Source organism: Callithrix jacchus, chromosome Y (assembly GCF_049354715.1).
Source record: "Callithrix jacchus isolate 240 chromosome Y, calJac240_pri, whole genome shotgun sequence".
In the NCBI taxonomy this organism is placed as follows: domain Eukaryota; kingdom Metazoa; phylum Chordata; class Mammalia; order Primates; family Cebidae; genus Callithrix; species Callithrix jacchus.
Genome location: NC_133525.1, coordinates 12,915,063 through 12,986,699, shown reverse-complemented (window position 1 = coordinate 12,986,699; position 71,637 = coordinate 12,915,063).

The following is a 71,637-nucleotide window of genomic DNA, read 5'->3' as shown; positions in this document are numbered from 1 at the left end:
CCCAGCCAAATACAGGCATTCAAGAAATAGCTGGAAATCTCCGTCTAAAACACAAAAAGAACGTATCTTGCAAACTGCTCTGCTGGGTGTTCGCTCAGCTAAGGGAGTTGAATCCGCCTTCAGAATCAGAGAGTGAGAAGCACGGTTCTTCCAGGAGCTGGGTTTCGTTATACCTGGGTGAATCGGAACAAACGCGGTATTGAGAAATATCTGCTTCTAAAACCAAAACGGAGCTACCTAACAGAACGGTCTTCAATGTGTGCATTCAACTTACGGAGTTAAACTGATGTGTGTTTGCAGGAGTTTCTAAACCCTTTCTGTGAAGAAGTGGAAAACGCATTTTCCCAGCCAAATCCAGGCATTCAAGAAATAGCTGGAAATCTCCGTCTAAAACACAAAAAGAACGTATCTTGCAAACTGCTCTGCTGGGTGTTCGCTCAGCTAAGGGAGTTGAATCCGCCTTCAGAATCAGAGAGTGAGAAGCACGGTTCTTCCAGGAGCTGGATTTCGTAATACCCGGGTGAATTGGAACAAACGCGGTATTGAGAAATATCTGCTTCTAAAACCAAAACGGAGCTAACTAACAGAACGGTCTTCAATGTGTGCATTCAACTTACGGAGTTAAACTGATGTGTGTTTGCAGGAGTTTCTAAACCCTTTCTGTGAAGAAGTGGAAAACGCATTTTCCCAGCCAAATCCAGGCATTCAAGAAATAGCTGGAAATCTCCGTCTAAAACACAAAAAGAACGTATCTTGCAAACTGCTCTGCTGGGTGTTCGCTCAGCTAAGGGAGTTGAATCCGCCTTCAGAATCAGAGAGTGAGAAGCACGGTTCTTCCAGGAGCTGGGTTTCGTTATACCTGGGTGAATCGGAACAAACGCGGTATTGAGAAATATCTGCTTCTAAAACCAAAACGGAGCTACCTAACAGAACCGTCTTCAATGTGTGCATTCAACTTACGGAGTTAAACTGATGTGTGTTTGCAGGAGTTTCTAAACCCTTTCTGTGAAGAAGTGGAAAACGCATTTTCCCAGCCAAATCCAGGTATTCAAGAAATAGCTGGAAATCTCCGTCTGAAACACAAAAAGAACGTATCTTGCAAACTGCTCTGCTGGGTGTTCGCTCAGCTAAGGGAGTTGAATCCGCCTTCAGAATCAGAGAGTGAGAAGCACGGTTCTTCCAGGAGCTTGGTTTCGTTATACCCGGGTGCATTGGAACAAACGCGGTATTGAGAAATATCTGCTTCTAAAACCAAAACGGAGCTAACTAACAGAACGGTCTTCAATGAGTGCATTCAACTTACGGAGTTAAACTGATGTGTGTTTGCAGGAGTTTCCAAACCCTTTCTGTGAAGAAGTGGAAAACGCATTTTCCCAGCCAAATCCAGGCATTCAAGAAATGCCTGGAAATCTCGGTCTAAAACACAAAAAGAACGTATCTTGCAAACTGCTCTGCTGGCTGTCCGCTCAGCTAAGGGAGTTGAATCCGCCTTCAGAATCAGAGAGTGAGAAGCACGGTTCTTCCAGAAGCTTGGTTTCGTTATACCCGGGTGAATTGGAACAAACGCGGTATTGAGAAATATCTGCTTCTAAAACCAAAACGGAGCTACCTAACAGAACGGTCTTCAATGTGTGCATTCAACTTACGGAGTTAAACTGATGTGTGTTTGCAGGAGTTTCTAAACCCTTTCTGTGAAGAAGTGGAAAACGCATTTTCCCAGCCAAATCCAGGCATTCAAGAAATAGCTGGAAATCTCCGTGTAAAACACAAAGAGAACGTATCTTGCAAACTGCTCTGCTGGGTGTTCGCTCAGCTAAAAGAGTTGACTGCGCCTTCAGAATCAGAGAGTGAGAAGCACGGTTCTTCCAGGAGCTGGATTTCATAATACCCGGGTGAATTGGAACAAACGCGGTATTGAGAAATATCTGCTTCTAAAACCAAAACGGAGCTACCTAACAGAACGGTCTTCAATGTGTGCATTCAACTTACGGAGTTAAACTGATGTGTGTTTGCAGGAGTTTCTAAACCCTTTCTGTGAAGAAGTTGAAAACGCATTTTCCCAGCCAAATCCAGGCATTCAAGAAATAGCTGGAAATCTCCGTCTAAAACACAAAAAGAACGTATCTTGCAAACTGCTCTGCTGGGTGTTCGCTCAGCTAAGGGAGTTGAATCCGCCTTCAGAATCAGAGAGTGAGAAGCACGGTTCTTCCAGGAGCTGGGTTTCGTTATACCTGGGTGAATTGGAACAAACGCGGTATTGAGAAATATCTGCTTCTAAAACCAAAACGGAGCTACCTAACAGAACGGTCTTCAATGTGTGCATTCAACTTACGGAGTTAAACTGATGTGTGTTTGCAGGAGTTTCTAAACCCTTTCTGTGAAGAAGTGGAAAACGCATTTTCCCAGCCAAATCCAGGCATTCAAGAAATAGCTGGAAATCTCCGTCTGAAACACAAAAAGAACGTATCTTGCAAACTGCTCTGCTGGGTGTTCGCTCAGCTAAGGGAGTTGAATCCGCCTTCAGAATCAGAGAGTGAGAAGCACGGTTCTTCCAAGAGCTGGGTTTCGTTATACCCGGGTGCATTGGAACAAACGCGGTATTGAGAAATATCTGCTTCTAAAACCAAAACGGAGCTACCTAACAGAACGGTCTTCAATGTGTGCATTCAACTTACGGAGTTAAACTGATGTGTGTTTGCAGGAGTTTCTAAACCCTTTCTGTGAAGAAGTGGAAAACGCATTTTCCCAGCCAAATCCAGGCATTCAAGAAATAGCTGGAAATCTCCGTCTAAAACACAAAAAGAACGTATCTTGCAAACTGCTCTGCTGGGTGTTCGCTCAGCTAAGGGAGTGGAATCCGCCTTCAGAATCAGAGAGTGAGAAGCACGGTTCTTCCAGGAGCTGGGTTTCGTTATACCTGGGTGAATCGGAACAAACGCGGTATTGAGAAATATCTGCTTCTAAAACCAAAACGGAGCTACCTAACAGAACGGTCTTCAATGTGTGCATTCAACTTACGGAGTTAAACTGATGTGTGTTTGCAGGAGTTTCTAAACCCTTTCTGTGAAGAAGTGGAAAACGCATTTTCCCAGCCAAATCCAGGCATTCAAGAAATAGCTGGAAATCTCCGTCTCAAACACAAAAAGAACGTATCTTGCAAACTGCTCTGCTGGGTGTTCGCTCAGCTAAGGGAGTTGAATCCGCCTTCAGAATCAGAGAGTGAGAAGCACGGTTCTTCCAGGAGCTGGATTTCGTAATACCCGGGTGAATTGGAACAAACGCGGTATTGAGAAATATCTGCTTCTAAAACCAAAACGGAGCTAACTAACAGAACGGTCTTCAATGTGTGCATTCAACTTACGGAGTTAAACTGATGTGTGTTTGCAGGAGTTTCTAAACCCTTTCTGTGAAGAAGTGGAAAACGCATTTTCCCAGCCAAATCCAGGCATTCAAGAAATAGCTGGAAATCTCCGTCTAAAACACAAAAAGAACGTATCTTGCAAACTGCTCTGCTGGGTGTTCGCTCAGCTAAGGGAGTTGAATCCGCCTTCAGAATCAGAGAGTGAGAAGCACGGTTCTTCCAGGAGCTGGGTTTCGTTATACCCGGGTGAATTGGAAGAAACGCGGTATTGAGAAATATCTGCTTCTAAAACCAAAACGGAGCTACCTAACAGAACGGTCTTCAATGTGTGCATTCAACTTACGGAGTTAAACTGATGTGTGTTTGCAGGAGTTTCTAAACCCTTTCTGTGAAGAAGTGGAAAACGCATTTTCCCAGCCAAATCCAGGCATTCAAGAAATAGCTGGAAATCTCCGTCTAAAACACAAAAAGAACGTATCTTGCAAACTGCTCTGCTGGGTGTTCGCTCACCTAAGGGAGTTGAATCCGCCTTCAGAATCAGAGAGTGAGAAGCACGGTTCTTCCAGGAGCTGGGTTTCGTTATACCTGGGTGAATTGGAACAAACGCGGTATTGAGAAATATCTGCTTCTAAAACCAAAACGGAGCTACCTAACAGAACGATCTTCAATGTGTGCATTCAACTTACGGAGTTAAACTGATGTGTGTTTGCAGGAGTTTCTAAACCCTTTCTGTGAAGAAGTGGAAAACGCATTTTCCCAGCCAAATCCAGGCATTCAAGAAATAGCTGGAAATCTCGGTCTAAAACACAAAAAGAACGTATCTTGCAAACTGCTCTGCTGGGTGTTCGCTCAGCTAAGGGAGTTGAATCCGCCTTCAGAATCAGAGAGTGAGAAGCACGGTTCTTCCAGGAGCTGGATTTCGTAATACCCGGGTGAATTGGAACAAACGCGGTATTGAGAAATATCTGCTTCTAAAACCAAAACGGAGCTACCTAACAGAACGGTCTTCAATGTGTGCATTCAACTTACGGAGTTAAACTGATGTGTGTTTGCAGGAGTTTCTAAACCCTTTCTGTGAAGAAGTTGAAAACGCATTTTCCCAGCCAAATCCAGGCATTCAAGAAATAGCTGGAAATCTCCGTCTAAAACACAAAAAGAACGTATCTTGCAAACTGCTCTGCTGGGTGTTCGCTCAGCTAAGGGAGTTGAATCCGCCTTCAGAATCAGAGAGTGAGAAGCACGGTTCTTCCAGGAGCTGGGTTTCGTTATACCTGGGTGAATTGGAACAAACGCGGTATTGAGAAATATCTGCTTCTAAAACCAAAACGTAGCTACCTAACAGAACGGTCTTCAATGTGTGCATTCAACTTACGGAGTTAAACTGATGTGTGTTTGCAGGAGTTTCTAAACCCTTTCTGTGAAGAAGTGGAAAACGCATTTTCCCAGCCAAATCCAGGCATTCAAGAAATAGCTGGAAATCTCCGTCTGAAACACAAAAAGAACGTATCTTGCAAACTGCTCTGCTGGGTGTTCGCTCAGCTAAGGGAGTAGAATCCGCCTTCAGAATCAGAGAGTGAGAAGCACGGTTCTTCCAAGAGCTGGGTTTCGTTATACCCGGGTGCATTGGAACAAACGCCGTATTGAGAAATATCTGCTTCTAAAACCAAAACGGAGCTACCTAACAGAACGGTCTTCAATGTGTGCATTCAACTTACGGAGTTAAACTGATGTGTGTTTGCAGGAGTTTCTAAACCCTTTCTGTGAAGAAGTGGAAAACGCATTTTCCCAGCCAAATCCAGGCATTCAAGAAATAGCTGGAAATCTCCGTCTAAAACACAAAAAGAACGTATCTTGCAAACTGCTCTGCTGGGTGTTCGCTCAGCTAAGGGAGTTGAATCCGCCTTCAGAATCAGAGAGTGAGAAGCACGGTTCTTCCAGGAGCTGGGTTTCGTTATACCTGGGTGAATCGGAACAAACGCGGTATTGAGAAATATCTGCTTCTAAAACCAAAACGGAGCTACCTAACAGAACGGTCTTCAATGTGTGCATTCAACTTACGGAGTTAAACTGATGTGTGTTTGCAGGAGTTTCTAAACCCTTTCTGTGAAGAAGTGGAAAACGCATTTTCCCAGCCAAATCCAGGCATTCAAGAAATAGCTGGAAATCTCGGTCTAAAACACAAAAAGAACGTATCTTGCAAACTGCTCTGCTGGGTGTTCGCTCAGCTAAGGGAGTTGAATCCGCCTTCAGAATCAGAGAGTGAGAAGCACGGTTCTTCCAGGAGCTGGATTTCGTAATACCCGGGTGAATTGGAACAAACGCGGTATTGAGAAATATCTGCTTCTAAAACCAAAACGGAGCTACCTAACAGAACGGTCTTCAATGTGTGCATTCAACTTACGGAGTTAAACTGATGTGTGTTTGCAGGAGTTTCTAAACCCTTTCTGTGAAGAAGTGGAAAACGCATTTTCCCAGCCAAATCCAGGCATTCAAGAAATAGCTGGAAATCTCCGTCTGAAACACAAAAAGAACGTATCTTGCAAACTGCTCTGCTGGGTGTTCGCTCAGCTAAGGGAGTTGAATCCGCCTTCAGAATCAGAGAGTGAGAAGCACGGTTCTTCCAGGAGCTGGATTTCGTTATACCCGGGTGCATTGGAACAAACGCGGTATTGAGAAATATCTGCTTCTAAAACCAAAACGGAGCTACCTAACAGAACGGTCTTCAATGTGTGCATTCAACTTACGGAGTTAAACTGATGTGTGTTTGCAGGAGTTTCTAAACCCTTTCTGTGAAGAAGTGGAAAACGCATTTTCCCAGCCAAATCCAGGCATTCAAGAAATAGCTGGAAATCTCCGTCTAAAACACAAAAAGAACGTATCTTGCAAACTGCTCTGCTGGGTGTTCGCTCAGCTAAGGGAGTTGAATCCGCCTTCAGAATCAGAGAGTGAGAAGCACGGTTCTTCCAGGAGCTGGGTTTCGTTATACCTGGGTGAATCGGAACAAACGCGGTATTGAGAAATATCTGCTTCTAAAACCAAAACGGAGCTACCTAACAGAACGGTCTTCAATGTGTGCATTCAACTTACGGAGTTAAACTGATGTGTGTTTGCAGGAGTTTCTAAACCCTTTCTGTGAAGAAGTGGAAAACGCATTTTCCCAGCCAAATCCAGGCATTCAAGAAATAGCTGGAAATCTCCGTCTAAAACACAAAAAGAACGTATCTTGCAAACTGCTCTGCTGGGTGTTCGCTCAGCTAAGGGAGTGGAATCCGCCTTCAGAATCAGAGAGTGAGAAGCACGGTTCTTCCAGGAGCTGGATTTCGTAATACCCGGGTGAATTGGAACAAACGCGGTATTGAGAAATATCTGCTTCTAAAACCAAAACGGAGCTAACTAACAGAACGGTCTTCAATGTGTGCATTCAACTTACGGAGTTAAACTGATGTGTGTTTGCAGGAGTTTCTAAACCCTTTCTGTGAAGAAGTGGAAAACGCATTTTCCCAGCCAAATCCAGGCATTCAAGAAATAGCTGGAAATCTCCGTCTAAAACACAAAAAGAACGTATCTTGCAAACTGCTCTGCTGGGTGTTCGCTCAGCTAAGGGAGTTGAATCCGCCTTCAGAATCAGAAAGTGAGAAGCACGGTTCTTCCAGGAGCTGGGTTTCGTTATACCTGGGTGAATTGGAACAAACGCGGTATTGAGAAATATCTGCTTCTAAAACCAAAACGGAGCTAACTAACAGAACGGTCTTCAATGTGTGCATTCAACTTACGGAGTTAAACTGATGTGTGTTTGCAAGAGTTTCTAAACCCTTTCTGTGAAGAACTGGAAAACGCATTTTCCCAGCCAAATCCAGGCATTCTAGAAATAGCTGGAAATCTCCGTCTAAAACACAAAAAGAACGTATCTTGCAAACTGTTCTGCTGGGTGTTCGCTCAGCTAAGGGAGTTGAATCCGCCTTCAGAATCAGAGAGTGAGAAGCACGGTTCTTCCAGGAGCTGGGTTTCGTAATACCCGGGTGAATTGGAACAAACGCGGTATTGAGAAATATCTGCTTCTAAAACCAAAACGGAGCTACCTAACAGAACGGTCTTCAATGTGTGCATTCAACTTACGGAGTTAAACTGATGTGTGTTTGCAGGAGTTTCTAAACCCTTTCTGTGAAGAAGTGGAAAACGCATTTTCCCAGCCAAATCCAGGCATTCAAGAAATAGCTGGAAATCTCCGTCTAAAACACAAAAAGAACGTATCTTGCAAACTGCTCTGCTGGGTGTTCGCTCAGCTAAGGGAGTTGAATCCGCCTTCAGAATCAGAGAGTGAGAAGCACGGTTCTTCCAGGAGCTGGGTTTCGTTATACCCGGGTGAATTGGAACAAACGCGGTATTGAGAAATATCTGCTTCTAAAACCAAAACGGAGCTACCTAACAGAACGGTCTTCAATGTGTGCATTCAACTTACGGAGTTAAACTGATGTGTGTTTGCAGGAGTTTCTAAACCCTTTCTGTGAAGAAGTGGAAAACGCATTTTCCCAGCCAAATCCAGGCATTCAAGAAATAGCTGGAAATCTCCGTCTAAAACACAAAAAGAACGTATCTTGCAAACTGCTCTGCTGGGTGTTCGCTCACCTAAGGGAGTTGAATCCGCCTTCAGAATCAGAGAGTGAGAAGCACGGTTCTTCCAGGAGCTGGGTTTCGTTATACCTGGGTGAATTGGAACAAACGCGGTATTGAGAAATATCTGCTTCTAAAACCAAAACGGAGCTACCTAACAAAACGGTCTTCAATGTGTGCATTCAACTTACGGAGTTAAACTGATGTGTGTTTGCAGGAGTTTCTAAACCCTTTCTGTGAAGAAGTGGAAAACGCATTTTCCCAGCCAAATCCAGGCATTCAAGAAATAGCTGGAAATCTCCGTCTGAAACACAAAAAGAACGTATCTTGCAAACTGCTCTGCTGGGTGTTCGCTCAGCTAAGGGAGTAGAATCCGCCTTCAGAATCAGAGAGTGAGAAGCACGGTTCTTCCAAGAGCTGGGTTTCGTTATACCCGGGTGCATTGGAACAAACGCCGTATTGAGAAATATCTGCTTCTAAAACCAAAACGGAGCTACCTAACAGAACGGTCTTCAATGTGTGCATTCAACTTACGGAGTTAAACTGATGTGTGTTTGCAGGAGTTTCTAAACCCTTTCTGTGAAGAAGTGGAAAACGCATTTTCCCAGCCAAATCCAGGCATTCAAGAAATAGCTGGAAATCTCCGTCTAAAACACAAAAAGAACGTATCTTGCAAACTGCTCTGCTGGGTGTTCGCTCAGCTAAGGGAGTTGAATCCGCCTTCAGAATCAGAGAGTGAGAAGCACGGTTCTTCCAGGAGCTGGGTTTCGTTATACCTGGGTGAATCGGAACAAACGCGGTATTGAGAAATATCTGCTTCTAAAACCAAAACGGAGCTACCTAACAGAACGGTCTTCAATGTGTGCATTCAACTTACGGAGTTAAACTGATGTGTGTTTGCAGGAGTTTCTAAACCCTTTCTGTGAAGAAGTGGAAAACGCATTTTCCCAGCCAAATCCAGGCATTCAAGAAATAGCTGGAAATCTCGGTCTAAAACACAAAAAGAACGTATCTTGCAAACTGCTCTGCTGGGTGTTCGCTCAGCTAAGGGAGTTGAATCCGCCTTCAGAATCAGAGAGTGAGAAGCACGGTTCTTCCAGGAGCTGGATTTCGTAATACCCGGGTGAATTGGAACAAACGCGGTATTGAGAAATATCTGCTTCTAAAACCAAAACGGAGCTACCTAACAGAACGGTCTTCAATGTGTGCATTCAACTTACGGAGTTAAACTGATGTGTGTTTGCAGGAGTTTCTAAACCCTTTCTGTGAAGAAGTGGAAAACGCATTTTCCCAGCCAAATCCAGGCATTCAAGAAATAGCTGGAAATCTCCGTCTGAAACACAAAAAGAACGTATCTTGCAAACTGCTCTGCTGGGTGTTCGCTCAGCTAAGGGAGTTGAATCCGCCTTCAGAATCAGAGAGTGAGAAGCACGGTTCTTCCAGGAGCTGGATTTCGTTATACCCGGGTGCATTGGAACAAACGCGGTATTGAGAAATATCTGCTTCTAAAACCAAAACGGAGCTACCTAACAGAACGGTCTTCAATGTGTGCATTCAACTTACGGAGTTAAACTGATGTGTGTTTGCAGGAGTTTCTAAACCCTTTCTGTGAAGAAGTGGAAAACGCATTTTCCCAGCCAAATCCAGGCATTCAAGAAATAGCTGGAAATCTCCGTCTAAAACACAAAAAGAACGTATCTTGCAAACTGCTCTGCTGGGTGTTCGCTCAGCTAAGGGAGTTGAATCCGCCTTCAGAATCAGAGAGTGAGAAGCACGGTTCTTCCAGGAGCTGGGTTTCGTTATACCTGGGTGAATCGGAACAAACGCGGTATTGAGAAATATCTGCTTCTAAAACCAAAACGGAGCTACCTAACAGAACGGTCTTCAATGTGTGCATTCAACTTACGGAGTTAAACTGATGTGTGTTTGCAGGAGTTTCTAAACCCTTTCTGTGAAGAAGTGGAAAACGCATTTTCCCAGCCAAATCCAGGCATTCAAGAAATAGCTGGAAATCTCCGTCTAAAACACAAAAAGAACGTATCTTGCAAACTGCTCTGCTGGGTGTTCGCTCAGCTAAGGGAGTGGAATCCGCCTTCAGAATCAGAGAGTGAGAAGCACGGTTCTTCCAGGAGCTGGATTTTGTAATACCCGGGTGAATTGGAACAAACGCGGTATTGAGAAATATCTGCTTCTAAAACCAAAACGGAGCTAACTAACAGAACGGTCTTCAATGTGTGCATTCAACTTACGGAGTTAAACTGATGTGTGTTTGCAGGAGTTTCTAAACCCTTTCTGTGAAGAAGTGGAAAACGCATTTTCCCAGCCAAATCCAGGCATTCAAGAAATAGCTGGAAATCTCCGTCTAAAACACAAAAAGAACGTATCTTGCAAACTGCTCTGCTGGGTGTTCGCTCAGCTAAGGGAGTTGAATCCGCCTTCAGAATTAGAAAGTGAGAAGCACGGTTCTTCCAGGAGCTGGGTTTCGTTATACCTGGGTGAATTGGAACAAACGCGGTATTGAGAAATATCTGCTTCTAAAACCAAAACGGAGCTAACTAACAGAACGGTCTTCAATGTGTGCATTCAACTTACGGAGTTAAACTGATGTGTGTTTGCAAGAGTTTCTAAACCCTTTCTGTGAAGAACTGGAAAACGCATTTTCCCAGCCAAATCCAGGCATTCTAGAAATAGCTGGAAATCTCCGTCTAAAACACAAAAAGAACGTATCTTGCAAACTGTTCTGCTGGGTGTTCGCTCAGCTAAGGGAGTTGAATCCGCCTTCAGAATCAGAGAGTGAGAAGCACGGTTCTTCCAGGAGCTGGGTTTCGTAATACCCGGGTGAATTGGAACAAACGCGGTATTGAGAAATATCTGCTTCTAAAACCAAAACGGAGCTACCTAACAGAACGGTCTTCAATGTGTGCATTCAACTTACGGAGTTAAACTGATGTGTGTTTGCAGGAGTTTCTAAACCCTTTCTGTGAAGAAGTGGAAAACGCATTTTCCCAGCCAAATCCAGGCATTCAAGAAATAGCTGGAAATCTCCGTCTAAAACACAAAAAGAACGTATCTTGCAAACTGCTCTGCTGGGTGTTCGCTCAGCTAAGGGAGTTGAATCCGCCTTCAGAATCAGAGAGTGAGAAGCACGGTTCTTCCAGGAGCTGGATTTCGTAATACCCGGGTGAATTGGAACAAACGCGGTATTGAGAAATATCTGCTTCTAAAACCAAAACGGAGCTACCTAACAGAACGGTCTTCAATGTGTGCATTCAACTTACGGAGTTAAACTGATGTGTGTTTGCAGGAGTTTCTAAACCCTTTCTGTGAAGAAGTGGAAAACGCATTTTCCCAGCCAAATCCAGGCATTCAAGAAATAGCTGGAAATCTCCGTCTGAAACACAAAAAGAACGTATCTTGCAAACTGCTCTGCTGGGTGTTCGCTCAGCTAAGGGAGTTGAATCCGCCTTCAGAATCAGAGAGTGAGAAGCACGGTTCTTCCAAGAGCTGGGTTTCGTTATACCCGGGTGCATTGGAACAAACGCGGTATTGAGAAATATCTGCTTCTAAAACCAAAACGGAGCTACCTAACAGAACGGTCTTCAATGTGTGCATTCAACTTACGGAGTTAAACTGATGTGTGTTTGCAGGAGTTTCTAAACCCTTTCTGTGAAGAAGTGGAAAACGCATTTTCCCAGCCAAATCCAGGCATTCTAGAAATAGCTGGAAATCTCCGTCTAAAACACAAAAAGAACGTATCTTGCAAACTGTTCTGCTGGGTGTTCGCTCAGCTAAGGGAGTTGAATCCGCCTTCAGAATCAGAGAGTGAGAAGCACGGTTCTTCCAGGAGCTGGGTTTCGTAATACCCGGGTGAATTGGAACAAACGCGGTATTGAGAAATATCTGCTTCTAAAACCAAAACGGAGCTACCTAACAGAACGGTCTTCAATGTGTGCATTCAACTTACGGAGGTAAACTGATGTGTGTTTGCAGGAGTTTCTAAACCCTTTCTGTGAAGAAGTGGAAAACGCATTTTCCCAGCCAAATCCAGGCATTCAAGAAATAGCTGGAAATCTCCGTCTAAAACACAAAAAGAACGTATCTTGCAAACTGCTCTGCTGGGTGTTCGCTCAGCTAAGGGAGTTGAATCCGCCTTCAGAATCAGAGAGTGAGAAGCACGGTTCTTCCAGGAGCTGGGTTTCGTTATACCTGGGTGAATTGGAACAAACGCGGTATTGAGAAATATCTGCTTCTAAAACCAAAACGGAGCTACCTAACAGAACGATCTTCAATGTGTGCATTCAACTTACGGAGTTAAACTGATGTGTGTTTTCAGGAGTTTCTAAACCCTTTCTGTGAAGAAGTGGAAAACGCATTTTCCCAGCCAAATCCAGGCATTCAAGAAATAGCTGGAAATCTCGGTCTAAAACACAAAAAGAACGTATCTTGCAAACTGCTCTGCTGGCTGTTCGCTCACCTAAGGGAGTTGAATCCGCCTTCAGAATCAGAGAGTGAGAAGCACGGTTCTTCCAGGAGCTTGGTTTTGTTATACCCGGGTGAATTGGAACAAACGCGGTATTGATAAATATCTGCTTCTAAAACCAAAACGGAGCTACCTAACAGAACGGTCTTCAATGTGTGCATTCAACTTATGGAGTTAAACTGATGTGTGTTTGCAGGAGTTTCTAAACCCTTTCTGTGAAGAAGTGGAAAACGCATTTTCCCAGCCAAATCCAGGCATTCAAGAAATGGCTGGAAATCTCGGTCTAAAACACAAAAAGAACGTATCTTGCAAACTGCTCTGCTGGCTGTCCGCTCAGCTAAGGGAGTTGAATCCGCCTTCAGAATCAGAGAGTGAGAAGCACGGTTCTTCCAGAAGCTTGGTTTCGTTATACCCGGGTGAATTGGAACAAACGCGGTATTGAGAAATATCTGCTTCTAAAACCAAAACGGAGCTACCTAACAGAACGGTCTTCAATGTGTGCATTCAACTTACGGAGTTAAACTGATGTGTGTTTGCAGGAGTTTCTAAACCCTTTCTGTGAAGAAGTGGAAAACGCATTTTCCCAGCCAAATCCAGGCATTCAAGAAATAGCTGGAAATCTTTGTGTAAAACACAAAGAGAACGTATCTTGCAAACTGCTCTGCTGGGTGTTCGCTCAGCTAAAAGAGTTGAATCCGCCTTCAGAATCAGAGAGTGAGAAGCACGGTTCTTCCAGGAGCTGGATTTCATAATACCCGGGTGAATTGGAACAAACGCGGTATTGAGAAATATCTGCTTCTAAAACCAAAACGGAGCTACCTAACAGAACGGTCTTCAATGTGTGCATTCAACTTACGGAGTTAAACTGATGTGTGTTTGCAGGAGTTTCTAAACCCTTTCTGTGAAGAAGTGGAAAACGCATTTTCCCAGCCAAATCCAGGCATTCAAGAAATAGCTGGAAATCTCCGTCTAAAACACAAAAAGAACGTATCTTGCAAACTGCTCTGCTGGGTGTTCGCTCAGCTAAGGGAGTTGAATCCGCCTTCAGAATCAGAGAGTGAGAAGCACGGTTCTTCCAGGAGCTGGGTTTCGTTATACCTGGGTGAATTGGAACAAACGCGGTATTGAGAAATATCTGCTTCTAAAACCAAAACGGAGCTACCTAACAGAACGGTCTTCAATGTGTGCATTCAACTTACGGAGTTAAACTGATGTGTGTTTGCAGGAGTTTCTAAACCCTTTCTGTGAAGAAGTGGAAAACGCATTTTCCCAGCCAAATCCAGGCATTCAAGAAATAGCTGGAAATCTCCGTCTGAAACACAAAAAGAACGTATCTTGCAAACTGCTCTGCTGGGTGTTCGCTCAGCTAAGGGAGTTGAATCCGCCTTCAGAATCAGAGAGTGAGAAGCACGGTTCTTCCAAGAGCTGGGTTTCGTTATACCCGGGTGCATTGGAACAAACGCGGTATTGAGAAATATCTGCTTCTAAAACCAAAACGGTGCTACCTAACAGAACGGTCTTCAATGTGTGCATTCAACTTACGGAGTTAAACTGATGTGTGTTTGCAGGAGTTTCTAAACCCTTTCTGTGAAGAAGTGGAAAACGCATTTTCCCAGCCAAATCCAGGCATTCAAGAAATAGCTGGAAATCTCCGTCTAAAACACAAAAAGAACGTATCTTGCAAACTGCTCTGCTGGGTGTTCGCTCAGCTAAGGGAGTTGAATCCGCCTTCAGAATCAGAGAGTGAGAAGCACGGTTCTTCCAGGAGCTGGGTTTCGTTATACCTGGGTGAATCGGAACAAACGCGGTATTGAGAAATATCTGCTTCTAAAACCAAAACGGAGCTACCTAACAGAACGGTCTTCAATGTGTGCATTCAACTTACGGAGTTAAACTGATGTGTGTTTGCAGGAGTTTCTAAACCCTTTCTGTGAAGAAGTGGAAAACGCATTTTCCCAGCCAAATCCAGGCATTCAAGAAATAGCTGGAAATCTCCGTCTAAAACACAAAAAGAACGTATCTTGCAAACTGCTCTGCTGGGTGTTCGCTCAGCTAAGGGAGTTGAATCCGCCTTCAGAATCAGAGAGTGAGAAGCACGGTTCTTCCAGGAGCTGGATTTCGTAATACCCGGGTGAATTGGAACAAACGCGGTATTGAGAAATATCTGCTTCTAAAACCAAAACGGAGCTAACTAACAGAACGGTCTTCAATGTGTGCATTCAACTTACGGAGTTAAACTGATGTGTGTTTGCAGGAGTTTCTAAACCCTTTCTGTGAAGAAGTGGAAAACGCATTTTCCCAGCCAAATCCAGGCATTCAAGAAATAGCTGGAAATCTCCGTCTAAAACACAAAAAGAACGTATCTTGCAAACTGCTCTGCTGGGTGTTCGCTCAGCTAAGGGAGTTGAATCCGCCTTCAGAATCAGAGAGTGAGAAGCACGGTTCTTCCAGGAGCTGGGTTTCGTTATACCCGGGTGAATTGGAACAAACGCGGTATTGAGAAATATCTGCTTCTAAAACCAAAACGGAGCTACCTAACAGAACGGTCTTCAATGTGTGCATTCAACTTACGGAGTTAAACTGATGTGTGTTTGCAGGAGTTTCTAAACCCTTTCTGTGAAGAACTGGAAAACGCATTTTCCCAGCCAAATCCAGGCATTCAAGAAATAGCTGGAAATCTCCGTCTAAAACACAAAAAGAACGTATCTTGCAAACTGCTCTGCTGGGTGTTCGCTCAGCTAAGGGAGTTGAATCCGCCTTCAGAATCAGAGAGTGAGAAGCACGGTTCTTCCAGGAGCTGGGTTTCGTTATACCTGGGTGAATTGGAACAAACGCGGTATTGAGAAATATCTGCTTCTAAAACCAAAACGGAGCTACCTAACAGAACGGTCTTCAATGTGTGCATTCAACTTACGGAGTTAAACTGATGTGTGTTTGCAGGAGTTTCTAAACCCTTTCTGTGAAGAAGTGGAAAACGCATTTTCCCAGCCAAATCCAGGCATTCAAGAAATAGCTGGAAATCTCGGTCTAAAACACAAAAAGAACGTATCTTGCAAACTGCTCTGCTGGCTGTTCGCTCAGCTAAGGGAGTTGAATCCGCCTTCAGAATCAGAGAGTGAGAAGCACGGTTCTTCCAGGAGCTTGGTTTTGTTATACCCGGGTGAATTGGAACAAACGCGGTATTGAGAAATATCTGCTTCTAAAACCAAAACGGAGCTACCTAACAGAACGGTCTTCAATGTGTGCATTCAACTTATGGAGTTAAACTGACGTGTGTTTGCAGGAGTTTCTAAACCCTTTCTGTGAAGAAGTGGAAAACGCATTTTCCCAGCCAAATCCAGGCATTCAAGAAATGGCTGGAAATCTCGGTCTAAAACACAAAAAGAACGTATCTTGCAAACTGCTCTGCTGGCTGTCCGCTCAGCTAAGGGAGTTGAATCCGCCTTCAGAATCAGAGAGTGAGAAGCACGGTTCTTCCAGAAGCTTGGTTTCGTTATACCCGGGTGAATTGGAACAAACGCGGTATTGAGAAATATCTGCTTCTAAAACCAAAACGGAGCTACCTAACAGAACGGTCTTCAATGTGTGCATTAAACTTACGGAGTTAAACTGATGTGTGTTTGCAGGAGTTTCTACACCCTTTCTGTGAAGAAGTGGAAAACGCATTTTCCCAGCCAAATCCAGGCATTCAAGAAATAGCTGGAAATCTCCGTCTGAAACACAAAAAGAACGTATCTTGCAAACTGCTCTGCTGGGTGTTCGCTCAGCTAAAAGAGTTGAATCCGCCTTCAGAATCAGAGAGTGAGAAGCACGGTTCTTCCAGGAGCTGGATTTCATAATACCCGGGTGAATTGGAACAAACGCGGTATTGAGAAATATCTGCTTCTAAAACCAAAACGGAGCTACCTAACAGAACGGTCTTCAATGTGTGCATTCACCTTACGGAGTTAAACTGATGTGTGTTTGCAGGAGTTTCTAAACCCTTTCTGTGAAGAAGTGGAAAACGCATTTTCCCAGCCAAATCAAGGCATTCAAGAAATAGCTGGAAATCTCCGTCTAAAACACAAAAAGAACGTATCTTGCAAACTGCTCTGCTGGCTGTTCGCTCAGCTAAGGGAGTTGAATCCGCCTTCAGAATCAGAGAGTGAGAAGCACGGTTCTTCCAGGAGCTGGGTTTCGTTATACCTGGGTGAATTGGAACAAACGCGGTATTGAGAAATATCTGCTTCTAAAACCAAAACGGAGCTACCTAACAGAACGGTCTTCAATGTGTGCATTCAACTTACGGAGTTAAACTGATGTGTGTTTGCAGGAGTTTCTAAACCCTTTCTGTGAAGAAGTGGAAAACGCATTTTCCCAGCCAAATCCAGGCATTCAAGAAATAGCTGGAAATCTCCGTCTGAAACACAAAAAGAACGTATCTTGCAAACTGCTCTGCTGGGTGTTCGCTCAGCTAAGGGAGTTGAATCCGCCTTCAGAATCAGAGAGTGAGAAGCACGGTTCTTCCAAGAGCTGGGTTTCGTTATACCCGGGTGCATTGGAACAAACGCGGTATTGAGAAATATCTGCTTCTAAACCCAAAACGGAGCTACCTAACAGAACGGTCTTCAATGTGTGCATTCAACTTACGGAGTTAAACTGATGTGTGTTTGCAGGAGTTTCTAAACCCTTTCTGTGAAGAAGTGGAAAACGCATTTTCCCAGCCAAATCCAGGCATTCAAGAAATAGCTGGAAATCTCCGTCTAAAACACAAAAAGAACGTATCTTGCAAACTGCTCTGCTGGGTGTTCGCTCAGCTAAGGGAGTAGAATCCGCCTTCAGAATCAGAGAGTGAGAAGCACGGTTCTTCCAGGAGCTGGGTTTCGTAATACCCGGGTGAGCTGGAACAAACGCGGTATTGAGAATTATCTGCTTCTAAAACCAAAACGGAGCTACCTAACAGAACGGTCTTCAATGTGTGCATTCAACTTACGGAGTTAAACTGATGTGTGTTTGCAGGAGTTTCTAAACCCTTTCTGTGAAGAAGTGGAAAACGCATTTTCCCAGCCAAATCCAGGCATTCTAGAAATAGCTGGAAATCTCCGTCTAAAACACAAAAAGAACGTATCTTGCAAACTGTTTTGCTGGGTGTTCGCTCAGCTAAGGGAGTTGAATCCGCCTTCAGAATCAGAGAGTGAGAAGCACGGTTCTTCCAGGAGCTTTGTTTCGTTATACCCGGGTGAATTGGAACAAACGCGGTATTGAGAAATATCTGCTTCTAAAACCAAAACGGAGCTACCTAACAGAACGGTCTTCAATGTGTGCATTCAACTTACGGAGTTAAACTGATGTGTGTTTGCAGGAGTTTCTAAACCCTTTCTGTGAAGAACTGGAAAACGCATTTACCCAGCCAAATCCAGGCATTCAAGAAATAGCTGGAAATCTCGGTCTAAAACACAAAAAGAACGTATCTTGCAAACTGCTCTGCTGGCTGTTCGCTCAGCTAAGGGAGTTGAATCCGCCTTCAGAATCAGAGAGTGAGAAGCACGGTTCTTCCAGGAGCTTGGTTTCGTTATACCCGGGTGAATTGGAACAAACGCGGTATTGAGAAATATCTGCTTCTAAAACCAAAACGGAGCTACCTAACAGAACGGTCTTCAATGTGTCCATTCAACTTACGGAGTTAAACTGATGTGTGTTTGCAGGAGTTTCTAAACCCTTTCTGTGAAGAAGTGGAAAACGCATTTTCCCAGCCAAATCCAGGCATTCAAGAAATAGCTGGAAATTTCCGTCTAAAACACAAAAAGAACGTATCTTGCAAACTGCTCTGCTGGGTGTTCGCTCAGCTAAGGGAGTTGAATCCGCCTTCAGAATCAGAGAGTGAGAAGCACGGTTCTTCCAGGAGCTGGGTATCGTTATACCTGGGTGAATTGGAACAAACGCGGTATTGAGAAATATCTGCTTCTAAAACCAAAACGGAGCTACCTAACCGAACGGTCTTCAATGTGTGCATTCAACTTACGGAGTTAAACTGATGTGTGTTTGCAGGAGTTTCTAAACCCTTTCTGTGAAGAAGTGCAAAACGCATTTTCCCAGCCAAATCCAGGCATTCAAGAAATAGCTGGAAATCTCCGTCTAAAACACAAAAAGAACGTATCTTGCAAACTGCTCTGCTGGGTGTTCGCTCAGCTAAGGGAGTTGAATCCGCCTTCAGAATCAGAGAGTGAGAAGCACGGTTCTTCCAGGAGCTTGGTTTCGTTATACCCGGGTGAATTGGAACAAACGCGGTATTGAGAAATATCTGCTTCTAAAACCAAAACGGAGCTACCTAACAGAACGGTCTTCAATGTGTGCATTCAACTTACGGAGTTAAACTGATGTGTGTTTGCAGGAGTTTCTAAACCCTTTCTGTGAAGAAGTGGAAAACGCATTTTCCCGGCCAAATTCAGGCATTCAAGAAATAGCTGGAAATCTCCGTCTAAAACACAAAAAGAACGTATCTTGCAAACTGCTCTGCTGGCTGTTCGCTCAGCTAAGGGAGTTGAATCCGCCTTCAGAATCAGAGAGTGAGAAGCACGGTTCTTCCAGGAGCTTGGTTTCGTTATACCCGGGTGAATTGGAACAAACGCGGTATTGAGAAATATCTGCTTCTAAAACCAAAACGGAGCTACCTAACAGAACGGTCTTCAATGTGTGCATTCAACTTACGGAGTTAAACTGATGTGTGTTTGCAGGAGTTTCTAAACCCTTTCTGTGAAGAAGTGGAAAACGCATTTTCCCAGCCAAATCCAGGCATTCAAGAAATGGCTGGAAATCTCGGTCTAAAACACAAAAAGAACGTATCTTGCAAACTGCTCTGCTGGCTGTTCGCTCAGCTAAGGGAGTTGAATCCGCCTTCAGAATCAGAGAGTGAGAAGCACGGTTCTTTCAGAAGCTTGGTTTCGTTATACCCGGGTGAATTGGAACAAACGCGGTATTGAGAAATATCTGCTTCTAAAACCAAAACGGAGCTACCTAACAGAACGGTCTTCAATGTGTGCATTCAACTTACGGAGTTAAACTGATGTGTGTTTGCAGGAGTTTCTAAACCCTTTCTGTGAAGAAGTGGAAAACGCATTTTCCCAGCCAAATCCAGGCATTCAAGAAATAGCTGGAAATCTCCGTCTGAAACACAAAAAGAACGTATCTTGCAAACTGCTCTGCTGGGTGTTCGCTCAGCTAAGGGAGTTGAATCCGCCTTCAGAATCAGAGAGTGAGAAGCACGGTTCTTCCAAGAGCTGGGTTTCGTTATACCCGGGTGCATTGGAACAAACGCGGTATTGAGAAATATCTGCTTCTAAAACCAAAACGGTGCTACCTAACAGAACGGTCTTCAATGTGTGCATTCAACTTACGGAGTTAAACTGATGTGTGTTTGCAGGAGTTTCTAAACCCTTTCTGTGAAGAAGTGGAAAACGCATTTTCCCAGCCAAATCCAGGCATTCAAGAAATAGCTGGAAATCTCCGTCTAAAACACAAAAAGAACGTATCTTGCAAACTGCTCTGCTGGGTGTTCGCTCAGCTAAGGGAGTTGAATCCGCCTTCAGAATCAGAGAGTGAGAAGCACGGTTCTTCCAGGAGCTGGGTTTCGTTATACCTGGGTGAATCGGAACAAACGCGGTATTGAGAAATATCTGCTTCTAAAACCAAAACGGAGCTACCTAACAGAACGGTCTTCAATGTGTGCATTCAACTTACGGAGTTAAACTGATGTGTGTTTGCAGGAGTTTCTAAACCCTTTCTGTGAAGAAGTGGAAAACGCATTTTCCCAGCCAAATCCAGGCATTCAAGAAATAGCTGGAAATCTCCGTCTAAAACACAAAAAGAACGTATCTTGCAAACTGCTCTGCTGGGTGTTCGCTCAGCTAAGGGAGTTGAATCCGCCTTCAGAATCAGAGAGTGAGAAGCACGGTTCTTCCAGGAGCTGGATTTCGTAATACCCGGGTGAATTGGAACAAACGCGGTATTGAGAAATATCTGCTTCTAAAACCAAAACGGAGCTAACTAACAGAACGGTCTTCAATGTGTGCATTCAACTTACGGAGTTAAACTGATGTGTGTTTGCAGGAGTTTCTAAACCCTTTCTGTGAAGAAGTGGAAAACGCATTTTCCCAGCCAAATCCAGGCATTCAAGAAATAGCTGGAAATCTCCGTCTAAAACACAAAAAGAACGTATCTTGCAAACTGCTCTGCTGGGTGTTCGCTCAGCTAAGGGAGTTGAATCCGCCTTCAGAATCAGAGAGTGAGAAGCACGGTTCTTCCAGGAGCTGGGTTTCGTTATACCCGGGTGAATTGGAACAAACGCGGTATTGAGAAATATCTGCTTCTAAAACCAAAACGGAGCTACCTAACAGAACGGTCTTCAATGTGTGCATTCAACTTACGGAGTTAAACTGATGTGTGTTTGCAGGAGTTTCTAAACCCTTTCTGTGAAGAACTGGAAAACGCATTTTCCCAGCCAAATCCAGGCATTCAAGAAATAGCTGGAAATCTCCGTCTAAAACACAAAAAGAACGTATCTTGCAAACTGCTCTGCTGGGTGTTCGCTCAGCTAAGGGAGTTGAATCCGCCTTCAGAATCAGAGAGTGAGAAGCACGGTTCTTCCAGGAGCTGGGTTTCGTTATACCTGGGTGAATTGGAACAAACGCGGTATTGAGAAATATCTGCTTCTAAAACCAAAACGGAGCTACCTAACAGAACGGTCTTCAATGTGTGCATTCAACTTACGGAGTTAAACTGATGTGTGTTTGCAGGAGTTTCTAAACCCTTTCTGTGAAGAAGTGGAAAACGCATTTTCCCAGCCAAATCCAGGCATTCAAGAAATAGCTGGAAATCTCGGTCTAAAACACAAAAAGAACGTATCTTGCAAACTGCTCTGCTGGCTGTTCGCTCAGCTAAGGGAGTTGAATCCGCCTTCAGAATCAGAGAGTGAGAAGCACGGTTCTTCCAGGAGCTTGGTTTTGTTATACCCGGGTGAATTGGAACAAACGCGGTATTGAGAAATATCTGCTTCTAAAACCAAAACGGAGCTACCTAACAGAACGGTCTTCAATGTGTGCATTCAACTTATGGAGTTAAACTGACGTGTGTTTGCAGGAGTTTCTAAACCCTTTCTGTGAAGAAGTGGAAAACGCATTTTCCCAGCCAAATCCAGGCATTCAAGAAATGGCTGGAAATCTCGGTCTAAAACACAAAAAGAACGTATCTTGCAAACTGCTCTGCTGGCTGTCCGCTCAGCTAAGGGAGTTGAATCCGCCTTCAGAATCAGAGAGTGAGAAGCACGGTTCTTCCAGAAGCTTGGTTTCGTTATACCCGGGTGAATTGGAACAAACGCGGTATTGAGAAATATCTGCTTCTAAAACCAAAACGGAGCTACCTAACAGAACGGTCTTCAATGTGTGCATTAAACTTACGGAGTTAAACTGATGTGTGTTTGCAGGAGTTTCTACACCCTTTCTGTGAAGAAGTGGAAAACGCATTTTCCCAGCCAAATCCAGGCATTCAAGAAATAGCTGGAAATCTCCGTCTGAAACACAAAAAGAACGTATCTTGCAAACTGCTCTGCTGGGTGTTCGCTCAGCTAAAAGAGTTGAATCCGCCTTCAGAATCAGAGAGTGAGAAGCACGGTTCTTCCAGGAGCTGGATTTCATAATACCCGGGTGAATTGGAACAAACGCGGTATTGAGAAATATCTGCTTCTAAAACCAAAACGGAGCTACCTAACAGAACGGTCTTCAATGTGTGCATTCACCTTACGGAGTTAAACTGATGTGTGTTTGCAGGAGTTTCTAAACCCTTTCTGTGAAGAAGTGGAAAACGCATTTTCCCAGCCAAATCAAGGCATTCAAGAAATAGCTGGAAATCTCCGTCTAAAACACAAAAAGAACGTATCTTGCAAACTGCTCTGCTGGCTGTTCGCTCAGCTAAGGGAGTTGAATCCGCCTTCAGAATCAGAGAGTGAGAAGCACGGTTCTTCCAGGAGCTGGGTTTCGTTATACCTGGGTGAATTGGAACAAACGCGGTATTGAGAAATATCTGCTTCTAAAACCAAAACGGAGCTACCTAACAGAACGGTCTTCAATGTGTGCATTCAACTTACGGAGTTAAACTGATGTGTGTTTGCAGGAGTTTCTAAACCCTTTCTGTGAAGAAGTGGAAAACGCATTTTCCCAGCCAAATCCAGGCATTCAAGAAATAGCTGGAAATCTCCGTCTGAAACACAAAAAGAACGTATCTTGCAAACTGCTCTGCTGGGTGTTCGCTCAGCTAAGGGAGTTGAATCCGCCTTCAGAATCAGAGAGTGAGAAGCACGGTTCTTCCAGGAGCTGGGTTTCGTAATACCCGGGTGAATTGGAACAAACGCGGTATTGAGAAATATCTGCTTCTAAAACCAAAACGGAGCTACCTAACAGAACGGTCTTCAATGAGTGCATTCAACTTACGGAGTTAAACTGATGTGTGTTTGCAGGAGTTTCTAAACCCTTTCTGTGAAGAAGTGGAAAACGCATTTTCCCAGCCAAATCCAGGCATTCAAGAAATCGCTGGAAATCTCGGTCTAAAACACAAAAAGAACGTATCTTGCAAACTGCTCTGCTGGCTGTTCGCTCAGCTAAGGGAGTTGAATCCGCCTTCAGAATCAGAGAGTGAGAAGCACGGTTCTTCCAGGAGCTGGGTTTCGTTATACCTGGGTGAATTGGAACAAACGCGGTATTGAGAAATATCTGCTTCTAAAACCAAAACGGAGCTACCTAACAGAACGGTCTTTAATATGTGCATTCAATTTACGGAGTTAAACTGATGTGTGTTTGCAGGAGTTTCTAAACCCTTTCTGTGAAGAAGTGGAAAACGCATTTTCCCAGCCAAATCCAGGCATTCAAGAAATAGCTGGAAATCTCCGTCTGAAACACAAAAAGAACGTATCTTGCAAACTGCTCTACTGGGTGTTCGCTCAGCTAAGGGAGTTGAATCCGCCTTCAGAATCAGAGAGTGAGAAGCACGGTTCTTCCAGGAGCTTGGTTTCGTTATACCCGGGTGCATTGGAACAAACGCGGTATTGAGAAATATCTGCTTCTAAAACCAAAACGGAGCAAACTAACAGAACGGTCTTCAATGTGTGCATTCAACTTACGGAGTTAAACTGATGTGTGTTTGCAGGAGTTTCTAAACCCTTTCTGTGAAGAACTGGAAAACGCATTTTCCCAGCCAAATCCAGGCATTCTAGAAATAGCTGGAAATCTCCGTCTAAAACACAAAAAGAACGTATCTTGCAAACTGCTCTGCTGGCTGTTCGCTCAGCTAAGGGAGTTGAATCCGCCTTCAGAATCAGAGAGTGAGAAGCACGGTTCTTCCAGGAGCTGGGTTTCGTTATACCCGGGTGCATTGGAACAAACGCGGTATTGAGAAATATCTGCTTCTAAAACCAAAACGGAGCTACCTAACAGAACGGTCTTCAATGTGTGCCTTCAACTTACGGAGTTAAACTGATGTGTGTTTGCAGGAGTTTCTAAACCCTTTCTGTGAAGAAGTGGAAAACGCATTTTCCCAGCCAAATTCAGGCATTCAAGAAATAGCTGGAAATCTCCGTCTAAAACACAAAAAGAACGTATCTTGCAAACTGCTCTGCTGGGTGTTCGCTCAGCTAAGGGAGTTGAATCCGCCTTCAGAATCAGAGAGTGAGAAGCACGGTTCTTCCAGGAGCTGGGTTTCGTAATACCCGGGTGAATTGGAACAAACGCGGTATTGAGAAATATCTGCTTCTAAAACCAAAACGGAGCTACCTAACAGAACGGTCTTCAATGAGTGCATTCAACTTACGGAGTTAAACTGATGTGTGTTTGCAGGAGTTTCTAAACCCTTTCTGTGAAGAAGTGGAAAACGCATTTTCCCAGCCAAATCCAGGCATTCAAGAAATCGCTGGAAATCTCGGTCTAAAACACAAAAAGAACGTATCTTGCAAACTGCTCTACTGGGTGTTCGCTCAGCTAAGGGAGTTGAATCCGCCTTCAGAATCAGAGAGTGAGAAGCACGGTTCTTCCAGGAGCTTGGTTTCGTTATACCCGGGTGCATTGGAACAAACGCGGTATTGAGAAATATCTGCTTCTAAAACCAAAACGGAGCAAACTAACAGAACGGTCTTCAATGTGTGCATTCAACTTACGGAGTTAAACTGATGTGTGTTTGCAGGAGTTTCTAAACCCTTTCTGTGAAGAACTGGAAAACGCATTTTCCCAGCCAAATCCAGGCATTCTAGAAATAGCTGGAAATCTCCGTCTAAAACACAAAAAGAACGTATCTTGCAAACTGCTCTGCTGGCTGTTCGCTCAGCTAAGGGAGTTGAATCCGCCTTCAGAATCAGAGAGTGAGAAGCACGGTTCTTCCAGGAGCTGGGTTTCGTTATACCCGGGTGCATTGGAACAAACGCGGTATTGAGAAATATCTGCTTCTAAAACCAAAACGGAGCTACCTAACAGAACGGTCTTCAATGTGTGCCTTCAACTTACGGAGTTAAACTGATGTGTGTTTGCAGGAGTTTCTAAACCCTTTCTGTGAAGAAGTGGAAAACGCATTTTCCCAGCCAAATCCAGGCATTCAAGAAATAGCTGGAAATCTCCGTCTAAAACACAAAAAGAACGTATCTTGCAAACTGCTCTGCTGGGTGTTCGCTCAGCTAAGGGAGTTGAATCCGCCTTCAGAATCAGAGAGTGAGAAGCACGGTTCTTCCAGGAGCTGGATTTCGTAATACCCGGGTGAATTGGAACAAACGCGGTATTGAGAAATATCTGCTTCTAAAACCAAAACGGAGCTACCTAACAGAACGGTCTTCAATGTGTGCATTCAACTTACGGAGTTAAACTGATGTGTGTTTGCAGGAGTTTCTAAACCCTTTCTGTGAAGAAGTGGAAAACGCATTTTCCCAGCCAAATCCAGGCATTCAAGAAATAGCTGGAAATCTCCGTCTAAAACACAAAAAGAACGTATCTTGCAAACTGCTCTGCTGGGTGTTCGCTCAGCTAAGGGAGTTGAATCCGCCTTCAGAATCAGGGAGTGAGAAGCACGGTTCTTCCAGGAGCTGGGTTTCGTTATACCCGGGTGAATTGGAACAAACGCGGTATTGATAAATATCTGCTTCTAAAACCAAAACGGAGCTAACTAACAGAACGGTCTTCAGTGTGTGCATTCAACTTACGGAGTTAAACTGATGTGTGTTTGCAGGAGTTTCTAAACCCTTTCTGTGAAGAACTGGAAAACGCATTTTCCCAGCCAAATCCAGGCATTCTAGAAATAGCTGGAAATCTCCGTCTAAAACACAAGAAGAACGTATCTTGCAAAATGTTCTGCTGGGTGTTCGCTCAGCTAAGGGAGTTGAATCCGCCTTCAGAATCAGAGAGTGAGAAGCACGGTTCTTCCAGGAGCTGGGTTTCGTAATACCCGGGTGAATTGGAACAAACGCGGTATTGAGAAATATCTGCTTCTAAAACCAAAACGGAGCTACCTAACAGAACGGTCTTCAATGTGTGCATTCAACTTACGGAGTTAAACTGATGTGTGTTTGCAGGAGTTTCTAAACCCTTTCTGTGAAGAAGTGGAAAACGCATTTTCCCAGCCAAATCCAGGCATTCAAGAAATAGCTGGAAATCTCCGTCTAAAACACAAAAAGAACGTATCTTGCAAACTGCTCTGCTGGGTGTTCGCTCAGCTAAGGGAGTTGAATCCGCCTTCAGAATCAGAGAGTGAGAAGCACGGTTCTTCCAGGAGCTGGGTTTCGTAATACCCGGGTGAATTGGAACAAACGCGGTATTGAGAAATATCTGCTTCTAAAACCAAAACGGAGCTACCTAACAGAACGGTCTTCAATGTGTGCATTCAACTTACGGAGTTAAACTGATGTGTGTTTGCAGGAGTTTCTAAACCCTTTCTGTGAAGAAGTGGAAAACGCATTTTCCCAGCCAAATCCAGGCATTCTAGAAATAGCTGGAAATCTCCGTCTAAAACACAAAAAGAACGTATCTTGCAAACTGTTCTGCTGGGTGTTCGCTCAGCTAAGGGAGTTGAATCCGCCTTCAGAATCAGAGAGTGAGAAGCACGGTTCTTCCAGGAGCTTGGTTTCGTTATACCCGGGTGAATTGGAACAAACGCGGTATTGAGAAATATCTGCTTCTAAAACCAAAACGGAGCTACCTAACAGAACGGTCTTCAATGTGTGCATTCAACTTACGGAGTTAAACTGATGTGTGTTTGCAGGAGTTTCTAAACCCTTTCTGTGAAGAAGTGGAAAACGCATTTTCCCAGCCAAATCCAGGCATTCAAGAAATAGCTGGAAATCTCGGTCTAAAACACAAAAAGAACGTATCTTGCAAACTGCTCTGCTGGCTGTTCGCTCAGCTAAGGGAGTTGAATCCGCCTTCAGAATCAGAGAGTGAGAAGCACGGTTCTTCCAGGAGCTTGGTTTCGTTATACCCGGGTGAATTGGAACAAACGCGGTATTGAGAAATATCTGCTTCTAAAACCAAAACGGAGCTACCTAACAGAACGGTCTTCAATGTGTGCATTCAACTTACGGAGTTAAACTGATGTGTGTTTGCAGGAGTTTCTAAACCCTTTCTGTGAAGAAGTGGAAAACGCATTTTCCCAGCCAAATCCAGGCATTCAAGAAATAGCTGGAAATCTCCGTCTAAAACACAAAAAGAACGTATCTTGCAAACTGCTCTGCTGGGTGTTCGCTCAGCTAAGGGAGTTGAATCCGCCTTCAGAATCAGAGAGTGAGAAGCACGGTTCTTCCAGGAGCTGGGTTTCGTTATACCTGGGTGAATTGGAACAAACGCGGTATTGAGAAATATCTGCTTCTCAAACCAAAACGGAGCTACCTAACAGAACGGTCTTCAATGTGTGCATTCAACTTACGGAGTTAAACTGATGTGTGTTTGCAGGAGTTTCTAAACCCTTTCTGTGAAGAAGTGGAAAACGCATTTTCCCAGCCAAATCCAGGCATTCAAGAAATAGCTGGAAATCTCCGTCTGAAACACAAAAAGAACGTATCTTGCAAACTGCTCTGCTGGGTGTTCGCTCAGCTAAGGGAGTTGAATCCGCCTTCAGAATCAGAGAGTGAGAAGCACGGTTCTTCCAGGAGCTTGGTTTCGTTATACGCGGGTGCATTGGAACAAACGCGGTATTGAGAAATATCTGCTTCTAAAACCAAAACGGAGCTAACTAACAGAACGGTCTTCAATGTGTGCATTCAACTTACGGAGTTAAACTGATGTGTGTTTGCAGGAGTTTCTAAACCCTTTCTGTGAAGAAGTGGAAAACGCATTTTCCCAGCCAAATCCAGGCATTCTAGAAATAGCTGGAAATCTCCGTCTAAAACACAAAAAGAACGTATCTTGCAAACTGCTCTGCTGGGTGTTCGCTCAGCTAAGGGAGTTGAATCCGCCTTCAGAATCAGAGAGTGAGAAGCACGGTTCTTCCAGGAGCTGGATTTCGTAATACCCGGGTGAATTGGAACAAACGCGGTATTGAGAAATATCTGCTTCTAAAACCAAAACGGAGCTACCTAACAGAACGGTCTTCAATGTGTGCATTCAACTTACGGAGTTAAACTGATGTGTGTTTGCAGGAGTTTCTAAACCCTTTCTGTGAAGAAGTGGAAAACGCATTTTCCCAGCCAAATCCAGGCATTCAAGAAATAGCTGGAAATCTCCTTCTAAAACACAAAAAGAACGTATCTTGCAAACTGCTCTGCTGGGTGTTCGCTCAGCTAAGGGAGTTGAATCCGCCTTCAGAATCAGAGAGTGAGAAGCACGGTTCTTCCAGGAGCTGGGTTTCGTTATACCCGGGTGCATTGGAACAAACGCGGTATTGAGAAATATCTGCTTCTAAAACCAAAACGGAGCTACCTAACAGAACGGTCTTAAATGTGTGCCTTCAACTTACGGAGTTAAACTGAGGTGTGTTTGCAGGAGTTTCTAAACCCTTTCTGTGAAGAAGTGGAAAACGCATTTTCCCAGCCAAATCCAGGCATTCAAGAAATAGCTGGAAATCTCCGTCTAAAACACAAAAAGAACGTATCTTGCAAACTGCTCTGCTGGGTGTTCGCTCAGCTAAGGGAGTTGAATCCGCCTTCAGAATCAGGGAGTGAGAAGCACGGTTCTTCCAGGAGCTGGGTTTCGTTATACCCGGGTGAATTGGAACAAACGCGGTATTGATAAATATCTGCTTCTAAAACCAAAACGGAGCTAACTAACAGAACGGTCTTCAGTGTGTGCATTCAACTTACGGAGTTAAACTGATGTGTGTTTGCAGGAGTTTCTAAACCCTTTCTGTGAAGAACTGGAAAACGCATTTTCTCAGCCAAATCCAGGCATTCTAGAAATAGCTGGAAATCTCCGTCTAAAACACAAGAAGAACGTATCTTGCAAACTGTTCTGCTGGGTGTTCGCTCAGCTAAGGGAGTTGAATCCGCCTTCAGAATCAGAGAGTGAGAAGCACGGTTCTTCCAGGAGCTGGGTTTCGTAATACCCGGGTGAATTGGAACAAACGCGGTATTGAGAAATATCTGCTTCTAAACCAAAACGGAGCTACCTAACAGAACGGTCTTCAATGTGTGCATTCAACTTACGGAGTTAAACTGATGTGTGTTTGCAGGAGTTTCTAAACCCTTTCTGTGAAGAAGTGGAAAACGCATTTTCCCAGCCAAATCCAGGCATTCAAGAAATAGCTGGAAATCTCCGTCTAAAACACAAAAAGAACGTATCTTGCAAACTGCTCTGCTGGGTGTTCGCTCAGCTAAGGGAGTTGAATCCGCCTTCAGAATCAGAGAGTGAGAAGCACGGTTCTTCCAGGAGCTGGGTTTCGTAATACCCGGGTGAATTGGAACAAATGCGGTATTGAGAAATATCTGCTTCTAAAACCAAAACGGAGCTACCTAACAGAACGGTCTTCAATGTGTGCATTCAACTTACGGAGTTAAACTGATGTGTGTTTGCAGGAGTTTCTAAACCCTTTCTGTGAAGAAGTGGAAAACGCATTTTCCCAGCCAAATCCAGGCATTCTAGAAATAGCTGGAAATCTCCGTCTAAAACACAAAAAGAACGTATCTTGCAAACTGTTCTGCTGGGTGTTCGCTCAGCTAAGGGAGTTGAATCCGCCTTCAGAATCAGAGAGTGAGAAGCACGGTTCTTCCAGGAGCTTGGTTTCGTTATACCCGGGTGAATTGGAACAAACGCGGTATTGAGAAATATCTGCTTCTAAAACCAAAACGGAGCTACCTAACAGAACGGTCTTCAATGTGTGCATTCAACTTACGGAGTTAAACTGATGTGTGTTTGCAGGAGTTTCTAAACCCTTTCTGTGAAGAAGTGGAAAACGCATTTTCCCAGCCAAATCCAGGCATTCAAGAAATAGCTGGAAATCTCGGTCTAAAACACAAAAAGAACGTATCTTGCAAACTGCTCTGCTGGCTGTTCGCTCAGCTAAGGGAGTTGAATCCGCCTTCAGAATCAGAGAGTGAGAAGCACGGTTCTTCCAGGAGCTTGGTTTCGTTATACCCGGGTGAATTGGAACAAACGCGGTATTGAGAAATATCTGCTTCTAAAACCAAAACGGAGCTACCTAACAGAACGGTCTTCAATGTGTGCATTCAACTTACGGAGTTAAACTGATGTGTGTTTGCAGGAGTTTCTAAACCCTTTCTGTGAAGAAGTGGAAAACGCATTTTCCCAGCCAAATCCAGGCATTCAAGAAATAGCTGGAAATCTCCGTCTAAAACACAAAAAGAACGTATCTTGCAAACTGCTCTGCTGGGTGTTCGCTCAGCTAAGGGAGTTGAATCCGCCTTCAGAATCAGAGAGTGAGAAGCACGGTTCTTCCAGGAGCTGGGTTTCGTTATACCTGGGTGAATTGGAACAAACGCGGTATTGAGAAATATCTGCTTCTCAAACCAAAACGGAGCTACCTAACAGAACGGTCTTCAATGTGTGCATTCAACTTACGGAGTTAAACTGATGTGTGTTTGCAGGAGTTTCTAAACCCTTTCTGTGAAGAAGTGGAAAACGCATTTTCCCAGCCAAATCCAGGCATTCAAGAAATAGCTGGAAATCTCCGTCTGAAACACAAAAAGAACGTATCTTGCAAACTGCTCTGCTGGGTGTTCGCTCAGCTAAGGGAGTTGAATCCGCCTTCAGAATCAGAGAGTGAGAAGCACGGTTCTTCCAGGAGCTTGGTTTCGTTATACGCGGGTGCATTGGAACAAACGCGGTATTGAGAAATATCTGCTTCTAAAACCAAAACGGAGCTAACTAACAGAACGGTCTTCAATGTGTGCATTCAACTTACGGAGTTAAACTGATGTGTGTTTGCAGGAGTTTCTAAACCCTTTCTGTGAAGAAGTGGAAAACGCATTTTCCCAGCCAAATCCAGGCATTCAAGAAATAGCTGGAAATCTCCGTCTAAAACACAAAAAGAACGTATCTTGCAAACTGCTCTGCTGGGTGTTCGCTCAGCTAAGGGAGTTGAATCCGCCTTCAGAATCAGAGAGTGAGAAGCACGGTTCTTCCAGGAGCTGGATTTCGTAATACCCGGGTGAATTGGAACAAACGCGGTATTGAGAAATATCTGCTTCTAAAACCAAAACGGAGCTACCTAACAGAACGGTCTTCAATGTGTGCATTCAACTTACGGAGTTAAACTGATGTGTGTTTGCAGGAGTTTCTAAACCCTTTCTGTGAAGAAGTGGAAAACGCATTTTCCCAGCCAAATCCAGGCATTCAAGAAATAGCTGGAAATCTCCGTCTGAAACACAAAAAGAACGTATCTTGCAAACTGCTCTGCTGGGTGTTCGCTCAGCTAAGGGAGTTGAATCCGCCTTCAGAATCAGAGAGTGAGAAGCACGGTTCTTCCAGGAGCTTGGTTTCGTTATACCCGGGTGCATTGGAACAAACGCGGTATTGAAAATATCTGCTTCTAAAACCAAAACGGAGCTAACTAACAGAACGGTCTTCAATGTGTGCATTCAACTTACGGAGTTAAACTGATGTGTGTTTGCAGGAGTTTCTAAACCCTTTCTGTGAAGAACTGGAAAACGCATTTTCCCAGCCAAATCCAGGCATTCTAGAAATAGCTGGAAATCTCCGTCTAAAACACAAGAAGAACGTATCTTGCAAACTGTTCTGCTGGGTGTTCGCTCAGCTAAGGGAGTTGAATCCGCCTTCAGAATCAGAGAGTGAGAAGCACGGTTCTTCCAGGAGCTGGGTTTCGTAATACCCGGGTGAATTGGAACAAACGCGGTATTGAGAAATATCTGCTTCTAAAACCAAAACGGAGCTACCTAACAGAACGGTCTTCAATGTGTGCATTCAACTTACGGAGTTAAACTGATGTGTGTTTGCAGGAGTTTCTAAACCCTTTCTGTGAAGAAGTGGAAAACGCATTTTCCCAGCCAAATCCAGGCATTCAAGAAATAGCTGGAAATCTCCGTCTAAAACACAAAAAGAACGTATCTTGCAAACTGCTCTGCTGGGTGTTCGCTCAGCTAAGGGAGTTGAATCCGCCTTCAGAATCAGAGAGTGAGAAGCACGGTTCTTCCAGGAGCTGGGTTTCGTAATACCCGGGTGAATTGGAACAAATGCGGTATTGAGAAATATCTGCTTCTAAAACCAAAACGGAGCTACCTAACAGAACGGTCTTCAATGTGTGCATTCAACTTACGGAGTTAAACTGATGTGTGTTTGCAGGAGTTTCTAAACCCTTTCTGTGAAGAAGTGGAAAACGCATTTTCCCAGCCAAATCCAGGCATTCTAGAAATAGCTGGAAATCTCCGTCTAAAACACAAAAAGAACGTATCTTGCAAACTGTTCTGCTGGGTGTTCGCTCAGCTAAGGGAGTTGAATCCGCCTTCAGAATCAGAGAGTGAGAAGCACGGTTCTTCCAGGAGCTTGGTTTCGTTATACCCGGGTGAATTGGAACAAACGCGGTATTGAGAAATATCTGCTTCTAAAACCAAAACGGAGCTACCTAACAGAACGGTCTTCAATGTGTGCATTCAACTTACGGAGTTAAACTGATGTGTGTTTGCAGGAGTTTCTAAACCCTTTCTGTGAAGAAGTGGAAAACGCATTTTCCCAGCCAAATCCAGGCATTCAAGAAATAGCTGGAAATCTCGGTCTAAAACACAAAAAGAACGTATCTTGCAAACTGCTCTGCTGGCTGTTCGCTCAGCTAAGGGAGTTGAATCCGCCTTCAGAATCAGAGAGTGAGAAGCACGGTTCTTCCAGGAGCTTGGTTTCGTTATACCCGGGTGAATTGGAACAAACGCGGTATTGAGAAATATCTGCTTCTAAAACCAAAACGGAGCTACCTAACAGAACGGTCTTCAATGTGTGCATTCAACTTACGGAGTTAAACTGATGTGTGTTTGCAGGAGTTTCTAAACCCTTTCTGTGAAGAAGTGGAAAACGCATTTTCCCAGCCAAATCCAGGCATTCAAGAAATAGCTGGAAATCTCCGTCTAAAACACAAAAAGAACGTATCTTGCAAACTGCTCTGCTGGGTGTTCGCTCAGCTAAGGGAGTTGAATCCGCCTTCAGAATCAGAGAGTGAGAAGCACGGTTCTTCCAGGAGCTGGGTTTCGTTATACCTGGGTGAATTGGAACAAACGCGGTATTGAGAAATATCTGCTTCTCAAACCAAAACGGAGCTACCTAACAGAACGGTCTTCAATGTGTGCCTTCAACTTACGGAGTTAAACTGATGTGTGTTTGCAGGAGTTTCTAAACCCTTTCTGTGAAGAAGTGGAAAACGCATTTTCCCAGCCAAATCCAGGCATTCAAGAAATAGCTGGAAATCTCCGTCTGAAACACAAAAAGAACGTATCTTGCAAACTGCTCTGCTGGGTGTTCGCTCAGCTAAGGGAGTTGAATCCGCCTTCAGAATCAGAGAGTGAGAAGCACGGTTCTTCCAGGAGCTTGGTTTCGTTATACCCGGGTGAATTGGAACAAACGCGGTATTGAGAAATATCTGCTTCTAAAACCAAAACGGAGCTACCTAACAGAACGGTCTTCAATGTGTGCATTCAACTTACGGAGTTAAACTGATGTGTGTTTGCAGGAGTTTCTAAACCCTTTCTGTGAAGAAGTGGAAAACGCATTTTCCCAGCCAAATCCAGGCATTCAAGAAATAGCTGGAAATCTCCGTCTAAAACACAAAAAGAACGTATCTTGCAAACTGCTCTGCTGGGTGTTCGCTCAGCTAAGGGAGTTGAATCCGCCTTCAGAATCAGAGAGTGAGAAGCACGGTTCTTCCAGGAGCTGGATTTCGTAATACCCGGGTGAATTGGAACAAACGCGGTATTGAGAAATATCTGCTTCTAAAACCAAAACGGAGCTAACTAACAGAACGGTCTTCAATGTGTGCATTCAACTTACGGAGTTAAACTGATGTGTGTTTGCAGGAGTTTCTAAACCCTTTCTGTGAAGAAGTGGAAAACGCATTTTCCCAGCCAAATCCAGGCATTCAAGAAATAGCTGGAAATCTCCGTCTAAAACACAAAAAGAACGTATCTTGCAAACTGCTCTGCTGGGTGTTCGCTCAGCTAAGGGAGTTGAATCCGCCTTCAGAATCAGAGAGTGAGAAGCACGGTTCTTCCAGGAGCTGGATTTCGTAATACCCGGGTGAATTGGAACAAACGCGGTATTGAGAAATATCTGCTTCTAAAACCAAAACGGAGCTAACTAACAGAACGGTCTTCAATGTGTGCATTCAACTTACGGAGTTAAACTGATGTGTGTTTGCAGGAGTTTCTAAACCCTTTCTGTGAAGAAGTGGAAAACGCATTTTCCCAGCCAAATCCAGGCATTCAAGAAATAGCTGGAAATCTCCGTCTAAAACACAAAAAGAACGTATCTTGCAAACTGCTCTGCTGGGTGTTCGCTCAGCTAAGGGAGTTGAATCCGCCTTCAGAATCAGAGAGTGAGAAGCACGGTTCTTCCAGGAGCTGGGTTTCGTTATACCCGGGTGAATTGGAACAAACGCGGTATTGAGAAATATCTGCTTCTAAAACCAAAACGGAGCTACCTAACAGAACGGTCTTCAATGTGTGCATTCAACTTACGGAGTTAAACTGATGTGTGTTTGCAGGAGTTTCTAAACCCTTTCTGTGAAGAACTGGAAAACGCATTTTCCCAGCCAAATCCAGGCATTCAAGAAATAGCTGGAAATCTCCGTCTAAAACACAAAAAGAACGTATCTTGCAAACTGCTCTGCTGGGTGTTCGCTCAGCTAAGGGAGTTGAATCCGCCTTCAGAATCAGAGAGTGAGAAGCACGGTTCTTCCAGGAGCTGGGTTTCGTTATACCTGGGTGAATTGGAACAAACGCGGTATTGAGAAATATCTGCTTCTAAAACCAAAACGGAGCTACCTAACAGAACGGTCTTCAATGTGTGCATTCAACTTACGGAGTTAAACTGATGTGTGTTTGCAGGAGTTTCTAAACCCTTTCTGTGAAGAAGTGGAAAACGCATTTTCCCAGCCAAATCCAGGCATTCAAGAAATAGCTGGAAATCTCGGTCTAAAACACAAAAAGAACGTATCTTGCAAACTGCTCTGCTGGCTGTTCGCTCAGCTAAGGGAGTTGAATCCGCCTTCAGAATCAGAGAGTGAGAAGCACGGTTCTTCCAGGAGCTTGGTTTTGTTATACCCGGGTGAATTGGAACAAACGCGGTATTGAGAAATATCTGCTTCTAAAACCAAAACGGAGCTACCTAACAGAACGGTCTTCAATGTGTGCATTCAACTTATGGAGTTAAACTGACGTGTGTTTGCAGGAGTTTCTAAACCCTTTCTGTGAAGAAGTGGAAAACGCATTTTCCCAGCCAAATCCAGGCATTCAAGAAATGGCTGGAAATCTCGGTCTAAAACACAAAAAGAACGTATCTTGCAAACTGCTCTGCTGGCTGTCCGCTCAGCTAAGGGAGTTGAATCCGCCTTCAGAATCAGAGAGTGAGAAGCACGGTTCTTCCAGAAGCTTGGTTTCGTTATACCCGGGTGAATTGGAACAAACGCGGTATTGAGAAATATCTGCTTCTAAAACCAAAACGGAGCTACCTAACAGAACGGTCTTCAATGTGTGCATTAAACTTACGGAGTTAAACTGATGTGTGTTTGCAGGAGTTTCTACACCCTTTCTGTGAAGAAGTGGAAAACGCATTTTCCCAGCCAAATCCAGGCATTCAAGAAATAGCTGGAAATCTCCGTCTGAAACACAAAAAGAACGTATCTTGCAAACTGCTCTGCTGGGTGTTCGCTCAGCTAAAAGAGTTGAATCCGCCTTCAGAATCAGAGAGTGAGAAGCACGGTTCTTCCAGGAGCTGGATTTCATAATACCCGGGTGAATTGGAACAAACGCGGTATTGAGAAATATCTGCTTCTAAAACCAAAACGGAGCTACCTAACAGAACGGTCTTCAATGTGTGCATTCAACTTACGGAGTTAAACTGATGTGTGTTTGCAGGAGTTTCTAAACCCTTTCTGTGAAGAAGTGGAAAACGCATTTTCCCAGCCAAATCCAGGCATTCAAGAAATAGCTGGAAATCTCCGTCTAAAACACAAAAAGAACGTATCTTGCAAACTGCTCTGCTGGCTGTTCGCTCAGCTAAGGGAGTTGAATCCGCCTTCAGAATCAGAGAGTGAGAAGCACGGTTCTTCCAGGAGCTTGGTTTCGTTATACCCGGGTGAATTGGAACAAACGCGGTATTGAGAAATATCTGCTTCTAAAACCAAAACGGAGCTACCTAACAGAACGGTCTTCAATGTGTGCATTCAACTTACGGAGTTAAACTGATGTGTGTTTGCAGGAGTTTCTAAACCCTTTCTGTGAAGAAGTGGAAAACGCATTTTCCCAGCCAAATCCAGGCATTCAAGAAATAGCTGGAAATCTCCGTCTAAAACACAAAAAGAACGTATCTTGCAAACTGCTCTGCTGGGTGTTCGCTCAGCTAAGGGAGTTGAATCCGCCTTCAGAATCAGAGAGTGAGAACCACGGTTCTTCCAGGAGCTGGGTTTCGTTATACCCGGGTGAATAGGAACAAACGCGGTATTGAGAAATATCTGCTTCTCAAACCAAAACGGAGCTACCTAACAGAACGGTCTTCAATGTGTGCATTCAACTTACGGAGTTAAACTGATGTGTGTTTGCAGGAGTTTCTAAACCCTTTCTGTGAAGAAGTGGAAAACGCATTTTCCCAGCCAAATCCAGGCATTCAAGAAATAGCTGGAAATCTCCGTCTAAAACACAAAACGAACGTATCTTGCAAACTGCTCTGCTGGGTGTTCGCTCAGCTAAGGGAGTTGAATCCGCCTTCAGAATCAGAGAGTGAGAAGCACGGTTCTTCCAGGAGCTGGGTTTCGTTATACCTGGGTGAATTGGAACAAACGCGGTATTGAGAAATATCTGCTTCTAAAACCAAAACGGAGCTACCTAACAGAACGGTCTTTAATATGTGCATTCAATTTACGGAGTTAAACTGATGTGTGTTTGCAGGAGTTTCTAAACCCTTTCTGTGAAGAAGTGGAAAACGCATTTTCCCAGCCAAATCCAGGCATTCAAGAAATAGCTGGAAATCTCCGTCTGAAACACAAAAAGAACGTATCTTGCAAACTGCTCTACTGGGTGTTCGCTCAGCTAAGGGAGTTGAATCCGCCTTCAGAATCAGAGAGTGAGAAGCACGGTTCTTCCAGGAGCTTGGTTTCGTTATACCCGGGTGCATTGGAACAAACGCGGTATTGAGAAATATCTGCTTCTAAAACCAAAACGGAGCTAACTAACAGAACGGTCTTCAATGTGTGCATTCAACTTACGGAGTTAAACTGATGTGTGTTTGCAGGAGTTTCTAAACCCTTTCTGTGAAGAACTGGAAAACGCATTTTCCCAGCCAAATCCAGGCATTCTAGAAATAGCTGGAAATCTCCGTCTAAAACACAAAAAGAACGTATCTTGCAAACTGCTCTGCTGGGTGTTCGCTCAGCTAAGGGAGTTGAATCCGCCTTCAGAATCAGAGAGTGAGAAGCACGGTTCTTCCAGGAGCTGGGTTTCTTAATACCCGGGTGAATTGGAACAAACGCGGTATTGAGAAATATCTGCTTCTAAAACCAAAACGGAGCTACCTAACAGAACGGTCTTCAATGTGTGCATTCAACTTACGGAGTTAAACTGATGTGTGTTTGCAGGAGTTTCTAAACCCTTTCTGTGAAGAAGTGGAAAACGCATTTTCCCAGCCAAATCCAGGCATTCAAGAAATAGCTGGAAATCTCCTTCTAAAACACAAAAAGAACGTATCTTGCAAACTGCTCTGCTGGGTGTTCGCTCAGCTAAGGGAGTTGAATCCGCCTTCAGAATCAGAGAGTGAGAAGCACGGTTCTTCCAGGAGCTCGGTTTCGTTATACCCGGGTGCATTGGAACAAACGCGGTATTGAGAAATATCTGCTTCTAAAACCAAAACGGAGCTACCTAACAGAACGGTCTTCAATGTGTGCCTTCAACTTACGGAGTTAAACTGATGTGTGTTTGCAGGAGTTTCTAAACCCTTTCTGTGAAGAAGTGGAAAACGCATTTCCCCAGCCAAATCCAGGCATTCTAGAAATAGCTGGAAATCTCCGTCTAAAACACAAAAAGAACGTATCTTGCAAACTGTTCTGCTGGGTGTTCGCTCAGCTAAGGGTGTTGAATCCGCCTTCAGAATCAGAGAGTTAGAAGCACGGTTCTTCCAGGAGCTGGGTTTCGTAATACCCGGGTGAATTGGAACAAACGCGGTATTGAGAAATATCTGCTTCTAAAACCAAAACGGAGCTACCTAACAGAACGGTCTTCAATGTGTGCATTCAACTTACGGAGTTAAACTGATGTGTGTTTGCAGGAGTTTCTAAACCCTTTCTGTGAAGAAGTGGAAAACGCATTTTCCCAGCCAAATCAAGGCATTCAAGAAATAGATGGAAATCTCCGTCTAAAACACAAAAAGAACGTATCTTGCAAACTGCTCTGCTGGGTGTTCGCTCAGCTAAGGGAGTTGAATCCGCCTTCAGAATCAGAGAGTGAGAAGCACGGTTCTTCCAGGAGCTGGGTTTTGTAATACCCGGGTGAGCTGGAACAAACGCGGTATTGAGAAATATCTGCTTCTAAAACCAAAACGGAGCTACCTAACAGAACGGTCTTCAATGTGTGCATTCAACTTACGGAGTTAAACTGATGTGTGTTTGCAGGAGTTTCTAAACCCTTTCTGTGAAGAAGTGGAAAACGCATTTTCCCAGCCAAATCCAGGCATTGAAGAAATAGCTGGAAATCTCCGTTTAAAACACAAAAAGAACGTATCTTGCAAACTGTTCTGCTGGGTGTTCGCTCAGCTAAGGGAGTTGAATCCGCCTTCAGAATCAGAGAGTGAGAAACACGGTTCTTCCAGGAGCTGAGTTTCGTAATACCCGGGTGAATTGGAACAAACGCGGTATTGAGAAATATCTGCTTCTAAAACCAAAACGGAGCTACCTAACAGAACGGTCTTCAATGTGTGCATTCAGCTTACGGAGTTAAACTGATGTGTGTTTGCAGGAGTTTCTAAACCCTTTCTGTGAAGAAGTGGAAAACGCATTTTCCCAGCCAAATCCAGGCATTCAAGAAATAGCTGGAAATCTCCGTCTAAAACACAAAAAGAACGTATCTTGCAAACTGCTCTGCTGGGTGTTCGCTCAGCTAAGGGAGTTGAATCCGCCTTCAGAATCAGAGAGTGAGAAGCACGGTTCTTCCAGGAGCTGGGTTTCGTAATACCCGGGTGAATTGGAACAAACGCGGTATTGAGAAATATCTGCTTCTAAAACCAAAACGGAGCTACCTAACAGAACGGTCTTCAATGTGTGCATTCAACTTACAGAGTTAAACTGATGTGTGTTTGCAGGAGTTTCTAAACCCTTTCTGTGAAGAAGTGGAAAACGCATTTTCCCAGCCAAATCCAGGCATTCTAGAAATAGCTGGAAATCTCCGTCTAAAACACAAAAAGAACGTATCTTGCAAACTGTTCTGCTGGGTGTTCGCTCAGCTAAGGGAGTTGAATCCGCCTTCAGAATCAGAGAGTGAGAAGCACGGTTCTTCCAGGAGCTTGGTTTCGTTATACCCGGGTGAATTGGAACAAACGCGGTATTGAGAAATATCTGCTTCTAAAACCAAAACGGAGCTACCTAACAGAACGGTCTTCAATGTGTGCATTCAACTTACGGAGTTAAACTGATGTGTGTTTGCAGGAGTTTCTAAACCCTTTCTGTGAAGAAGTGGAAAACGCATTTTCCCAGCCAAATCCAGGCATTCAAGAAATAGCTGGAAATCTCCGTCTAAAACACAAAAAGAACGTATCTTGCAAACTGCTCTGCTGGCTGTTCGCTCAGCTAAGGGAGTTGAATCCGCCTTCAGAATCAGAGAGTGAGAAGCACGGTTCTTCCAGGAGCTTGGTTTCGTTATACCCGGGTGAATTGGAACAAACGCGGTATTGAGAAATATCTGCTTCTAAAACCAAAACGGAGCTACCTAACAGAACGGTCTTCAATGTGTGCATTCAACTTACGGAGTTAAACTGATGTGTGTTTGCAGGAGTTTCTAAACCCTTTCTGTGAAGAAGTGGAAAACGCATTTTCCCAGCCAAATCCAGGCATTCAAGAAATAGCTGGAAATCTCCGTCTAAAACACAAAAAGAACGTATCTTGCAAACTGCTCTGCTGGGTGTTCGCTCAGCTAAGGGAGTTGAATCCGCCTTCAGAATCAGAGAGTGAGAAGCACGGTTCTTCCAGGAGCTGGGTTTCGTTATACCCGGGTGAATAGGAACAAACGCGGTATTGAGAAATATCTGCTTCTCAAACCAAAACGGAGCTACCTAACAGAACGGTCTTCAATGTGTGCATTCAACTTACGGAGTTAAACTGATGTGTGTTTGCAGGAGTTTCTAAACCCTTTCTGTGAAGAAGTGGAAAACGCATTTTCCCAGCCAAATCCAGGCATTCAAGAAATAGCTGGAAATCTCCGTCTAAAACACAAAACGAACGTATCTTGCAAACTGCTCTGCTGGGTGTTCGCTCAGCTAAGGGAGTTGAATCCGCCTTCAGAATCAGAGAGTGAGAAGCACGGTTCTTCCAGGAGCTGGGTTTCGTTATACCTGGGTGAATTGGAACAAACGCGGTATTGAGAAATATCTGCTTCTAAAACCAAAACGGAGCTACCTAACAGAACGGTCTTTAATATGTGCATTCAATTTACGGAGTTAAACTGATGTGTGTTTGCAGGAGTTTCTAAACCCTTTCTGTGAAGAAGTGGAAAACGCATTTTCCCAGCCAAATCCAGGCATTCAAGAAATAGCTGGAAATCTCCGTCTGAAACACAAAAAGAACGTATCTTGCAAACTGCTCTACTGGGTGTTCGCTCAGCTAAGAAAGTTGAATCCGCCTTCAGAATCAGAGAGTGAGAAGCACGGTTCTTCCAGGAGCTTGGTTTCGTTATACCCGGGTGCATTGGAACAAACGCGGTATTGAGAAATATCTGCTTCTAAAACCAAAACGGAGCTAACTAACAGAACGGTCTTCAATGTGTGCATTCAACTTACGGAGTTAAACTGATGTGTGTTTGCAGGAGTTTCTAAACCCTTTCTGTGAAGAACTGGAAAACGCATTTTCCCAGCCAAATCCAGGCATTCTAGAAATAGCTGGAAATCTCCGTCTAAAACACAAAAAGAACGTATCTTGCAAACTGCTCTGCTGGGTGTTCGCTCAGCTAAGGGAGTTGAATCCGCCTTCAGAATCAGAGAGTGAGAAGCACGGTTCTTCCAGGAGCTGGGTTTCGTAATACCCGGGTGAATTGGAACAAACGCGGTATTGAGAAATATCTGCTTCTAAAACCAAAACGGAGCTACCTAACAGAACGGTCTTCAATGTGTGCATTCAACTTACAGAGTTAAACTGATGTGTGTTTGCAGGAGTTTCTAAACCCTTTCTGTGAAGAAGTGGAAAACGCATTTTCCCAGCCAAATCCAGGCATTCAAGAAATAGCTGGAAATCTCCGTCTGAAACACAAAAAGAACGTATCTTGCAAACTGCTCTACTGGGTGTTCGCTCAGCTAAGGGAGTTGAATCCGCCTTCAGAATCAGAGAGTGAGAAGCACGGTTCTTCCAGGAGCTTGGTTTCGTTATACCCGGGTGCATTGGAACAAACGCGGTATTGAGAAATATCTGCTTCTTAAACCAAAACGGAGCTAACTAACAGAACGGTCTTCAATGTGTGCATTCAACTTACGGAGTTAAACTGATGTGTGTTTGCAGGAGTTTCTAAACCCTTTCTGTGAAGAACTGGAAAACGCATTTTCCCAGCCAAATCCAGGCATTCTAGAAATAGCTGGAAATCTCCGTCTAAAACACAAAAAGAACGTATCTTGCAAACTGCTCTGCTGGGTGTTCGCTCAGCTAAGGGAGTTGAATCCGCCTTCAGAATCAGAGAGTGAGAAGCACGGTTCTTCCAGGAGCTGGGTTTCTTAATACCCGGGTGAATTGGAACAAACGCGGTATTGAGAAATATCTGCTTCTAAAACCAAAACGGAGCTACCTAACAGAACGGTCTTCAATGTGTGCATTCAACTTACGGAGTTAAACTGATGTGTGTTTGCAGGAGTTTCTAAACCCTTTCTGTGAAGAAGTGGAAAACGCATTTTCCCAGCCAAATCCAGGCATTCAAGAAATAGCTGGAAATCTCCTTCTAAAACACAAAAAGAACGTATCTTGCAAACTGCTCTGCTGGGTGTTCGCTCAGCTAAGGGAGTTGAATCCGCCTTCAGAATCAGAGAGTGAGAAGCACGGTTCTTCCAGGAGCTGGGTTTCGTTATACCCGGGTGCATTGGAACAAACGCGGTATTGAGAAATATCTGCTTCTAAAACCAAAACGGAGCTACCTAACAGAACGGTCTTCAATGTGTGCCTTCAACTTACGGAGTTAAACTGATGTGTGTTTGCAGGAGTTTCTAAACCCTTTCTGTGAAGAAGTGGAAAACGCATTTTCCCAGCCAAATCCAGGCATTCTAGAAATAGCTGGAAATCTCCGTCTAAAACACAAAAAGAACGTATCTTGCAAACTGTTCTGCTGGGTGTTCGCTCAGCTAAGGGAGTTGAATCCGCCTTCAGAATCAGAGAGTGAGAAGCACGGTTCTTCCAGGAGCTGGGTTTCGTAATACCCGGGTGAATTGGAACAAACGCGGTATTGAGAAATATCTGCTTCTAAAACCAAAACGGAGCTACCTAACAGAACGGTCTTCAATGTGTGCATTCAACTTACGGAGTTAAACTGATGTGTGTTTGCAGGAGTTTCTAAACCCTTTCTGTGAAGAAGTGGAAAACGCATTTTCCCAGCCAAATCAAGGCATTCAAGAAATAGCTGGAAATCTCCGTCTAAAACACAAAAAGAACGTATCTTGCAAACTGCTCTGCTGGGTGTTCGCTCAGCTAAGGGAGTTGAATCCGCCTTCAGAATCAGAGAGTGAGAAGCACGGTCCTTCCAGGAGCTGGGTTTCGTAATACCCGGGTGAATTGGAACAAACGCGGTATTGAGAAATATCTGCTTCTAAAACCAAAACGGAGCTACCTAACAGAACGGTCTTCAATGTGTGCATTCAACTTACGGAGTTAAACTGATGTGTGTTTGCAGGAGTTTCTAAACCCTTTCTGTGAAGAAGTGGAAAACGCATTTTCCCAGCCAAATCCAGGCATTCAAGAAATAGCTGGAAATCTCCGTCTAAAACACAAAAAGAACGTATCTTGCAAACTGCTCTGCTGGGTGTTCGCTCAGCTAAGGGAGTTGAATCCGCCTTCAGAATCAGAGAGTGAGAAGCACGGTTCTTCCAGGAGCTGGGTTTCGTAATACCCGGGTGAGCTGGAACAAACGCGGTATTGAGAAATATCTGCTTCTAAAACCAAAACGGAGCTACCTAACAGAACGGTCTTCAATGTGTGCATTCAACTTACGGAGGTAAACTGATGTGTGTTTGCAGGAGTTTCTAAACCCTTTCTGTGAAGAAGTGGAAAACGCATTTTCCCAGCCAAATCCAGGCATTCTAGAAATTGCTGGAAATCTCCGTCTAAAACACAAAAAGAACGTATCTTGCAAACTGTTCTGCTGGGTGTTCGCTCAGCTAAGGGAGTTGAATCCGCCTTCAGAATCAGAGAGTGAGAAGCACGGTTCTTCCAGGAGCTTGGTTTCATTATACCCGGGTGAATTGGAACAAACGCGGTATTGAGAAATATTTGCTTCTAAAACCAAAACGGAGCTACCTAACAGAACGGTCTTCAATGTGTGCATTCAACTTACGGAGTTAAACTGATGTGTGTTTGCAGGAGTTTCTAAACCCTTTCTGTGAAGAAGTGGAAAACGCATTTTCCCAGCCAAATCCAGGCATTCAAGAAATAGCTGGAAATCTCGGTCTAAAACACAAAAAGAACGTATCTTGCAAACTGCTCTGCTGGCTGTTCGCTCAGCTAAGGGAGTTGAATCCGCCTTCAGAATCAGAGAGTGAGAAGCACGGTTCTTCCAGGAGCTGGGTTTCGTTATACCTGGGTGAATTGGAACAAACGCGGTATTGAGAAATATCTGCTTCTAAAACCAAAACGGAGCTACCTAACAGAACGGTCTTTAATATGTGCATTCAATTTACGGAGTTAAACTGATGTGTGTTTGCAGGAGTTTCTAAACCCTTTCTGTGAAGAAGTGGAAAACGCATTTTCCCAGCCAAATCCAGGCATTCAAGAAATAGCTGGAAATCTCCGTCTGAAACACAAAAAGAACGTATCTTGCAAACTGCTCTACTGGGTGTTCGCTCAGCTAAGGGAGTTGAATCCGCCTTCAGAATCAGAGAGTGAGAAGCACGGTTCTTCCAGGAGCTTGGTTTCGTTATACCCGGGTGCATTGGAACAAACGCGGTATTGAGAAATATCTGCTTCTAAAACCAAAACGGAGCTAACTAACAGAACGGTCTTCAATGTGTGCATTCAACTTACGGAGTTAAACTGATGTGTGTTTGCAGGAGTTTCTAAACCCTTTCTGTGAAGAACTAAAAAACGCATTTTCCCAGCCAAATCCAGGCATTCTAGAAATAGCTGGAAATCTCCGTCTAAAACACAAAAAGAACGTATCTTGCAAACTGCTCTGCTGGGTGTTCGCTCAGCTAAGGGAGTTGAATCCGCCTTCAGAATCAGAGAGTGAGAAGCACGGTTCTTCCAGGAGCTGGGTTTCTTAATACCCGGGTGAATTGGAACAAACGCGGTATTGAGAAATATCTGCTTCTAAAACCAAAACGGAGCTACCTAACAGAACGGTCTTCAATGTGTGCATTCAACTTACGGAGTTAAACTGATGTGTGTTTGCAGGAGTTTCTAAACCCTTTCTGTGAAGAAGTGGAAAACGCATTTTCCCAGCCAAATCCAGGCATTCAAGAAATAGCTGGAAATCTCCTTCTAAAACACAAAAAGAACGTATCTTGCAAACTGCTCTGCTGGGTGTTCGCTCAGCTAAGGGAGTTGAATCCGCCTTCAGAATCAGAGAGTGAGAAGCACGGTTCTTCCAGGAGCTGGGTTTCGTTATACCCGGGTGCATTGGAACAAACGCGGTATTGAGAAATATCTGCTTCTAAAACCAAAACGGAGCTACCTAACAGAACGGTCTTCAATGTGTGCCTTCAACTTACGGAGTTAAACTGATGTGTGTTTGCAGGAGTTTCTAAACCCTTTCTGTGAAGAAGTGGAAAACGCATTTCCCCAGCCAAATCCAGGCATTCTAGAAATAGCTGGAAATCTCCGTCTAAAACACAAAAAGAACGTATCTTGCAAACTGTTCTGCTGGGTGTTCGCTCAGCTAAGGGAGTTGAATCCGCCTTCAGAATCAGAGAGTGAGAAGCACGGTTCTTCCAGGAGCTGGGTTTCGTAATACCCGGGTGAATTGGAACAAACGCGGTATTGAGAAATATCTGCTTCTAAAACCAAAACGGAGCTACCTAACAGAACGGTCTTCAATGTGTGCATTCAACTTACGGAGTTAAACTGATGTGTGTTTGCAGGAGTTTCTAAACCCTTTCTGTGAAGAAGTGGAAAACGCATTTTCCCAGCCAAATCAAGGCATTCAAGAAATAGAAGGAAATCTCCGTCTAAAACACAAAAAGAACGTATCTTGCAAACTGCTCTGCTGGGTGTTCGCTCAGCTAAGGGAGTTGAATCCGCCTTCAGAATCAGAGAGTGAGAAGCACGGTTCTTCCAGGAGCTGGGTTTTGTAATACCCGGGTGAGCTGGAACAAACGCGGTATTGAGAAATATCTGCTTCTAAAACCAAAACGGAGCTACCTAACAGAACGGTCTTCAATGTGTGCATTCAACTTACGGAGTTAAACTGATGTGTGTTTGCAGGAGTTTCTAAACCCTTTCTGTGAAGAAGTGGAAAACGCATTTTCCCAGCCAAATCCAGGCATTCTAGAAATTGCTGGAAATCTCCGTCTAAAACACAAAAAGAACGTATCTTGCAAACTGTTCTGCTGGGTGTTCGCTCAGCTAAGGGAGTTGAATCCGCCTTCAGAATCAGAGAGTGAGAAGCACGGTTCTTCCAGGAGCTTGGTTTCGTTATACCCGGGTGAATTGGAACAAACGCGGTATTGAGAAATATTTGCTTCTAAAACCAAAACGGAGCTACCTAACAGAACGGTCTTCAATGTGTGCATTCAACTTACAAAGTTAAACTGATGTGTGTTTGCAGGAGTTTCTAAACCCTTTCTGTGAAGAAGTGGAAAACGCATTTTCCCAGCCAAATCCAGGCATTCAAGAAATAGCTGGAAATCTCGGTCTAAAACACAAAAAGAACGTATCTTGCAAACTGCTCTGCTGGCTGTTCGCTCAGCTAAGGGAGTTGAATCCGCCTTCAGAATCAGAGAGTGAGAAGCACGATTCTTCCAGGAGCTTGGTTTCGTTATACGCGGGTGAATTGGAACAATTGCGGTATTGAGAAATATCTGCTTCTAAAACCAAAACGGAGCTACCTAACAGAACGGTCTTCAATGTGTGCATTCAACTTACGGAGTTAAACTGATGTGTGTTTGCAGGAGTTTCTAAACCCTTTCTGTGAAGAAGTGGAAAACGCATTTTCCCAGCCAAATCCAGGCATTGAAGAAATAGCTGGAAATCTCCGTCTCAAACACAATAAGAACGTATCTTGCAAACTGTTCTGCTGGGTGTTCGCTCAGCTAAGGGAGTTGAATCCGCCTTCAGAATCAGAGAGTGAGAAGCACGGTTCTTCCAGGAGCTGGGTTTCGTAATACCCGGGTGAATTGGAACAAACGCGGTATTGAGAAATATCTGCTTCTAAAACCAAAACGGAGCTACCTAACAGAACGGTCTTCAATGTGTGCATTCAGCTTACGGAGTTAAACTGATGTGTGTTTGCAGGAGTTTCTAAACCCTTTCTGTGAAGAAGTGGAAAACGCATTTTCCCAGCCAAATCCAGGCATTCAAGAAATAGCTGGAAATCTCCGTCTAAAACACAAAAAGAACGTATCTTGCAAACTGCTCTGCTGGGTGTTCGCTCAGCTAAGGGAGTTGAATCCGCCTTCAGAATCAGAGAGTGAGAAGCACGGTTCTTCCAGGAGCTGGGTTTCGTAATACACGGGTGAATTGGAACAAACGCGGTATTGAGAAATATCTGCTTCTAAAACCAAAACGGAGCTACCTAACAGAACGGTCTTCAATGTGTGCATTCAACTTACAGAGTTAAACTGATGTGTGTTTGCAGGAGTTTCTAAACCCTTTCTGTGAAGAAGTGGAAAACGCATTTTCCCAGCCAAATCCAGGCATTCAAGAAATAGCTGGAAATCTCCGTCTGAAACACAAAAAGAACGTATCTTGCAAACTGCTCTACTGGGTGTTCGCTCAGCTAAGGGAGTTGAATCCGCCTTCAGAATCAGAGAGTGAGAAGCACGGTTCTTCCAGGAGCTTGGTTTCGTTATACCCGGGTGCATTGGAACAAACGCGGTATTGAGAAATATCTGCTTCTAAAACCAAAACGGAGCTAACTAACAGAACGGTCTTCAATGTGTGCATTCAACTTACGGAGTTAAACTGATGTGTGTTTGCAGGAGTTTCTAAACCCTTTCTGTGAAGAACTGGAAAACGCATTTTCCCAGCCAAATCCAGGCATTCTAGAAATAGCTGGAAATCTCCGTCTAAAACACAAAAAGAACGTATCTTGCAAACTGCTCTGCTGGGTGTTCGCTCAGCTAAGGGAGTTGAATCCGCCTTCAGAATCAGAGAGTGAGAAGCACGGTTCTTCCAGGAGCTGGGTTTCTTAATACCCGGGTGAATTGGAACAAACGCGGTATTGAGAAATATCTGCTTCTAAAACCAAAACGGAGCTACCTAACAGAACGGTCTTCAATGTGTGCATTCAACTTACGGAGTTAAACTGATGTGTGTTTGCAGGAGTTTCTAAACCCTTTCTGTGAAGAAGTGGAAAACGCATATTCCCAGCCAAATCCAGGCATTCAAGAAATAGCTGGAAATCTCCTTCTAAAACACAAAAAGAACGTATCTTGCAAACTGCTCTGCTGGGTGTTCGCTCAGCTAAGGGAGTTGAATCCGCCTTCAGAATCAGAGAGTGAGAAGCACGGTTCTTCCAGGAGCTGGGTTTCGTTATATTCGGGTGAATTGGAACAAACGCGGTATTGAGAAATATCTGCTTCTAAAACCAAAACGGAGCTACCTAACAGAACGGTCTTCAATGTGTGCATTCAACTTACGGAGTTAAACTGATGTGTGTTTGCAGGAGTTTCTAAACCCTTTCTGTGAAGAAGTGGAAAACGCATTTTCCCAGCCAAATCAAGGCATTCAAGAAATAGCTGGAAATCTCCGTCTAAAACACAAAAAGAACGTATCTTGCAAACTGCTCTGCTGGGTGTTCGCTCAGCTAAGGGAGTTGAATCCGCCTTCAGAATCAGAGAGTGAGAAGCACGGTCCTTCCAGGAGCTGGGTTTCGTAATACCCGGGTGAATTGGAACAAACGCGGTATTGAGAAATATCTGCTTCTAAAACCAAAACGGAGCTACCTAACAGAACGGTCTTCAATGTGTGCATTCAACTTACGGAGTTAAACTGATGTGTGTTTGCAGGAGTTTCTAAACCCTTTCTGTGAAGAAGTGGAAAACGCATTTTCCCAGCCAAATCCAGGCATTCAAGAAATAGCTGGAAATCTCCGTCTAAAACACAAAAAGAACGTATCTTGCAAACTGCTCTGCTGGGTGTTCGCTCAGCTAAGGGAGTTGAATCCGCCTTCAGAATCAGAGAGTGAGAAGCACGGTTCTTCCAGGAGCTGGGTTTCGTAATACCCGGGTGAGCTGGAACAAACGCGGTATTGAGAAATATCTGCTTCTAAAACCAAAACGGAGCTACCTAACAGAACGGTCTTCAATGTGTGCATTCAACTTACGGAGTTAAACTGATGTGTGTTTGCAGGAGTTTCTAAACCCTTTCTGTGAAGAAGTGGAAAACGCATTTTCCCAGCCAAATCCAGGCATTCTAGAAATTGCTGGAAATCTCCGTCTAAAACACAAAAAGAACGTATCTTGCAAACTGTTCTGCTGGGTGTTCGCTCAGCTAAGGGAGTTGAATCCGCCTTCAGAATCAGAGAGTGAGAAGCACGGTTCTTCCAGGAGCTTGGTTTCATTATACCCGGGTGAATTGGAACAAACGCGGTATTGAGAAATATTTGCTTCTAAAACCAAAACGGAGCTACCTAACAGAACGGTCTTCAATGTGTGCATTCAACTTACGGAGTTAAACTGATGTGTGTTTGCAGGAGTTTCTAAACCCTTTCTGTGAAGAAGTGGAAAACGCATTTTCCCAGCCAAATCCAGGCATTCAAGAAATAGCTGGAAATCTCGGTCTAAAACACAAAAAGAACGTATCTTGCAAACTGCTCTGCTGGCTGTTCGCTCAGCTAAGGGAGTTGAATCCGCCTTCAGAATCAGAGAGTGAGAAGCACGGTTCTTCCAGGAGCTTGGTTTCGTTATACGCGGGTGAATTGGAACAAACGCGGTATTGAGAAATATCTGCTTCTAAAACCAAAACGGAGCTACCTAACAGAACGGTCTTCAATGTGTGCATTCAACTTACGGAGTTAAACTGATGTGTGTTTGCAGGAGTTTCTAAACCCTTTCTGTGAAGAAGTGGAAAACGCATTTTCCCAGCCAAATCCAGGCATTGAAGAAATAGCTGGAAATCTCCGTCTAAAACACAAAAAGAACGTATCTTGCAAACTGTTCTGCTGGGTGTTCGCTCAGCTAAGGGAGTTGAATCCGCCTTCAGAATCAGAGAGTGAGAAGCACGGTTCTTCCAGGAGCTGGGTTTCGTAATACCCGGGTGAATTGGAACAAACGCGGTATTGAGAAATATCTGCTTCTAAAACCAAAACGGAGCTACCTAACAGAACGGTCTTCAATGTGTGCATTCAGCTTACGGAGTTAAACTGATGTGTGTTTGCAGGAGTTTCTAAACCCTTTCTGTGAAGAAGTGGAAAACGCATTTTCCCAGCCAAATCCAGGCATTCAAGAAATAGCTGGAAATCTCCGTCTAAAACACAAAAAGAACGTATCTTGCAAACTGCTCTGCTGGGTGTTCGCTCAGCTAAGGGAGTTGAATCCGCCTTCAGAATCAGAGAGTGAGAAGCACGGTTCTTCCAGGAGCTGGGTTTCGTAATACCCGGGTGAATTGGAACAAACGCGGTATTGAGAAATATCTGCTTCTAAAACCAAAACGGAGCTACCTAACAGAACGGTCTTCAATGTGTGCATTCAACTTACAGAGTTAAACTGATGTGTGTTTGCAGGAGTTTCTAAACCCTTTCTGTGAAGAAGTGGAAAACGCATTTTCCCAGCCAAATCCAGGCATTCTAGAAATAGCTGGAAATCTCCGTCTAAAACACAAAAAGAACGTATCTTGCAAACTGTTCTGCTGGGTGTTCGCTCAGCTAAGGGAGTTGAATCCGCCTTCAGAATCAGAGAGTGAGAAGCACGGTTCTTCCAGGAGCTTGGTTTCGTTATACCCGGGTGCATTGGAACAAACGCGGTATTGAGAAATATCTGCTTCTAAAACCAAAACGGAGCTACCTAACAGAACGGTCTTCAATGTGTGCATTCAACTTACGGAGTTAAACTGATGTGTGTTTGCAGGAGTTTCTAAACCCTTTCTGTGAAGAAGTGGAAAACGCATTTTCCCAGCCAAATCCAGGCATTCAAGAAATAGCTGGAAATCTCCTTCTAAAACACAAAAAGAACGTATCTTGCAAACTGCTCTGCTGGGTGTTCACTCAGCTAACGGAGTTGAATCCGCCTTCAGAATCAGAGAGTGAGAAGCACGGTTCTTCCAGGAGCTGGGTTTCGTTATACCCGGGTGCATTGGAACAAACGCGGTATTGAGAAATATCTGCTTCTAAAACCAAAATGGAGCTACCTAACAGAACGGTCTTCAATGTGTGCCTTCAACTTACGGAGTTAAACTGATGTGTGTTTGCAGGAGTTTCTAAACCCTTTCTGTGAAGAAGTGGAAAACGCATTTTCCCAGCCAAATCCAGGCATTCAAGAAATAGCTGGAAATCTCCGTCTAAAACACAAAAAGAACGTATCTTGCAAACTGCTCTGCTGGGTGTTCGCTCAGCTAAGGGAGTTGAATCCGCCTTCAGAATCAGAGAGTGAGAAGCACGGTTCTTCCAGGAGCTGGATTTCGTAATACCCGGGTGAATTGGAACAAACGCGGTATTGAGAAATATCTGCTTCTAAAACCAAAACGGAGCTACCTAACAGAACGGTCTTCAATGTGTGCATTCAACTTACGGAGTTAAACTGATGTGTGTTTGCAGGAGTTTCTAAACCCTTTCTGTGAAGAAGTGGAAAACGCATTTTCCCAGCCAAATCCAGGCATTCAAGAAATAGCTGGAAATCTCCGTCTAAAACACAAAAAGAACGTATCTTGCAAACTGCTCTGCTGGGTGTTCGCTCAGCTAAGGGAGTTGAATCCGCCTTCAGAATCAGAGAGTGAGAAGCACGGTTCTTCCAGGAGCTTGGTTTCGTTATACCCGGGTGAATTGGAACAAACGCGGTATTGAGAAATATTTGCTTCTAAAACCAAAACGGAGCTACCTAACAGAACGGTCTTCAATGTGTGCATTCAACTTACAAAGTTAAACTGATGTGTGTTTGCAGGAGTTTCTAAACCCTTTCTGTGAAGAAGTGGAAAACGCATTTTCACAGCCAAATCCAGGCATTCAAGAAATAGCTGGAAATCTCGGTCTAAAACACAAAAAGAACGTATCTTGCAAACTGCTCTGCTGGCTGTTCGCTCAGCTAAGGGAGTTGAATCCGCCTTCAGAATCAGAGAGTGAGAAGCACGGTTCTTGCAGGAGCTTGGTTTCGTTATACGCGGGTGAATTGGAACAAACGCGGTATTGAGAAATATCTGCTTCTAAAACCAAAACGGAGCTACCTAACAGAACGGTCTTCAATGTGTGCATTCAACTTACGGAGTTAAACTGATGTGTGTTTGCAGGAGTTTCTAAACCCTTTCTGTGAAGAAGTGGAAAACGCATTTTCCCAGCCAAATCCAGGCATTGAAGAAATAGCTGGAAATCTCCGTCTCAAACACAAAAAGAACGTATCTTGCAAACTGTTCTGCTGGGTGTTCGCTCAGCTAAGGGAGTTGAATCCGCCTTCAGAATCAGAGAGTGAGAAGCACGGTTCTTCCAGGAGCTGGGTTTCGTAATACCCGGGTGAATTGGAACAAACGCGGTATTGAGAAATATCTGCTTCTAAAACCAAAACGGAGCTACCTAACAGAACGGTCTTCAATGTGTGCATTCAGCTTACGGAGTTAAACTGATGTGTGTTTGCAGGAGTTTCTAAACCCTTTCTGTGAAGAAGTGGAAAACGCATTTTCCCAGCCAAATCCAGGCATTCAAGAAATAGCTGGAAATCTCCGTCTAAAACACAAAAAGAACGTATCTTGCAAACTGCTCTGCTGGGTGTTCGCTCAGCTAAGGGAGTTGAATCCGCCTTCAGAATCAGAGAGTGAGAAGCACGGTTCTTCCAGGAGCTGGGTTTCGTAATACCCGGGTGAATTGGAACAAACGCGGTATTGAGAAATATCTGCTTCTAAAACCAAAACGGAGCTACCTAACAGAACGGTCTTCAATGTGTGCATTCAACTTACAGAGTTAAACTGATGTGTGTTTGCAGGAGTTTCTAAACCCTTTCTGTGAAGAAGTGGAAAACGCATTTTCCCAGCCAAATCCAGGCATTCAAGAAATAGCTGGAAATCTCCGTCTGAAACACAAAAAGAACGTATCTTGCAAACTGCTCTACTGGGTGTTCGCTCAGCTAAGGGAGTTGAATCCGCCTTCAGAATCAGAGAGTGAGAAGCACGGTTCTTCCAGGAGCTTGGTTTCGTTATACCCGGGTGCATTGGAACAAACGCGGTATTGAGAAATATCTGCTTCTAAAACCAAAACGGAGCTAACTAACAGAACGGTCTTCAATGTGTGCATTCAACTTACGGAGTTAAACTGATGTGTGTTTGCAGGAGTTTCTAAACCCTTTCTGTGAAGAACTGGAAAACGCATTTTCCCAGCCAAATCCAGGCATTCTAGAAATAGCTGGAAATCTCCGTCTAAAACACAAAAAGAACGTATCTTGCAAACTGCTCTGCTGGGTGTTCGCTCAGCTAAGGGAGTTGAATCCGCCTTCAGAATCAGAGAGTGAGAAGCACGGTTCTTCCAGGAGCTGGGTTTCTTAATACCCGGGTGAATTGGAACAAACGCGGTATTGAGAAATATCTGCTTCTAAAACCAAAACGGAGCTACCTAACAGAACGGTCTTCAATGTGTGCATTCAACTTACGGAGTTAAACTGATGTGTGTTTGCAGGAGTTTCTAAACCCTTTCTGTGAAGAAGTGGAAAACGCATTTTCCCAGCCAAATCCAGGCATTCAAGAAATAGCTGGAAATCTCCTTCTAAAACACAAAAAGAACGTATCTTGCAAACTGCTCTGCTGGGTGTTCGCTCAGCTAAGGGAGTTGAATCCGCCTTCAGAATCAGAGAGTGAGAAGCACGGTTCTTCCAGGAGCTGGGTTTCGTTATACCCGGGTGCATTGGAACAAACGCGGTATTGAGAAATATCTGCTTCTAAAACCAAAACGGAGCTACCTAACAGAACGGTCTTCAATGTGTGCCTTCAACTTACGGAGTTAAACTGATGTGTGTTTGCAGGAGTTTCTAAACCCTTTCTGTGAAGAAGTGGAAAACGCATTTTCCCAGCCAAATCCAGGCATTCTAGAAATAGCTGGAAATCTCCGTCTAAAACACAAAAAGAACGTATCTTGCAAACTGTTCTGCTGGGTGTTCGCTCAGCTAAGGGAGTTGAATCCGCCTTCAGAATCAGAGAGTGAGAAGCACGGTTCTTCCAGGAGCTGGGTTTCGTTATACCTGGGTGAATTGGAACAAACGCGGTATTGAGAAATATCTGCTTCTCAAACCAAAACGGAGCTACCTAACAGAACGGTCTTCAATGTGTGCATTCAACTTACGGAGTTAAACTGATGTGTGTTTGCAGGAGTTTCTAAACCCTTTCTGTGAAGAAGTGGAAAACGCATTTTCCCAGCCAAATCCAGGCATTCAAGAAATAGCTGGAAATCTCCGTCTAAAACACAAAAAGAACGTATCTTGCAAACTGCTCTGCTGGGTGTTCGCTCAGCTAAGGGAGTTGAATCCGCCTTCAGAATCAGAGAGTGAGAAGCACGGTTCTTCCAGGAGCTGGGTTTCGTTATACCCGGGTGCATTGGAACAAACGCGGTATTGAGAAATATCTGCTTCTAAAACCAAAACGGAGCTACCTAACAGAACGGTCTTCAATGTGTGCCTTCAACTTCCGGAGTTAAACTGATGTGTGTTTGCAGGAGTTTCTAAACCCTTTCTGTGAAGAAGTGGAAAACGCATTTTCCCAGCCAAATCCAGGCATTCAAGAAATAGCTGGAAATCTCCGTCTAAAACACAAAAAGAACGTATCTTGCAAACTGCTCTGCTGGGTGTTCGCTCAGCTAAGGGAGTTGAATCCGCCTTCAGAATCAGAGAGTGAGAAGCACGGTTCTTCCAGGAGCTGGGTTTCGTAATACCCGGGTTAACTGGAACAAACGCGGTATTGAGAAATATCTGCTTCTAAAACCAAAACGGAGCTACCTAACAGAACGGTCTTCAATGTGTGCATTCAACTTACGGAGTTAAACTGATGTGTGTTTGCAGGAGTTTCTAAACCCTTTCTGTGAAGAAGTGGAAAACGCATTTTCCCAGCCAAATCCAGGCATTCAAGAAATAGCAGGAAATCTCCGTCTAAAACACAAAAAGAACGTATCTTGCAAACTGCTCTGCTGGGTGTTCGCTCAGCTAAGGGAGTTGAATCCGCCTTCAGAATCAGAGAGTGAGAAGCACGGTTCTTCCAGGACTTGGATTTCGTAATACCCGGGTGAATTGGAACAAACGCGGTATTGAGAAATATCTGCTTCTAAAACCAAAACGGAGCTACCTAACAGAACGGTCTTCAATGTGTCCATTCAACTTACGGAGTTAAACTGATGTGTGTTTGCAGGAGTTTCTAAACCCTTTCTGTGAAGAAGTGGAAAACGCATTTTCCCAGCCAAATCCAGGCATTCAAGAAATAGCTGGAAATCTCCGTCTAAAACACAAAAAGAACGTATCTTGCAAACTGTTCTGCTGGGTGTTCGCTCAGCTAAGGGAGTTGAATCCGCCTTCATAATCAGAGAGTGAGAAGCACGGTTCTTCCAGGAGCTGGGTTTCGTAATACCCGGGTGAGCTGGAACAAACGCGGTATTGAGAAATATCTGCTTCTAAAACCAAAACGGAGCTACCTAACAGAACGGTCTTCAATGTGTGCATTCAACTTACGGAGTTAAACTGATGTGTGTTTGCAGGAGTTTCTAAACCCTTTCTGTGAAGAAGTGGAAAACGCATTTTCCCAGCCAAATACAGGCATTCAAGAAATAGCTGGAAATCTCCGTCTAAAACACAAAAAGAACGTATCTTGCAAACTGCTCTGCTGGGTGTTCGCTCAGCTAAGGGAGTTGAATCCGCCTTCAGAATCAGAGAGTGAGAAGCACGGTTCTTCCAGGAGCTGGGTTTCGTTATACCTGGGTGAATCGGAACAAACGCGGTATTGAGAAATATCTGCTTCTAAAACCAAAACGGAGCTACCTAACAGAACGGTCTTCAATGTGTGCATTCAACTTACGGAGTTAAACTGATGTGTGTTTGCAGGAGTTTCTAAACCCTTTCTGTGAAGAAGTGGAAAACGCATTTTCCCAGCCAAATCCAGGCATTCAAGAAATAGCTGGAAATCTCCGTCTAAAACACAAAAAGAACGTATCTTGCAAACTGCTCTGCTGGGTGTTCGCTCAGCTAAGGGAGTTGAATCCGCCTTCAGAATCAGAGAGTGAGAAGCACGGTTCTTCCAGGAGCTGGATTTCGTAATACCCGGGTGAATTGGAACAAACGCGGTATTGAGAAATATCTGCTTCTAAAACCAAAACGGAGCTAACTAACAGAACGGTCTTCAATGTGTGCATTCAACTTACGGAGTTAAACTGATGTGTGTTTGCAGGAGTTTCTAAACCCTTTCTGTGAAGAAGTGGAAAACGCATTTTCCCAGCCAAATCCAGGCATTCAAGAAATAGCTGGAAATCTCCGTCTAAAACACAAAAAGAACGTATCTTGCAAACTGCTCTGCTGGGTGTTCGCTCAGCTAAGGGAGTTGAATCCGCCTTCAGAATCAGAGAGTGAGAAGCACGGTTCTTCCAGGAGCTGGGTTTCGTTATACCTGGGTGAATCGGAACAAACGCGGTATTGAGAAATATCTGCTTCTAAAACCAAAACGGAGCTACCTAACAGAACCGTCTTCAATGTGTGCATTCAACTTACGGAGTTAAACTGATGTGTGTTTGCAGGAGTTTCTAAACCCTTTCTGTGAAGAAGTGGAAAACGCATTTTCCCAGCCAAATCCAGGTATTCAAGAAATAGCTGGAAATCTCCGTCTGAAACACAAAAAGAACGTATCTTGCAAACTGCTCTGCTGGGTGTTCGCTCAGCTAAGGGAGTTGAATCCGCCTTCAGAATCAGAGAGTGAGAAGCACGGTTCTTCCAGGAGCTTGGTTTCGTTATACCCGGGTGCATTGGAACAAACGCGGTATTGAGAAATATCTGCTTCTAAAACCAAAACGGAGCTAACTAACAGAACGGTCTTCAATGAGTGCATTCAACTTACGGAGTTAAACTGATGTGTGTTTGCAGGAGTTTCCAAACCCTTTCTGTGAAGAAGTGGAAAACGCATTTTCCCAGCCAAATCCAGGCATTCAAGAAATGCCTGGAAATCTCGGTCTAAAACACAAAAAGAACGTATCTTGCAAACTGCTCTGCTGGCTGTCCGCTCAGCTAAGGGAGTTGAATCCGCCTTCAGAATCAGAGAGTGAGAAGCACGGTTCTTCCAGAAGCTTGGTTTCGTTATACCCGGGTGAATTGGAACAAACGCGGTATTGAGAAATATCTGCTTCTAAAACCAAAACGGAGCTACCTAACAGAACGGTCTTCAATGTGTGCATTCAACTTACGGAGTTAAACTGATGTGTGTTTGCAGGAGTTTCTAAACCCTTTCTGTGAAGAAGTGGAAAACGCATTTTCCCAGCCAAATCCAGGCATTCAAGAAATAGCTGGAAATCTCCGTGTAAAACACAAAGAGAACGTATCTTGCAAACTGCTCTGCTGGGTGTTCGCTCAGCTAAAAGAGTTGACTGCGCCTTCAGAATCAGAGAGTGAGAAGCACGGTTCTTCCAGGAGCTGGATTTCATAATACCCGGGTGAATTGGAACAAACGCGGTATTGAGAAATATCTGCTTCTAAAACCAAAACGGAGCTACCTAACAGAACGGTCTTCAATGTGTGCATTCAACTTACGGAGTTAAACTGATGTGTGTTTGCAGGAGTTTCTAAACCCTTTCTGTGAAGAAGTTGAAAACGCATTTTCCCAGCCAAATCCAGGCATTCAAGAAATAGCTGGAAATCTCCGTCTAAAACACAAAAAGAACGTATCTTGCAAACTGCTCTGCTGGGTGTTCGCTCAGCTAAGGGAGTTGAATCCGCCTTCAGAATCAGAGAGTGAGAAGCACGGTTCTTCCAGGAGCTGGGTTTCGTTATACCTGGGTGAATTGGAACAAACGCGGTATTGAGAAATATCTGCTTCTAAAACCAAAACGGAGCTACCTAACAGAACGGTCTTCAATGTGTGCATTCAACTTACGGAGTTAAACTGATGTGTGTTTGCAGGAGTTTCTAAACCCTTTCTGTGAAGAAGTGGAAAACGCATTTTCCCAGCCAAATCCAGGCATTCAAGAAATAGCTGGAAATCTCCGTCTGAAACACAAAAAGAACGTATCTTGCAAACTGCTCTACTGGGTGTTCGCTCAGCTAAGGGAGTTGAATCCGCCTTCAGAATCAGAGAGTGAGAAGCACGGTTCTTCCAAGAGCTGGGTTTCGTTATACCCGGGTGCATTGGAACAAACGCGGTATTGAGAAATATCTGCTTCTAAAACCAAAACGGAGCTACCTAACAGAACGGTCTTCAATGTGTGCATTCAACTTACGGAGTTAAACTGATGTGTGTTTGCAGGAGTTTCTAAACCCTTTCTGTGAAGAAGTGGAAAACGCATTTTCCCAGCCAAATCCAGGCATTCAAGAAATAGCTGGAAATCTCCGTCTAAAACACAAAAAGAACGTATCTTGCAAACTGCTCTGCTGGGTGTTCGCTCAGCTAAGGGAGTGGAATCCGCCTTCAGAATCAGAGAGTGAGAAGCACGGTTCTTCCAGGAGCTGGGTTTCGTTATACCTGGGTGAATCGGAACAAACGCGGTATTGAGAAATATCTGCTTCTAAAACCAAAACGGAGCTACCTAACAGAACGGTCTTCAATGTGTGCATTCAACTTACGGAGTTAAACTGATGTGTGTTTGCAGGAGTTTCTAAACCCTTTCTGTGAAGAAGTGGAAAACGCATTTTCCCAGCCAAATCCAGGCATTCAAGAAATAGCTGGAAATCTCCGTCTCAAACACAAAAAGAACGTATCTTGCAAACTGCTCTGCTGGGTGTTCGCTCAGCTAAGGGAGTTGAATCCGCCTTCAGAATCAGAGAGTGAGAAGCACGGTTCTTCCAGGAGCTGGATTTCGTAATACCCGGGTGAATTGGAACAAACGCGGTATTGAGAAATATCTGCTTCTAAAACCAAAACGGAGCTAACTAACAGAACGGTCTTCAATGTGTGCATTCAACTTACGGAGTTAAACTGATGTGTGTTTGCAGGAGTTTCTAAACCCTTTCTGTGAAGAAGTGGAAAACGCATTTTCCCAGCCAAATCCAGGCATTCAAGAAATAGCTGGAAATCTCCGTCTAAAACACAAAAAGAACGTATCTTGCAAACTGCTCTGCTGGGTGTTCGCTCAGCTAAGGGAGTTGAATCCGCCTTCAGAATCAGAGAGTGAGAAGCACGGTTCTTCCAGGAGCTGGGTTTCGTAATACCCGGGTTAACTGGAACAAACGCGGTATTGAGAAATATCTGCTTCTAAAACCAAAACGGAGCTACCTAACAGAACGGTCTTCAATGTGTGCATTCAACTTACGGAGTTAAACTGATGTGTGTTTGCAGGAGTTTCTAAACCCTTTCTGTGAAGAAGTGGAAAACGCATTTTCCCAGCCAAATCCAGGCATTCAAGAAATAGCAGGAAATCTCCGTCTAAAACACAAAAAGAACGTATCTTGCAAACTGCTCTGCTGGGTGTTCGCTCAGCTAAGGGAGTTGAATCCGCCTTCAGAATCAGAGAGTGAGAAGCACGGTTCTTCCAGGACTTGGATTTCGTAATACCCGGGTGAATTGGAACAAACGCGGTATTGAGAAATATCTGCTTCTAAAACCAAAACGGAGCTACCTAACAGAACGGTCTTCAATGTGTCCATTCAACTTACGGAGTTAAACTGATGTGTGTTTGCAGGAGTTTCTAAACCCTTTCTGTGAAGAAGTGGAAAACGCATTTTCCCAGCCAAATCCAGGCATTCAAGAAATAGCTGGAAATCTCCGTCTAAAACACAAAAAGAACGTATCTTGCAAACTGTTCTGCTGGGTGTTCGCTCAGCTAAGGGAGTTGAATCCGCCTTCATAATCAGAGAGTGAGAAGCACGGTTCTTCCAGGAGCTGGGTTTCGTAATACCCGGGTGAGCTGGAACAAACGCGGTATTGAGAAATATCTGCTTCTAAAACCAAAACGGAGCTACCTAACAGAACGGTCTTCAATGTGTGCATTCAACTTACGGAGTTAAACTGATGTGTGTTTGCAGGAGTTTCTAAACCCTTTCTGTGAAGAAGTGGAAAACGCATTTTCCCAGCCAAATCCAGGCATTCAAGAAATAGCTGGAAATCTCCGTCTAAAACACAAAAAGAACGTATCTTGCAAACTGCTCTGCTGGGTGTTCGCTCAGCTAAGGGAGTTGAATCCGCCTTCAGAATCAGAGAGTGAGAAGCACGGTTCTTCCAGGAGCTGGGTTTCGTTATACCTGGGTGAATCGGAACAAACGCGGTATTGAGAAATATCTGCTTCTAAAACCAAAACGGAGCTACCTAACAGAACGGTCTTCAATGTGTGCATTCAACTTACGGAGTTAAACTGATGTGTGTTTGCAGGAGTTTCTAAACCCTTTCTGTGAAGAAGTGGAAAACGCATTTTCCCAGCCAAATCCAGGCATTCAAGAAATAGCTGGAAATCTCCGTCTAAAACACAAAAAGAACGTATCTTGCAAACTGCTCTGCTGGGTGTTCGCTCAGCTAAGGGAGTTGAATCCGCCTTCAGAATCAGAGAGTGAGAAGCACGGTTCTTCCAGGAGCTGGATTTCGTAATACCCGGGTGAATTGGAACAAACGCGGTATTGAGAAATATCTGCTTCTAAAACCAAAACGGAGCTAACTAACAGAACGGTCTTCAATGTGTGCATTCAACTTACGGAGTTAAACTGATGTGTGTTTGCAGGAGTTTCTAAACCCTTTCTGTGAAGAAGTGGAAAACGCATTTTCCCAGCCAAATCCAGGCATTCAAGAAATAGCTGGAAATCTCCGTCTAAAACACAAAAAGAACGTATCTTGCAAACTGCTCTGCTGGGTGTTCGCTCAGCTAAGGGAGTTGAATCCGCCTTCAGAATCAGAGAGTGAGAAGCACGGTTCTTCCAGGAGCTGGGTTTCGTTATACCTGGGTGAATCGGAACAAACGCGGTATTGAGAAATATCTGCTTCTAAAACCAAAACGGAGCTACCTAACAGAACCGTCTTCAATGTGTGCATTCAACTTACGGAGTTAAACTGATGTGTGTTTGCAGGAGTTTCTAAACCCTTTCTGTGAAGAAGTGGAAAACGCATTTTCCCAGCCAAATCCAGGTATTCAAGAAATAGCTGGAAATCTCCGTCTGAAACACAAAAAGAACGTATCTTGCAAACTGCTCTGCTGGGTGTTCGCTCAGCTAAGGGAGTTGAATCCGCCTTCAGAATCAGAGAGTGAGAAGCACGGTTCTTCCAGGAGCTTGGTTTCGTTATACCCGGGTGCATTGGAACAAACGCGGTATTGAGAAATATCTGCTTCTAAAACCAAAACGGAGCTAACTAACAGAACGGTCTTCAATGAGTGCATTCAACTTACGGAGTTAAACTGATGTGTGTTTGCAGGAGTTTCCAAACCCTTTCTGTGAAGAAGTGGAAAACGCATTTTCCCAGCCAAATCCAGGCATTCAAGAAATGCCTGGAAATCTCGGTCTAAAACACAAAAAGAACGTATCTTGCAAACTGCTCTGCTGGCTGTCCGCTCAGCTAAGGGAGTTGAATCCGCCTTCAGAATCAGAGAGTGAGAAGCACGGTTCTTCCAGGAGCTGGGTTTCGTTATACCCGGGTGCATGAAAACAAACGCGTTATTGAGAAATATCTGCTTCTAAAACCAAAACGGAGCTACCTAACAGAACGGTCTTCAATGTGTGCATTCAACTTACGGAGTTAAACTGATGTGTGTTTGCAGGAGTTTCTAAACCCTTTCTGTGAAGAAGTGGAAAACGCATTTTCCCAGCCAAATCCAGGCATTCAAGAAATAGCTGGAAATCTCCGTCTAAAACACAAAAAGAACGTATCTTGCAAACTGCTCTGCTGGGTGTTCGCTCAGCTAAGGGAGTTGAATCCGCCTTCAGAATCAGAGAGTGAGAAGCACGGTTCTTCCAGGAGCTGGGTTTCGTAATACCCGGGTTAACTGGAACAAACGCGGTATTGAGAAATATCTGCTTCTAAAACCAAAACGGAGCTACCTAACAGAACGGTCTTCAATGTGTGCATTCAACTTACGGAGTTAAACTGATGTGTGTTTGCAGGAGTTTCTAAACCCTTTCTGTGAAGAAGTGGAAAACGCATTTTCCCAGCCAAATCCAGGCATTCAAGAAATAGCAGGAAATCTCCGTCTAAAACACAAAAAGAACGTATCTTGCAAACTGCTCTGCTGGGTGTTCGCTCAGCTAAGGGAGTTGAATCCGCCTTCAGAATCAGAGAGTGAGAAGCACGGTTCTTCCAGGACTTGGATTTCGTAATACCCGGGTGAATTGGAACAAACGCGGTATTGAGAAATATCTGCTTCTAAAACCAAAACGGAGCTACCTAACAGAACGGTCTTCAATGTGTCCATTCAACTTACGGAGTTAAACTGATGTGTGTTTGCAGGAGTTTCTAAACCCTTTCTGTGAAGAAGTGGAAAACGCATTTTCCCAGCCAAATCCAGGCATTCAAGAAATAGCTGGAAATCTCCGTCTAAAACACAAAAAGAACGTATCTTGCAAACTGTTCTGCTGGGTGTTCGCTCAGCTAAGGGAGTTGAATCCGCCTTCATAATCAGAGAGTGAGAAGCACGGTTCTTCCAGGAGCTGGGTTTCGTAATACCCGGGTGAGCTGGAACAAACGCGGTATTGAGAAATATCTGCTTCTAAAACCAAAACGGAGCTACCTAACAGAACGGTCTTCAATGTGTGCATTCAACTTACGGAGTTAAACTGATGTGTGTTTGCAGGAGTTTCTAAACCCTTTCTGTGAAGAAGTGGAAAACGCATTTTCCCAGCCAAATACAGGCATTCAAGAAATAGCTGGAAATCTCCGTCTAAAACACAAAAAGAACGTATCTTGCAAACTGCTCTGCTGGGTGTTCGCTCAGCTAAGGGAGTTGAATCCGCCTTCAGAATCAGAGAGTGAGAAGCACGGTTCTTCCAGGAGCTGGGTTTCGTTATACCTGGGTGAATCGGAACAAACGCGGTATTGAGAAATATCTGCTTCTAAAACCAAAACGGAGCTACCTAACAGAACGGTCTTCAATGTGTGCATTCAACTTACGGAGTTAAACTGATGTGTGTTTGCAGGAGTTTCTAAACCCTTTCTGTGAAGAAGTGGAAAACGCATTTTCCCAGCCAAATCCAGGCATTCAAGAAATAGCTGGAAATCTCCGTCTAAAACACAAAAAGAACGTATCTTGCAAACTGCTCTGCTGGGTGTTCGCTCAGCTAAGGGAGTTGAATCCGCCTTCAGAATCAGAGAGTGAGAAGCACGGTTCTTCCAGGAGCTGGATTTCGTAATACCCGGGTGAATTGGAACAAACGCGGTATTGAGAAATATCTGCTTCTAAAACCAAAACGGAGCTAACTAACAGAACGGTCTTCAATGTGTGCATTCAACTTACGGAGTTAAACTGATGTGTGTTTGCAGGAGTTTCTAAACCCTTTCTGTGAAGAAGTGGAAAACGCATTTTCCCAGCCAAATCCAGGCATTCAAGAAATAGCTGGAAATCTCCGTCTAAAACACAAAAAGAACGTATCTTGCAAACTGCTCTGCTGGGTGTTCGCTCAGCTAAGGGAGTTGAATCCGCCTTCAGAATCAGAGAGTGAGAAGCACGGTTCTTCCAGGAGCTGGGTTTCGTTATACCTGGGTGAATCGGAACAAACGCGGTATTGAGAAATATCTGCTTCTAAAACCAAAACGGAGCTACCTAACAGAACCGTCTTCAATGTGTGCATTCAACTTACGGAGTTAAACTGATGTGTGTTTGCAGGAGTTTCTAAACCCTTTCTGTGAAGAAGTGGAAAACGCATTTTCCCAGCCAAATCCAGGTATTCAAGAAATAGCTGGAAATCTCCGTCTGAAACACAAAAAGAACGTATCTTGCAAACTGCTCTGCTGGGTGTTCGCTCAGCTAAGGGAGTTGAATCCGCCTTCAGAATCAGAGAGTGAGAAGCACGGTTCTTCCAGGAGCTTGGTTTCGTTATACCCGGGTGCATTGGAACAAACGCGGTATTGAGAAATATCTGCTTCTAAAACCAAAACGGAGCTAACTAACAGAACGGTCTTCAATGAGTGCATTCAACTTACGGAGTTAAACTGATGTGTGTTTGCAGGAGTTTCCAAACCCTTTCTGTGAAGAAGTGGAAAACGCATTTTCCCAGCCAAATCCAGGCATTCAAGAAATGCCTGGAAATCTCGGTCTAAAACACAAAAAGAACGTATCTTGCAAACTGCTCTGCTGGCTGTCCGCTCAGCTAAGGGAGTTGAATCCGCCTTCAGAATCAGAGAGTGAGAAGCACGGTTCTTCCAGAAGCTTGGTTTCGTTATACCCGGGTGAATTGGAACAAACGCGGTATTGAGAAATATCTGCTTCTAAAACCAAAACGGAGCTACCTAACAGAACGGTCTTCAATGTGTGCATTCAACTTACGGAGTTAAACTGATGTGTGTTTGCAGGAGTTTCTAAACCCTTTCTGTGAAGAAGTGGAAAACGCATTTTCCCAGCCAAATCCAGGCATTCAAGAAATAGCTGGAAATCTCCGTGTAAAACACAAAGAGAACGTATCTTGCAAACTGCTCTGCTGGGTGTTCGCTCAGCTAAAAGAGTTGACTGCGCCTTCAGAATCAGAGAGTGAGAAGCACGGTTCTTCCAGGAGCTGGATTTCATAATACCCGGGTGAATTGGAACAAACGCGGTATTGAGAAATATCTGCTTCTAAAACCAAAACGGAGCTACCTAACAGAACGGTCTTCAATGTGTGCATTCAACTTACGGAGTTAAACTGATGTGTGTTTGCAGGAGTTTCTAAACCCTTTCTGTGAAGAAGTTGAAAACGCATTTTCCCAGCCAAATCCAGGCATTCAAGAAATAGCTGGAAATCTCCGTCTAAAACACAAAAAGAACGTATCTTGCAAACTGCTCTGCTGGGTGTTCGCTCAGCTAAGGGAGTTGAATCCGCCTTCAGAATCAGAGAGTGAGAAGCACGGTTCTTCCAGGAGCTGGGTTTCGTTATACCTGGGTGAATTGGAACAAACGCGGTATTGAGAAATATCTGCTTCTAAAACCAAAACGGAGCTACCTAACAGAACGGTCTTCAATGTGTGCATTCAACTTACGGAGTTAAACTGATGTGTGTTTGCAGGAGTTTCTAAACCCTTTCTGTGAAGAAGTGGAAAACGCATTTTCCCAGCCAAATCCAGGCATTCAAGAAATAGCTGGAAATCTCCGTCTGAAACACAAAAAGAACGTATCTTGCAAACTGCTCTGCTGGGTGTTCGCTCAGCTAAGGGAGTTGAATCCGCCTTCAGAATCAGAGAGTGAGAAGCACGGTTCTTCCAAGAGCTGGGTTTCGTTATACCCGGGTGCATTGGAACAAACGCGGTATTGAGAAATATCTGCTTCTAAAACCAAAACGGAGCTACCTAACAGAACGGTCTTCAATGTGTGCATTCAACTTACGGAGTTAAACTGATGTGTGTTTGCAGGAGTTTCTAAACCCTTTCTGTGAAGAAGTGGAAAACGCATTTTCCCAGCCAAATCCAGGCATTCAAGAAATAGCTGGAAATCTCCGTCTAAAACACAAAAAGAACGTATCTTGCAAACTGCTCTGCTGGGTGTTCGCTCAGCTAAGGGAGTGGAATCCGCCTTCAGAATCAGAGAGTGAGAAGCACGGTTCTTCCAGGAGCTGGGTTTCGTTATACCTGGGTGAATCGGAACAAACGCGGTATTGAGAAATATCTGCTTCTAAAACCAAAACGGAGCTACCTAACAGAACGGTCTTCAATGTGTGCATTCAACTTACGGAGGTAAACTGATGTGTGTTTGCAGGAGTTTCTAAACCCTTTCTGTGAAGAAGTGGAAAACGCATTTTCCCAGCCAAATCCAGGCATTCAAGAAATAGCTGGAAATCTCCGTCTCAAACACAAAAAGAACGTATCTTGCAAACTGCTCTGCTGGGTGTTCGCTCAGCTAAGGGAGTTGAATCCGCCTTCAGAATCAGAGAGTGAGAAGCACGGTTCTTCCAGGAGCTGGATTTCGTAATACCCGGGTGAATTGGAACAAACGCGGTATTGAGAAATATCTGCTTCTAAAACCAAAACGGAGCTACCTAACAGAACGGTCTTCAATGTGTGCATTCAACTTACGGAGTTAAACTGATGTGTGTTTGCAGGAGTTTCTAAACCCTTTCTGTGAAGAAGTGGAAAACGCATTTTCCCAGCCAAATCCAGGCATTCAAGAAATAGCTGGAAATCTCCGTCTGAAACACAAAAAGAACGTATCTTGCAAACTGCTCTGCTGGGTGTTCGCTCAGCTAAGGGAGTTGAATCCGCCTTCAGAATCAGAGAGTGAGAAGCACGGTTCTTCCAGGAGCTGGATTTCGTTATACCCGGGTGCATTGGAACAAACGCGGTATTGAGAAATATCTGCTTCTAAAACCAAAACGGAGCTACCTAACAGAACGGTCTTCAATGTGTGCATTCAACTTACGGAGTTAAACTGATGTGTGTTTGCAGGAGTTTCTAAACCCTTTCTGTGAAGAAGTGGAAAACGCATTTTCCCAGCCAAATCCAGGCATTCAAGAAATAGCTGGAAATCTCCGTCTAAAACACAAAAAGAACGTATCTTGCAAACTGCTCTGCTGGGTGTTCGCTCAGCTAAGGGAGTTGAATCCGCCTTCAGAATCAGAGAGTGAGAAGCACGGTTCTTCCAGGAGCTGGGTTTCGTTATACCTGGGTGAATCGGAACAAACGCGGTATTGAGAAATATCTGCTTCTAAAACCAAAACGGAGCTACCTAACAGAACGGTCTTCAATGTGTGCATTCAACTTACGGAGTTAAACTGATGTGTGTTTGCAGGAGTTTCTAAACCCTTTCTGTGAAGAAGTGGAAAACGCATTTTCCCAGCCAAATCCAGGCATTCAAGAAATAGCTGGAAATCTCCGTCTAAAACACAAAAAGAACGTATCTTGCAAACTGCTCTGCTGGGTGTTCGCTCAGCTAAGGGAGTGGAATCCGCCTTCAGAATCAGAGAGTGAGAAGCACGGTTCTTCCAGGAGCTGGATTTCGTAATACCCGGGTGAATTGGAACAAACGCGGTATTGAGAAATATCTGCTTCTAAAACCAAAACGGAGCTAACTAACAGAACGGTCTTCAATGTGTGCATTCAACTTACGGAGTTAAACTGATGTGTGTTTGCAGGAGTTTCTAAACCCTTTCTGTGAAGAAGTGGAAAACGCATTTTCCCAGCCAAATCCAGGCATTCAAGAAATAGCTGGAAATCTCCGTCTAAAACACAAAAAGAACGTATCTTGCAAACTGCTCTGCTGGGTGTTCGCTCAGCTAAGGGAGTTGAATCCGCCTTCAGAATCAGAAAGTGAGAAGCACGGTTCTTCCAGGAGCTGGGTTTCGTTATACCTGGGTGAATTGGAACAAACGCGGTATTGAGAAATATCTGCTTCTAAAACCAAAACGGAGCTAACTAACAGAACGGTCTTCAATGTGTGCATTCAACTTACGGAGTTAAACTGATGTGTGTTTGCAAGAGTTTCTAAACCCTTTCTGTGAAGAACTGGAAAACGCATTTTCCCAGCCAAATCCAGGCATTCTAGAAATAGCTGGAAATCTCCGTCTAAAACACAAAAAGAACGTATCTTGCAAACTGTTCTGCTGGGTGTTCGCTCAGCTAAGGGAGTTGAATCCGCCTTCAGAATCAGAGAGTGAGAAGCACGGTTCTTCCAGGAGCTGGGTTTCGTAATACCCGGGTGAATTGGAACAAACGCGGTATTGAGAAATATCTGCTTCTAAAACCAAAACGGAGCTACCTAACAGAACGGTCTTCAATGTGTGCATTCAACTTACGGAGTTAAACTGATGTGTGTTTGCAGGAGTTTCTAAACCCTTTCTGTGAAGAAGTGGAAAACGCATTTTCCCAGCCAAATCCAGGCATTCAAGAAATAGCTGGAAATCTCCGTCTAAAACACAAAAAGAACGTATCTTGCAAACTGCTCTGCTGGGTGTTCGCTCAGCTAAGGGAGTTGAATCCGCCTTCAGAATCAGAGAGTGAGAAGCACGGTTCTTCCAGGAGCTGGGTTTCGTTATACCCGGGTGAATTGGAACAAACGCGGTATTGAGAAATATCTGCTTCTAAAACCAAAACGGAGCTACCTAACAGAACGGTCTTCAATGTGTGCATTCAACTTACGGAGTTAAACTGATGTGTGTTTGCAGGAGTTTCTAAACCCTTTCTGTGAAGAAGTGGAAAACGCATTTTCCCAGCCAAATCCAGGCATTCAAGAAATAGCTGGAAATCTCCGTCTAAAACACAAAAAGAACGTATCTTGCAAACTGCTCTGCTGGGTGTTCGCTCACCTAAGGGAGTTGAATCCGCCTTCAGAATCAGAGAGTGAGAAGCACGGTTCTTCCAGGAGCTGGGTTTCGTTATACCTGGGTGAATTGGAACAAACGCGGTATTGAGAAATATCTGCTTCTAAAACCAAAACGGAGCTACCTAACAAAACGGTCTTCAATGTGTGCATTCAACTTACGGAGTTAAACTGATGTGTGTTTGCAGGAGTTTCTAAACCCTTTCTGTGAAGAAGTGGAAAACGCATTTTCCCAGCCAAATCCAGGCATTCAAGAAATAGCTGGAAATCTCCGTCTGAAACACAAAAAGAACGTATCTTGCAAACTGCTCTGCTGGGTGTTCGCTCAGCTAAGGGAGTAGAATCCGCCTTCAGAATCAGAGAGTGAGAAGCACGGTTCTTCCAGGAGCTGGATTTCGTAATACCCGGGTGAATTGGAACAAACGCGGTATTGAGAAATATCTGCTTCTAAAACCAAAACGGAGCTAACTAACAGAACGGTCTTCAATGTGTGCATTCAACTTACGGAGTTAAACTGATGTGTGTTTGCAGGAGTTTCTAAACCCTTTCTGTGAAGAAGTGGAAAACGCATTTTCCCAGCCAAATCCAGGCATTCAAGAAATAGCTGGAAATCTCCGTCTAAAACACAAAAAGAACGTATCTTGCAAACTGCTCTGCTGGGTGTTCGCTCAGCTAAGGGAGTTGAATCCGCCTTCAGAATCAGAGAGTGAGAAGCACGGTTCTTCCAGGAGCTGGGTTTCGTTATACCTGGGTGAATCGGAACAAACGCGGTATTGAGAAATATCTGCTTCTAAAACCAAAACGGAGCTACCTAACAGAACCGTCTTCAATGTGTGCATTCAACTTACGGAGTTAAACTGATGTGTGTTTGCAGGAGTTTCTAAACCCTTTCTGTGAAGAAGTGGAAAACGCATTTTCCCAGCCAAATCCAGGTATTCAAGAAATAGCTGGAAATCTCCGTCTGAAACACAAAAAGAACGTATCTTGCAAACTGCTCTGCTGGGTGTTCGCTCAGCTAAGGGAGTTGAATCCGCCTTCAGAATCAGAGAGTGAGAAGCACGGTTCTTCCAGGAGCTTGGTTTCGTTATACCCGGGTGCATTGGAACAAACGCGGTATTGAGAAATATCTGCTTCTAAAACCAAAACGGAGCTAACTAACAGAACGGTCTTCAATGAGTGCATTCAACTTACGGAGTTAAACTGATGTGTGTTTGCAGGAGTTTCCAAACCCTTTCTGTGAAGAAGTGGAAAACGCATTTTCCCAGCCAAATCCAGGCATTCAAGAAATGCCTGGAAATCTCGGTCTAAAACACAAAAAGAACGTATCTTGCAAACTGCTCTGCTGGCTGTCCGCTCAGCTAAGGGAGTTGAATCCGCCTTCAGAATCAGAGAGTGAGAAGCACGGTTCTTCCAGGAGCTGGGTTTCGTTATACCCGGGTGCATGAAAACAAACGCGTTATTGAGAAATATCTGCTTCTAAAACCAAAACGGAGCTACCTAACAGAACGGTCTTCAATGTGTGCATTCAACTTACGGAGTTAAACTGATGTGTGTTTGCAGGAGTTTCTAAACCCTTTCTGTGAAGAAGTGGAAAACGCATTTTCCCAGCCAAATCCAGGCATTCAAGAAATAGCTGGAAATCTCCGTCTAAAACACAAAAAGAACGTATCTTGCAAACTGCTCTGCTGGGTGTTCGCTCAGCTAAGGGAGTTGAATCCGCCTTCAGAATCAGAGAGTGAGAAGCACGGTTCTTCCAGGAGCTGGGTTTCGTAATACCCGGGTTAACTGGAACAAACGCGGTATTGAGAAATATCTGCTTCTAAAACCAAAACGGAGCTACCTAACAGAACGGTCTTCAATGTGTGCATTCAACTTACGGAGTTAAACTGATGTGTGTTTGCAGGAGTTTCTAAACCCTTTCTGTGAAGAAGTGGAAAACGCATTTTCCCAGCCAAATCCAGGCATTCAAGAAATAGCAGGAAATCTCCGTCTAAAACACAAAAAGAACGTATCTTGCAAACTGCTCTGCTGGGTGTTCGCTCAGCTAAGGGAGTTGAATCCGCCTTCAGAATCAGAGAGTGAGAAGCACGGTTCTTCCAGGACTTGGATTTCGTAATACCCGGGTGAATTGGAACAAACGCGGTATTGAGAAATATCTGCTTCTAAAACCAAAACGGAGCTACCTAACAGAACGGTCTTCAATGTGTCCATTCAACTTACGGAGTTAAACTGATGTGTGTTTGCAGGAGTTTCTAAACCCTTTCTGTGAAGAAGTGGAAAACGCATTTTCCCAGCCAAATCCAGGCATTCAAGAAATAGCTGGAAATCTCCGTCTAAAACACAAAAAGAACGTATCTTGCAAACTGTTCTGCTGGGTGTTCGCTCAGCTAAGGGAGTTGAATCCGCCTTCATAATCAGAGAGTGAGAAGCACGGTTCTTCCAGGAGCTGGGTTTCGTAATACCCGGGTGAGCTGGAACAAACGCGGTATTGAGAAATATCTGCTTCTAAAACCAAAACGGAGCTACCTAACAGAACGGTCTTCAATGTGTGCATTCAACTTACGGAGTTAAACTGATGTGTGTTTGCAGGAGTTTCTAAACCCTTTCTGTGAAGAAGTGGAAAACGCATTTTCCCAGCCAAATACAGGCATTCAAGAAATAGCTGGAAATCTCCGTCTAAAACACAAAAAGAACGTATCTTGCAAACTGCTCTGCTGGGTGTTCGCTCAGCTAAGGGAGTTGAATCCGCCTTCAGAATCAGAGAGTGAGAAGCACGGTTCTTCCAGGAGCTGGGTTTCGTTATACCTGGGTGAATCGGAACAAACGCGGTATTGAGAAATATCTGCTTCTAAAACCAAAACGGAGCTACCTAACAGAACGGTCTTCAATGTGTGCATTCAACTTACGGAGTTAAACTGATGTGTGTTTGCAGGAGTTTCTAAACCCTTTCTGTGAAGAAGTGGAAAACGCATTTTCCCAGCCAAATCCAGGCATTCAAGAAATAGCTGGAAATCTCCGTCTAAAACACAAAAAGAACGTATCTTGCAAACTGCTCTGCTGGGTGTTCGCTCAGCTAAGGGAGTTGAATCCGCCTTCAGAATCAGAGAGTGAGAAGCACGGTTCTTCCAGGAGCTGGATTTCGTAATACCCGGGTGAATTGGAACAAACGCGGTATTGAGAAATATCTGCTTCTAAAACCAAAACGGAGCTAACTAACAGAACGGTCTTCAATGTGTGCATTCAACTTACGGAGTTAAACTGATGTGTGTT